The 60,948-nt window shown below is 38.0% G+C and overlaps 1 protein-coding gene and 1 non-coding gene across 5 annotated transcripts; both read left to right on the forward strand.

The window, feature by feature from the left end:
- The first annotated feature begins 7,643 nt into the window (after positions 1-7,643).
- On the forward strand, positions 7,644-60,732 carry PPP1CB (protein phosphatase 1 catalytic subunit beta). Of its 4 annotated transcripts, none has more exons than XM_004452351.5 (9): positions 7,644-7,859; positions 8,072-8,211; positions 33,752-33,883; positions 35,738-35,968; positions 37,684-37,788; positions 43,891-43,962; positions 52,783-52,934; positions 56,831-56,965; positions 58,895-60,732. In XM_004452351.5, exons 2-9 carry the CDS (start codon positions 8,160-8,162, stop codon positions 58,997-58,999), a joined length of 984 nt encoding a protein of 327 aa, XP_004452408.1. In that variant the 5' UTR covers positions 7,644-7,859; positions 8,072-8,159; the 3' UTR covers positions 59,000-60,732. The 4 variants fall into 4 exon arrangements, with proteins under 4 accessions (XP_004452408.1, XP_004452409.1, XP_071068024.1 ...); XM_004452352.5 differs by having other exon boundaries at positions 7,841-7,922; XM_071211924.1 differs by lacking the exons at positions 7,644-7,859; positions 8,072-8,211 and adding exons at positions 8,301-8,533; positions 9,525-9,595.
- On the forward strand, positions 34,269-34,375 carry LOC111762719 (U6 spliceosomal RNA). Its single transcript, XR_002795762.2, has one exon. It is a non-coding gene; the product is annotated as a U6 spliceosomal RNA (small nuclear RNA).
- Positions 60,733-60,948: the final 216 nt, after the last annotated feature.

Raw genomic sequence — 60,948 nt, forward strand, 5'->3', positions numbered from 1 at the left:
CCCCTCTAATTCTCCAAGCTCCAACCAAGCCTTTGCCTCCCATAAAGGGCCAAGGTCTGCCTGAGAATTGAAACCAGAATTGTCTTTATGGTTACTGCTCAGGGTCCTAGAAAAAGCTGATGGATGTTTTCTGTCATGCCAATTAGAACCCTCAGCGGATTTTCTCCAAAACTTTGTTATAATTGGTGGTTAGATCCCATATCACCATGGATACTCTCCTATAGTTACATTAAGGATTAAGTTGATTTTGCAGACTGTTCTGGGAATTAAACCACCATTTGTACCACAGCCTCTGTGGGAAAATATATTCTGTGTTCCAAACAATTGACCTTTTGGAATAGATCCAGTTCCTAAGCTGGAGACAGTCTGTACAATATTAGGTTACATTTTGGGCTCCGTGTGTGTGTCTCAGAATCAAAGGCTTGTTCGAGCTGGAAGAAAAACTGGTGATCATTTATTAATGGACTTATTATATAGGTAATGAAACCAAGGTTTGAAAAGACAGTGACTTGTGTGAGATTATTCGGCTACTTTGGTCTCCTCCTGCAAGCCAATGCTTTTCCCACTATCCACAACATTTTATGGTCATTTTCCCACCCATTAATTAAACTACTTGAAAGTGGGGAAGATCATGTCTTCTTCCGCACAGAATAAAACACACTAAATGCCTTATAAATACTTAATTGGTTCATTATTCACTTGGCTTTAGAGGTCTATTCACTGTAATATTTCTTTAAATAACAAGTACCATAGGGTATTTAAATTAAGACTATAGCTATAGTAGACTAGACTTGGTTTAATCAAGATTTGAATAATAATGCAGAAATATTCTCTTTAATCCATGTTTTCTACGCAAAAGGACATTTTGGTGTTGGAGGCAACGCTGATGAGTAGTTTTCTCAGCTCACAGACACATCTGGTTTTAATTTTAGGAGATACATACTGGTAATTTGAATGTGGTCTTTGGGGAGGTAGGGAGCTATTCATTTTATAATTAGAGTAGAAAATGGGATAATGTTTTATGTTATTTACACAAACCATCTGACACAGAGACTTAAAAACCACTCAGAAGTAAATCTCCAACTGAAAAGGTGAACCATACATACTGTAGACATACTCTACAAGATAGAGAGCAACCATGTTAGACAGAAAACATTTAAATCATCTTATTTGAAACAAGCTGTCACATTTTGTGTACTTTCCTTCATCAACAAGCACATTTAGTTATTTTCTGATATCTTGTTCCAATGAGCAGGATGGGAGAGCACTGAAAGAGAAACATTCTCAAATACCTACATGAAATGGTTTTATTGTAACAAACCAGGACTGACCTAAATAGACAACTGATCCTGTAATCTAATTACAAGAAGAAGAAAGAAGGGCCACAGAGCACCTCTTCAAAAATTAAACAGTTATTTGTGGTAGCTGTCCGTCCAACTCTAATTGCCTTATAGTTAGCAGTTTATATAGTAATTTCACTCCTTCAGTTACCTAGGCATTCATTTTTCAAGCAGTTTATCTTGAAGGATATACCAGAGGGAAGATACAAATGTTCCACTGAGGTATTGTGTGTGTTTGTTGGGGGGGGGGGGGGGTTGGGGGGGGCGCTGCAATAGGGAGGTTTGTGATGGAGGGCAGGAAAAGAGGCATCTGGTTATACCTGCTTTCTAATTTTGAAGGGTGAAATGACTGAGGACATGCTTTATGGTTTAGCTGAGAATCTTGGAGCCTTGACTGCTCTCTCACCCCTGCACTGAAACAAACCCAAAGTGAAATCCTAAGTGAAAGTCTTGACTCTGCCCAGCACACACCCTCAGCCTGCCTCTGCCTTGGGAAGGGGGGCCTCCTCCTGAAGCACGCATTCTTGTCTGGTTTCTCAACTTTCTTCAGCTAAGCTGACATTTGAGATAAAGTAGGCTGACCTCCAGGTACTCCTAGCAAAATTTAGAACTTACTTCCACTCAAGACATTAAAGCCTGGGAAGGGGATGTGGCTCAAGCGACTGGGCTTCCGCCTACCACACAGGAGATCCCGGAAGTGGTTCCGGTGCCCCCTGGAGAAGGCGAGCTGGCGCAGAAAGCTGATGTCGCAAGGTGATTCAACAAAAGAGACACAAAGAGGAAAGACAATGAGAGACACAATAAACCAGGGAGCTGAGGTGGCTCGGGTGATTGAGTCTCTCTTCCACATGGGAGGTCCTGGGCTCAGTTCCCAGTGACTCTTAAAGAGAAGACGAGCAGACAGGGAAAACACATAGCAAATGGACTAAGAGAGCATAAATGACCTCACACAATGGGGGGGGGGGAAGGTAAATAAAATAAATATTTTTTTAAAAAAGGCATTAAAGACTTGATGGAGAAGAATTCTATGTAGGAGGGACAGTCCAAGCAATGTCCATTCATTCACTGAAAAGCTGTCTTGATTGAACAGGGTGTCAAAGAGCTGCATAGCACAACCTTTACATTTTGCCACCTAGCCCTCCTCACTTCCACACCCTATTGGCTTTTGGCCGATGTTGGGAGTCATTATAAGAAAAACAACTCCATGAAAGTCTCTGCTGTGTTTACTATGAGGAGTTATGAAGCTGCTGTTGACTGGTTTCCAAGTGGCTTCTTTGTGGACAGCCACGGGGATATGGCTCTGGTCTTAGCTCTCATCTCTCTCGTTTGGGACCCTCTTAGCATGGGTCTGCCTTCATCTACTGAGCACCAGCATGTCCCAGGCATTATCTGCTAGTAAGTCCTAATAAGATCACATTTTTAGGAAACCCCAGGTCATGATGTTCCCAACCCCTTGCTATCAGGAAGTCCAAATAATGATCACAGTATTGACATGTGTGACCCAAATGTCTCCTTATGCCCTGTCTTATGCTGGGCAATGTTTAAAAACCTCTGGAGCAAAAAGCTGTGGTTTGTAGCATTTGCTGATTTTATTTGGTGTAACATTCCCACCGTATTAATGTCCTAGAGCTGCTGGAACAAAGTACCACAAACTGGGCATTTTAAAACAACAGAGGGAAGTGAATGGGGCTCAAGCAGTTGGGTCCCTGCCTACCATGCGGGAGGTCTGAGTTTGATTTCTGGTGCCTCCTAAAAAGACAAGCAAGACAACAAGCTGACACAATGAAGAGGCACAACAAGGAAACACAATGAGAGACACAACAAGCAGTGAGCAGAGATAGCTCAAGCATTTGGACATCTCCCCTCCACGTGGGAGGTCCTAGGTTTGGTTCCCAGTGCCTACTGAAAAAAAGAAGATGAACACACAATGAACAGACACAGGAAGCAGACAGTGAGCACAAACAAGGGTAGGGTAGTAATAAATAAAATAAATCTTAAAAATTTTTTTAAAAAACCCAACAGAAATGTACTGTCTGTCTCACAGTTGTCGAAGGCAAAATCATGGTATAGAAGATCGTTCTTTGCCTCACCCATCTGAGCCTTTGGTGTTCCTTGGCTTGCAGCTACAGCACTTTCGTTTCACCTCGGTCATCACAGTCGCCTACTCTCTGTGTATCTGTCTCCTCTCCTCTTCTTAAAAGAATACTAGTCACACTCCGTCAAGCGCTTACCCTACTCCACTATGACCTCATCTACAATTTAACCAATTCCATCTGCAGTGGCTCTATTTCCAAATAAGGTCACACTTTGAGGTACCGAGGGTTAGGGCTTCAATATATCTTTTTAGGGGACATGGTTTAATCCATAACACCCACCATGGCCAATTTCAAGTTCCCACAGTGATGCTACTGAACAAGGAGTTGGGAAGAGATGCACAGTCGCATATCATTATATAGTAGTTCCACCATTCCGAGGCAATAGATGTAAACAACCTCAAGAGCACAGATTAGAGTAAAATGTAGGAAAATTGTTAGGAAAAGATGAGTTTTTAGTATTCAATACCTTCCTTTTTAGTATAATTTGTTTATTCGTAAGTCTATACGACTTAATTTTTTAAATGGCTCTAACAACTCGTTTGCACAATTCCTGGACATTTACCTAGCGGCTCTCATGAGGCAGTGTAAGCCGGCTTCAGCACACCATGATCTAAGCCCCACCAGGTTGGAAGTCCCATGAAATAATTTGTCCTTAGGTCTGCCCAATCTGCCAAGGAACAGGACCTTAGCCCTATCTCCTTCCTGAACCTTTCCACATGTCCAGAAAGGGTTGGTGGCAGTTTTCTACATGCAGTCAGAACCACTACCTGACAGTCCTCTGCTCTGAAGTCTGCTGGTTTCCAGACGTGGACGTGCTTCCAGGCTACTGCCCACCACAGCACCCCACCCAACTCATGTCTCCTGCACTGTGGGTACCCCTCTTGTTCCTCTGCACCCAAGCTCTTGCCTTCCTAACCAATGACCTCAACTCAGTGCAGAGGCTGCTGCTCACACTCAGGCCAGGAGTTTCAGTATCTGCCAAGCTGGTTCTCTCTCCTTGGCCTGCACCCACCCTTGAACCTCCTAGTGGCTCCAACTGCCTCTGCCTCTACTGCTGCTGCCACTTGCGGCATTGTCTCCTCCAGTCTGCAGGTCTCCATTGTTCTACCCTTTTCTGTCCTCAGTCTCTTACCCATAATTTCAAATCCAAATAAACTTTGAAAACTGACTTTATTTAAATGTGGTGCCAAAACTCATTTAACAAATTAGGATAAAATCGAAGGTGATGCATGATCCCGGTTTTATCAAATAGGTATATATATACATGTATTTGTAAATAAGACTGGAAGCAGTTATATATGGCTAGTGAGATTATAGGTATTTTAAAATATCTGTTTCTTCTTTTTCCAAACTTCCTTCAATAAACATATTTTACTCTGAAACAAAGACTATGTGAAGGGCAAATCTGACCTAAACTGATGGGAGGCTAATTGTGGTCTTTATTTATCTTACCTGATATTCTAATGATTTGCTCAAAAAATTCACGTTTTAGATTATGTGCCCAGAAACAGCTGGAGTGTTAAATAATACATAGTACACGTACCATCTTACATTCAGAACCTGAAGAATTCTGAATACTTATATATTCTTTCGGTTTTGGAGGGAGGTCGACAGAAAATCGGTTGGATCTCTAATGTACAGCTCACTCATTTATAATAGCTCCTTCTTTTCCAGGATTCCTAGACACTGGAAAACCTGGTGGGGGTGGAGACAGCTACAGGCTGTACTCACAGCCTCTCTCCTATCTCTGCGCTGAGACCAGCCTCTCTTCTGCACCACTCACAGTGATTTTCTCTCAGATGCTCACTTGATTTCTGTGCAGTCAGGTTGCCTTTGGGTGTCCCTCATCCTTTAAATATGTCTGCATGCATTTGAACCCTGTAGAGGTTAAGGAGGTGGTACTCAGCTCCACAAGCTGTTATATTCAAGTCCCAGTTCCAACTCAGTCACCTGTTCCACTTGAAACTGATCCTTTCTTGGGTTATTAGAAGCCTTAGAGTCATATGTGTGGCCCACCTCTAGCAAACCCATAGGACCTTACACCAAACATTTTGCATGTAATACTTTGGCTTCCTCTTATCTTCCCCACTCTCGGTTTTCTTCTGTCCTATTTTTCTCTGTACTTACTTTCAATTTATCCTGATGCATGAATTTATATATCACCTTAAATCCCTTCTTCTGGAATAAAGCAGGGTGTAAACAAATATACTTTAACCAAACAAGATAGAGCGCTGAGGGGCCACATCTTCATCCTCACCTGCCCCAAGATAAACTGGTAGCTCTGAGAGTCTGTGAAAACTTCCTCAGACAGGACCACTATGACAGCTTATTGCCTTTCCTCCTATGTTCACTGTCAATGCACAAGTTAAGCCCTAAAATAAAGGGAGAGGGAGGGAGGTAAAAATAACAATAAAAAACCCACTAGGGAATCCTAGCTCTGTAAATCAGTGGGACCATTATAAAGCACTTGGTTGAACAACATAGTTTGGGTTTTTGGTATTTTTTGCAAAGCCTAGTTTTTACTCTCCAGCGTGTAACATAGCAAATGTATGTTTTAAGCGTCTCAGCTCACATACGGAATGGGAATATATCATAGTGGTTAAGAGTATAGGTTCTGTCACTAGATGCCTGGGTTTGAATTCCAGATCTGTATGTACTAACTTGTGTGATTTGGGGCTAGGTATTTTGTGTCTCCATTAGTCCCACCTACAAAATAGAAATAATAGTGAAGCCAGATTCCCCTAGGTTTTTGGCTATGTTACATAAAAGAATTTAAGAACATGCCAGTTTAGTTAGGACAGGAGTTTATTAAGGAAAGGGGAGAAGAGAACAGAAATGGGAGAAAATAACAGATTATGGGTCCCAGGCGTACTTGCAGGATGTTCCAGGCAGAGAGAGAAATTTGGCTTGTGGGGTTACTTTTTAAACCATTAATTATATCTTCCCTTGCTAATGTTCAGTATGGCGGTCCCAGCTGTTTGCTGCTTTGATTGATCACCCCACCCATCAGTTCTCTAGGGAGGGCCCAATGATAAGACCCCTTGAGATCCAGGGCTTTTCCTTGACCCCCACATGAAAGCTTGTTCCAGAGAGGATTCTGGCCGGGTTCTTCCAGCAGCCCTCTGGTGGGGTCTTTCTCTCCGGGGGTTTCCAGAAGGGGTTCCACGGCTACAGGTTTCACAACCATATTACTCTGCCTGGCTTTTTGTTTCCCCATTCCCTAAACTATCCTGTCTCAATAGCAACCACCACATAGAGCTACTGTAAGGATTAAATGCCATAACAAGTATATAATACTTAAAAGTGTCCAGGACACATAGGGACATCGATCTCGGGGTAGAATCTGCCTGAGTTTTTGGAAAAACCACCGAGGAGGGGGTAAAAGGGCCTTTGGTCTGGCCTTTTTTTTTTCCTGGAAGAAGGAAAAAAAAAAAAAAAACACACCTCTGGCTTCCTTAGATTCTTTGTGTACCCACTCTCTGTCCCGCCTCTCTAAAGGCAGTTTTAGGGGGTGGAAAGAACAGCCGGGCAACCAGCTGAGCCTCTTCGTTTCTCCTTCTCCCTCATCTTCCACGCGCCAGATACTTGATGGGTGATGCAAAGGTAAATGTTCGTTTTTGCCCTCTAGGAGCTCACGGTCGAGTATGAAAGAGAAACGTATAAACAATTACAACGTAAGAAAATTAAGTAATATGATGGAGGCACGAACAAAAAAAGCACTGTGGAAAAACACCATCCACAGGGTGGGCGGAGGTGGAAGATATTTGAGAGCCCTGCGTGAAAGGCAGAGATATACCCATGTATGGCGTTATTGCTGACCCTTTCAACGCCCACCTCAACACTTATTTCAACCAGAGACACTTGGGGACCTGACCTTGTGGAACGGTAGGGCTTCAAGCCCCTTGTTTGCAATGTCAAACTTTTCCAGCAAGTAACTCTTGCTACTCACACGCGCAAACCAGGGTTTCAAGCAAGGGTAACCGGAGTCTACGTCCCTCGGTTAACGGAAACATGAGGAATTGCTTGTAAAACCAGGGAACCCAGCCAAGAAAGGCGAGGCGGGAAGGGCACCCAGCACTGCGCCTGCGGAGCGGCTGGGGGCCCGAGAGCAGAGGAAAAGGGAGGAAGGGCCGCCCTGCTTACGCGCGCTCTGCGTCACGGGAGCCTCCTCGGCTCCGCGAATCCCGAAGCCCGACTGGGCGCCTGCGCGGCCGAGGCGAGTCGGCGCAGTGGAGGTGGAGGGAAAGGGCGACGGGTCTGCGCAAAGGCGGCGGCGACGCGCGCCGACTGAGCCTAGTGCGACTGCGCACAGGCCGGGGCGCCGCGAAGCGCGGCTGTGCGCCTGCGTGGAGCGCTTGCGTGGCGCGGCGGCGGGGCCGGGCCGCGCGGGGCGGTGCTGCGGGCGGGGCAGTCGGCGGCGCTGGTGAGCTCTGCGGCGTTGGGCGGTGCCGGCGGGGAGGGGGCGGCCTGCGGCTGACGCGGCCGGGTGCGTGGGGTCCCGCTTGTTGATCTACCGATCGATCCCAAGCGTTCCGAGTGTGCGCGCGCTCGCACGGCTTGGCGGGGAGGGGGCGGGGGGAGGGCCTGGGAGAAGGGGGGCGGCGGGCCCGGGTCGAAACGTCGTGTGGTTTGTAGGTGAGAGAAGGCCGAGCGGTCGCCGCAGCCTCCGCCGCCGAGGAGCCCTTGTTCCCGCTGCCGGGAGGGAGAGCCTGGTGCCGACAAAATGGCGGACGGGGAGCTGAACGTGGACAGTCTCATCACCCGCTTGCTGGAGGGTGAGCGCTGGGCCTGGGCCGGCGGGGTGGGGGGTGGCGCCCTCCCCCCCTCCTCTCCCCGAAACCCGAGGGGACGCCCTTCCCCGCCCGGGGACGAACCGGGCGGACGAGCGGAGGCCGCCGCAGAGGAGGGGGCGTAGAGGCCTGTGGGCCCGCGGCGGGCCGGGGAGACCAGTGCTCCCCTCCGGGTCGGAGGGGCGCCGCTCCCGGGCTGCGATGAGCCCCCGGCGGGGAGGCAGCCTGCGGAAGGGCCTGGCGTCCCCTTACCGTGGTTCTTGCCCGCGGTGACCCTTCCCGAGAAGGGAGCGAGAGCGCGTGCCGAGTATGCTGTGTGTCCGTGGAATGTGTGTTTCTTCTCGGTTCTCTTTGTACAGTGGCCCTTGGCTGCCCAGCATCCGGGAGTGGATGTTATTTTTAAAAACCAAAAAACTCCTTTATATGCTCGTTAAATCTGCTCTTCTGCATTTTTATGTGATGTTGTAGAACGAGCTCTGCCAGGGAGAGGGTAGAATTAGCGGGAGTTGAATACCTATCCTTTTTTATTTAGCTTTTTGAAAAATGAAGTGAAACAATCTTTGACCGCGTGAAGGACTCACGCAAGAAATCTGAACTATGTAAATAACGTTCGCTGAAGGGCTTGGTCTTTGGCTTTAAAAATTTAACAGATTTAAGTAGAATTTAATTTCGGTACAAAGTTAGGAAAGGTCTGTTGTGAAACCTGTCGTGTTTAAAAGATGTTTTACAAGTGTTAGCAACGTTTGAAGTTTCCGGGCTTTTCGTGTTTTTATTGAAAAATTTAGATTGGTTTGAGAAGGGGATTGCGGGGGAAAGGAAGAGGCGCAGAGGCCAGGAGTTAAATTTATTGACTAATTGCGGCATTATCATTCAGAGTTAATCGCAGTCTTCGGCCAGTGAGCCCCGTTACCCTAAAATTTGTGTCATCACGAATAGTTTTGTGAGTGGGTAGAAAAGAAATTAAGCCTTTTTAAGAATTTAGAGTCCTCTTTGTCCGATGGAGTCAGACAAGTGGTCTGTGAATTATTTGCTTTTATATTAGCTGAAGATAATGCAAACTCTTTACTACAGTGAAGCAGTATGAAATTAAATCTGGAAAATCATGAAAAAAGATCGTATGTAGTTCCTTTATTCAACAAGTGTGAATCTGAAACAACATCAGTTCTGTGTGGACTCATTGTGTAACTAAATACAGTATATTTACTCCAGATGTGAAAGAAAGACTTATAACAGTCAAAGGCTGAATAAGAAGCAAAGTTTTGCCAAAAAACTCTTTTACCTTTTCCTTTACTGGCAAGATATTCCTGGGAGGCCCCCTGGTGCCTGCATACAGTGTTCTCTACTTGGACTTGGTGGACTTTTAACAGATGTAAGCATCTTGCTGAGAAATTTGTTTTGATAAAAGAATGTATAGTTTTTGTAATTGTGCATTGTTGTAAGGAAGAAAGAGGGTTATTTTAGAACTTTAATATCTTGTTATCCTTTGGGGAAGTTTGACGTATCCACTATTTTTATACATTTGAAACTTTGCTTGAAAAATGTAGTGTTTGTATTGCAGTTTCTTCACTTTTATCCTCCATATTTTTATGTATTTATATACTGTATTTATGCTTTTTAAAATGTTTTATTTGGAACTTTTAAGTCAGGTCTACCTTTTTATGATTATACTTAGGAAATTTTAGTGGATTGTTGAGGTTATTTGAAAAAACAGTGGGAAAAGTAGTCTGAGATATTCCATTTGTTCTTTGTGTGTGTATGCAAATTATTAGTTCTGTTTGGGGACAGTCTGCCCCCCCCCCCTTTTTTTGTTGTTGTTTGGTAAGATTTCTAGTTCATACAAATTTTTCCTTTTATTGGCCTCCTCCGTGCGGGCACAAGGAATCCAACGGTAATACACGGTCTTTTCACTCAAAGCGCACCCAGTCCAAACAAGTAATTTTCTGGCTTTTTGCAGACTCTTTTCTGTTCATATATTCAACACATTTCCATCAGTAAAGGGTTTTATTACTTGTTTCTTAATCCCAGGGGAAGCATGTTTCATTTTGCAGTACCTCCTTGAGATTATTAACATTCTCCATGATTTCCCTCCCCCTGCTACTCTAAATGCATTAAAAAACTTGTTCAAAGTGATCTGTTCTCTTTAGTAATTGTTTTTAGCCTTCAAATAAGATTTTTTTGTCTTCTTTGATTTTCAGTGATGATATGTGCTAATTAAATGTAACTTAATTTCAAGTTAGGGTATTTTGTAAAAGTATCCAACAGAGTAACTAGTTAATGTTTTTTTGTTTGTATTTTGTATCAAATGAAAGTACAAGTTAAAATTTGGCCAGAATCTCTATACTCAAGCAGGAAATTTTTCAGCAAAACTTGATCTTGTTTTAAAATGCTGACAGTCGTTCTACAACATATTCTTGATTCCTTTTTTCTTTCTGACTATATCAAATTGTCAAACACACTTTTAGTAGCTACATTTTATGAGTTGCTTTTTTTTATTCTTTTAAATGAGTATATTGCATACCTATCATTGCTGTACTGTTTTCAAAGACCCTTTAGAACATTTTGATAAAATATTTGTATGCTATTATTTAATGCAAAACAATATACTGATGTTTTATTTGGACAGTGTACTCTTCACCAATATATTTTCATCGGAGTGTTACTTAAAACAAAAAGCTAAAACTTACACTACTTTGTCCTCTGTAGTGATTCCGCTACTACATTCTTGTGGCTTATCATAGTGCTCTTTGATTTCTTTACCTTGAAGCTAGTTTTTATGGGCATTCAGGAAAATCTGAAAAAAGTTTTTAAAAGAGTTAGGTTCTTAGTGGAGTTAGGATGGGAGTGGGAGGATAGCAGAACCACCTGTGGAACACTTTTCAAACTATAAATGTTTATTTTGGAGCAGATGGAATGGGATGAGTAGAACCTGATGTGTTCAGGAGGAGGTTAGTGTAGAAAACTGCTTTCCTGTGATTAAGATAGTTCTACCTTTATTTGCATCCACAGGCCCAGACTTATCCTAGTATTAAAATCTCTCCCAGTTGATAACTGATAACCAACATATGCCTGTGAGATATGTGTGTGTGTGTGTACATGTATATAAACTATGGAGGGGGATTTGTGTTTTTTTTCCTGATTATAAAAATAAGATATGCATACTGCAGAAAACAATTTGGGAAATTGAGAAATGTAAAGGAAAATAAAAACAGAAATCCCCCGTAATTCCACAGTCAAGAGATAGCATCCCTCTTGAAATTTTGATACATTTTTGTATTCACATACTTTAAATAATTGGAATGGTTTTTTTGTAATTTTATGAGTTAATTTTTCATGTAGCCTTGTATTGTGAACATTTTTAATCATTGAAATGTCTTCAGAAATACTTCAGTAGCTGTTTGCTATGATAGAACAGTGTTCCTAAAGTATTTTTTTTTACTTTGCTACAAAGCTGATCTTGAATATTACAATTTGAATTGGAGAATATTACCATTATATAAACATCTGTAGCAGAATATGATTGTTTGTATTTTTAACCCACTAGTGGCTTTATGAAAATCTTATGCGCATTCTTGTTTTGTTTTTTAATTCATTTTTCACTTCACCTTGACTTGTCAGATGTCCATATTTATGGAACTGCTTCAATCATTTAATGTGTATTTCTGCTTCTTTTCTTGTGGATCATGTACTGTAAAGATTTAGTTAAGCTAACGGACAAAGCAAACAGGAAAATTTCCTTTTATTTGTCATTTTTGGGGTTAAAAAAATATATTTGAAAACCAAAACAGGCTAGCGAAGCCACATTAAAACCCCTTTTCTTTCCTTCTTTTTTTTAATCACAGCTTTATTGAGATATAATTCACATGCCATATAATACACCTATTTAAAATGTATAAGTTAGTGGTTTTAATATATTTACAGAATTGTAGAGGCGTCACCACAATAGATGGAAATATTTTCATCACAGTTCCTTGCCCCCCAAAATAACAACAACCGTACCCATTAGTAGTCACTCCCTTTTCTCCACTCCTCCCTCTGAATCTTAAGTAACCACTAACCTACCTACCTTCTGTCTGTCTAAATTTGCCTATTGGGACATTTCTTATAAGCAGAATCATACAATATGTGGTCTTTTGTTTCTGGCTTTTTTCACTTATCCTTATGTTTTCAGGGTTCATCCATGTTGTAGCAAGTATCAGTACTTTGCTACTTTTTCTTGCTGAATAATATTCCATTGTATGGATATACCACTTTTATTCTTTCATCAGTTCATGAATGTTTGGGATGTTCCCACTTTTTACCTGATATGCCTAATGCTGCTATGAACGTTCATATACAAGTTTTCATGTGTTTTCCTTTGTCTTGCATATTTCGCTCTAGAGTGGAACTGCTGGGTCACGTGCTAACTCTATTTTAAGCTTTTGAGGAATTGTCAGACTGATTAAAGCCTCTTTCCTGATTAAATTGTTTAAATTTGACCCAGCAGCTTAAACATTAGGCAAGTTGAGGGAAGTACCAGTTGCTGCTGGCAATGTACACTTCCATGATAAAGTGTTATGTGTAAATCCAAGGGCACACCAGATAGAAAGGAGCAGGTTGGGATATAGGGGAGATAATCTAAGGGGTATTTTAAGATGATTTCTTTTGCTGCTGCTGCTTGGCTGAGAGACTAGAGGCGGCATAAAAATGATGGTATATTTTTAACTGATTCAGAATTAGAGTTGTTTTATTAGTCCTAGCAATTGATGAAACTACTGTTTGAAGCAGTAGCCCAGAGGTGTTTTATTTTGCTGTTTGAAAACAGAAATGGAGGTTTTCTGGTAAAAGCTTAAGGATTCTTAGGTATTTAGAAGTCTGTTCAAAGCTGAGGCTAGGGACAGGCTAGATTAAGATTTAGAATTAGTGAGGAGGATTTTTTTCTTTTGCTCTTCTTACAAGCATTTATCATTTAACAGTATGAATTTCACTGGCATGCATTCTCAATTTAGAAATGTCAAGATATTTAGAAAGATAATTAAAATTCCATTCGTTTCTGAAACACAGTTTATCCTAGAAATCTTAGAATATGGGGAGAAAGGAGAAGGAATGGTTTGTAAATGTCAGTAGGTTTAGTGATGGTGTGGTGATGGTGGTGGAGATTCCTAAGTGAGCCTTCTCAGATTTAATTATGATTGGATACAAATATATACCCTCAGGCAGTAACCCTGTTCCTGACAGCTGTAAATAGCCATTTCATGACCTATTCTCTCCAGAAAAATAGATGACCAGTGAAGGTAGGGGGAGAAAGAGATCAAGGTCACAACTCTTCTTCTTTTACTGCCTCCACCTTACCCCCAAGATTGACAGGGGATTACCTCTGAAGTTGGGATTATGAGCAACTAAAATGTGATATATACACACACACGTATATACACACACTTCATTCTCTAATAGATTCTACAGCAAGGTGACAGGGACCAAAAATACAGAAACTCATCTGAAGTTAAATAAGTGTAAATAACTGGTAATCTTTTTCTGTTCGGATGGAAGAAGGAAGTTCCAGGTGTACATAGGTAACTTGTCATGCAGTAGAAAAAACTTATGTTGAGTTACTTAATACAAACTGCCAGTTTTATCATTCTGTTTCAGGCAGCTGTTCTTGTCCTTCATTCTGCCTCCGTACTATTGACACGTGTAGCACAGTGATTTATGAGGTTACACACTTGTGTGTGTAAAAACCGCTGGCCTTAGGGTCCTCCTTTCCCAAATGTACTTGTATCTGTGCAAGGACAAGTAGAGGTATTTATGTTATGTGCACAATTTAGTGGAAGCATTGCCTTTGGATCTTGATGCATGACCACATTGTGTAATTTGGAGTTTTGACACAGCTTATTTCACTGTAAAGGAATTTTATTCACGTAATGTTAATCAGAATGTCCCTGAATAATAAGAATTCCCATCTGGCCAATTACAGGCTGACCAGCGTGCCTTCTTTCCTGCTTTGAGAACTTGTCCAACCCCGTTTTTAACTTCCTCCCTAATGTTTTATTTAGCAGTTATAATGGTATATGTTTTTTTAAATTTTAAACAGTAAATTGAGGTGGAAACTTCATAGGTACTTGTAGATTTCATGTACGTTATTTGGATACCTATCAAATAATTCAGCCAGAGTAATGCAAGAAAACAATCAGAGTCTGAGTAAGAGACTTGCAAACCTGTAAGTGAGAGTAAGGTCTAAATTAGATCATAACTGAAAGGAGTTATGACAGTCACACCCCAACCCCAGTAGTTAAAGTCTAAATGATAATCAGGTGTTCACTTCTTTGCTCAAGAAATATCAGTATGTATGCTATAGTGGGAGGCCATGTTGTATTATGGTTAAGCATACAGGCTCTACCTGTATTTTAATTTCTGGTCTGAGCCCCAGTTTTTTCTGCGTATTGTGGATGATAGTAAGTATCTACTTGATAATGTATCTCTTTTAGTTTTCTAGGCTGCTCAAACAAATACCATGAAATGGACAGCATTAAATCATGGGAATTTATTTGCTTAGTTTTGAGGATAAAAGAAAATCCAAATTAAGCCATCATCAAGTTGATGCTTTCTTCTGGAAGACTGGTGTTTTGGGGTTGGCTGCCATTTATCCTTGGTCCTTGACTTGTCACAATGCAAGGCACATGGTAGTGTCTCCCTTCTCTTCTGGGTTCCATTTCTTTTGTCTGCTTCCTCTGTGGCTTTCTTCCTGTATGTGTCTGCATTTCACTTCACTTATAAAGGACTCCAGTAATGAGATGAAGACCCATCCTACTTGAGGTGGGCCACTCCTTCTTAACTGAAGTAGCCTCATCAAAAGCTCCTGCTTATGATGGGTTCACACCCATAGGAATGGATTAAATTTAAGAACATATTTTTTTGAGGTACACACAGCTTCAAACCACAACTGTATCTATAAAGATTAAACAGGCAAAATACTTTGAACAGTTCTTGGCACATAATGAAACATCAGAAAATGGTAGCTGTAATAATTATTGTTTATTACAATTCTGAACTAAGAAATAGTTAATAGAGGACTCCATGCTGCTGAGCCCTGGACCTTCCCCATACTAAGTTTTGAGAAGCTGTTTCTTGAGTACCTAACAGTTAACAGTGTCCCTGACATTGTGTTAATAGTGCACAGCCACCCATCTCATATATTTGTGTGTGTGTGTATAAATAAGACATTTCTTTCCCACTCCCATCATCCAGAGTTTGTGATCTGGTTTGACATACCATACCAACATTGCTGAGGGGGGAAGAAAATTCTAGGCAGAATAAAATAGTGAAGAGTGATATGATGTATAAATTTTTGGCTAGGGTCTATGGTAGCAGATCTCAGACTTTCTGAGTGTTGGGACCCCTTCACACTTTTTTTTTTTTAACCCTTAAATATTTCAGTGTTTATTCCTTAAAAACAAAAACATTCTCTTACATATTGCAGTTCCATGAAAAATCAGGGCATTTAACATTGATATAATACTATTATCTAGTTTGGAATGTATATTCAAATTCAAATTTCGTCAGTTGCCCAATAATGTCCTTTATAGCTATCTTGCTTTCCCAATCCAGTATCCAATATAGGACCATGCATTGCATTTTGTTGCCATGTCTCTTTAGTCTCCTTTATTTTGAACAGTTCCTCAGCCTTTTTTCCCCCTCAGCTGTGATATTTTTTGAAGAACATAGACTCTTTTTGTAGAATGTTACTCAGTTTGGGTTTCTCTAAAGTTTCTTGATAAAGCATCTGCCAGATTTCTCCACTGTAGTGGTAGTGTTTTTTTCCCTTGTAAATAATAAATAATATATTGGGAGATACTTTGAGATGATATAAAATTATTCTTCATCAAACTTTTACTCATAACTTTTAGCATCCATTGATGATTTCTACTGTAAGGAAGGGCTTGCCTTTTACCCACTGTTTGTTTATTAATCACTGTGGATTTATAGATTCTCATATTAATGAATTGTAATCCATTACTTATTTTGATTATAAAATTGTCACAGATTTGGCCAGTGACATACACTTCATACTAACTTAAGTAGCCTTTGGACATATGTCCATTATTGGTTCAGCCCTCTGTCACTTTCTGGCTCAAGCTGTTCCAGGCTCATCTTGTGCTTTTTTCTGCCCCAGCCCTGGAATTAGCCTTTCTTCCAAGATGCCCTGATCTGCTTTAATGAAAAATTGTATTCAGAAACCAAGATCTGGGCATTAAATGGGATCATTGCTACTGCTGCAGCACTGGCTTCTAGGTCTTCTCAGGGGGCAGAGGATAGGAAATATATGTCAGATTGATACCTCCTTTCTCAATCCAACAACACAAGGATAATTCTTCATAATCTTGAAAAGAATTGAGGCCCCCAAACGCTTTTATTTATGTGAGTTGTGTTAGAAATTAAAACTAAGATTTAAAAATAGAAATTCATTCATTTAAAATAATAATCCATTACATTTTAACAATGTTTTATGAAAAATAACTCGTATAAAACAAAAAAAAAAATTAGAGGAGTGCTATTATTTCACACTTTCTAAATCTTTTTTGAGGATGGCTGAATTCTCACATCTACTTTGTGTCGTTTTGTTTTAATACATTGCTTTGGCTGAAGTTGTACCCAAACAAATGTGTAGGTGAAACAGGGAGGAGTATATTAATGGTCATTTTTAGATAATTGTGGATATTCCTCTCTGATATTTACCAAAAATTTGAAGCATTTAGTTTCTTAAAGGTGAGTTGTAAAGTGGAATCTGAAATATCAGTGACCTTTTTGTTCTCTTACATTATTAAAATCCATTGATCTATCTTGCACTTGAAATGGATATTCTTACCCACCTGTGACTAATGTACATTGTAATGTACATTGGTTATTTGGATAATAATGGTTCAATTGAGTTATGCAGATGTCCAGATGTTGACATTTTATTATACAATATAAGAAAATCATATTTGTTAATATCACAAGATCCTATTAGCAGATTCCTTAATTATGGAGAAGCTGTCACATTCATGTGCTAGATGCAAGGTTTCCAAAATTTAAATTTTCACTGAAAGCTTGAATTTTATCATTGGCAACAAATACCGTCACTTGGTTTCTTTGATGTGACAGGCTCACTTTGTTCATTTTCAGATGGTGTCTCTTTTATATATATATATAATTTTTTTATTTTTCTAACTTTTTTTTTTAATGTTGCATTAAAAAAATATGAGGTCCCCATATACCCCCCACCCCCCTCACCCCACTCCTCCTACATCAACAACCTCTTTCATCATCATGGGACATTCATTACATTTGGTGAGTACATTTGGGAGCACTGCTGCACCACACGGATAATGATTTACATTGTAGTTTACGACTGTGTCTCTTAAAACAACTAAGTCTGGATAATCATAGTTTGTTAGATGTGCCCCCCCCCCTTTTTTTTTTTTTAGATGTTCTGGAGAGAAAAAAAATGGCTAGATCAGCTTGGAACTAAAACAATCATATGAGTGCAATTTGGTGCCACTGGCAATTGGTGGTAAGGTGCCAGCAATTTACCCACCATTGCCTTTATACCATCAGCACACAGAAAGGGGATCACACTTTGTGAACCATTGGGCTAGGGTACACCTTCCTCTGTTTCCTGAAAATATATAGTCCTCACCTGTTTATCACTTTTCTTTGCTCTTTTCTCACACTTACTGTTTGTTCATGTTCATAAGAAGAGTTTTTTAACATATGTTTGATTCACAAACCCTTTGAGAATTCATGAAAGCCATGTTCCTTCTCAGAAAAAAATACATATATTCATGTAAATACATAATATTACAGGAAGTTTGAGGTGTTTTGCAGAGTTCCTGAAACCATTTGTGGGCTCTGAACTCACATTAATTATTCCTACCAGGAAGACCTAAAGTGAATTGAAATGATGGCAACTGCCTAATTCTTGCATTTAAAACCAACCAAAACTCCACATTTTTGCCAATTGTAAAATGTCTTCCTTTTTGTTACTTAAAGCAGAGGTTTGGACTAAGTATAGAGTAATTCCTAGGGGGTAGGGTGGGGGATAGGAAAACTGGATTTTAGTTAATTTTGCCGTTAATTGGTATGTAACATTGCGTGCATTTTTGCTGGGAGATTGGGTGGGATAAGTAGGACTTAGAAGGCAATTATAAGTGAGAAATTGCTGGAGAAAATAGCAGATAGTTATTGAAAAATAAAATTTAGTATATACATGCACATATACAGTTTGTAATTTAAAAGACAAAAATGCATTGGAAAAAGTTTACACAAATATGTATTTCAAAATAAAAGGTTGAGTACAATTTTTGGTGATGAGAAAAATGGAATCTTTTGTGTGTGGGGAGGGTTAAAATTTTCTTAGTTTGAGCTTCAGTTAGTGTTCCCTGCCATCAGAATCAATAGCAAGTCCTGTTTGATGTTGATCTACAATGAGATTTTACATATTTCATCTTAGAAGATGTCTTTTTGCACAGATAGTTGCTGCTCAATAGGGTTATCAGTCAACAAGCATATGATTTTAATTAAGCATATTCATCACTTGCAAGGAAGTTACAAAATTCTGTTAAATTCTTCTCCTGATATTTGCCTTTTAACATGTATTATATTGCAGATTAATTGGTTCCATAAAAGATTAAATGGAAACTACTAACTGTACCTGGAAATTTCCTTTGCACTTGCATCAAGGTCCAAAAAAACATTGTTGGAACTGTACTTTGAGCTTGGAGAATATATCCACTGCAAATGTGTATGGAAGTGAAGATCTTCTTGTTTTAATTTTTTTTTTTTCTAGGAGGTATGGGGTACCGAACCCAGGACCTCAGATGTGGGAAGCAGTCGCTTAACCACTTGAGCTACATTCGCTCCTTCACTCCCCTTGTTTTAACTTTTGACAAGATGGGAAGTATATAAAGCAGCTGACATACTTTTGAGTCAAACATTAATTGTCATCAAAATGCCATACCACAGTATAATTTCATATATAAGCATTATTTACCTTGTAATTTTAGATCAAATTCATTAAGAACACTAACAAATCTGTAGCAAAAGCTAATTTCCAAAGCCATTCAGCATTTGATAATAGTGACTAAGGGTTAATCCTACTCATTCAAAAAGACTTCATTTGTGACTCTGAGGTTTAAAAAATTTGAAATAAAAGTTTACCAGTGCTAAATCATCAAACTCTAATATGGCAAATCAGGATATTTCACTTCTGTTTACTATTAAATATTCACAGAACTAACAATAGTTAAGTACAGGAGCATGAAAAAGAGTTCACCATTGATACTACTGGTTCAATAACACATTGTAAATTAGAATATTATTCCAGTTCTGCCCCATCACATTGGTGGAATGAGATGCTTCAGTTGCTGTGAACCAGCTCAGCAATAGATTTGCTCAAAGGGAAGATGATGCAGAACTGTACGAAATAAAGGACAGAAAGAAAGACACAAGAGAGGAGATAAAGATGGGACCAGGGACTCAAAGCTTCTGGAACTGAGCGCCTGGACCCTAGTTTTCACATCAAATTTATTAGGAACTCCAAAGCAGCTGTTCCTCATCAGCACAGCAATGTTTACAATAATTGGGGACAAGTGCAACAAATAGGGAACAGGTAAGCCAGTTTCCTACAACATCCAGAACTCCATCTCCCACCACTCTCCCTTTCCCAACAGAGGCTTTGAAAAACCAGCAAGAACTAGTAGACATCTTTCTCAAAGATCCAGAAAACAGTTAAAGGACTGCAAGAAATAGGGCAAGCTCCTGGTCAAAAAAAAAAAGGACCACTTAAAAGCATTAGGGGAAGTGGAGTTGGCCCAATGGGTAGGGCATCCGCCTACCACATGGGAGGTCCAGGGTTCAAACCCAGGGCCTCCTGACACGTGTGATGAGCTGGCCTATCTGCAGTGCTGATGCGCGCAAGCAGTGCCGTGCCATGCGTGGGTGTCCCCTGGGTAGGGGAACCCCACACGCAAGGAGTGCGCCCCAGAAGGAGAGCCACCCAGCGCAAAAAAAAAGTGCAACCTGCCCAAGAATGGCAGCGCGCACACAGAGAGCTGATGCAGCAAGATGACACAACAAAACGCGACACAGATTCCAGGTGCCACTGAAAAGAATACAAGCAAACACAGAAGAACACACAGTGAATGGACACAGAGAGCAGACAGCTGGGGTGGGGATGGCGGGGAAGGGGAGAGAAATAAATAAAAAATAAATCTTTAAAAAATAAAAAAAGCATTAGGATACCCCAGTGCCCTGGCTGGCCCCTTCCCCACCCCCTTGGGTTGTGCAGGGAGCCTTTAGTACCAGTTTGAGAGGGAGCAGAGTAACCCTCCTGCACATAATTAGGATTATGCATGCTGGCCCCATTATTCTGGTGGTGGCCTGAAGGACTCACTGTCTCAGAACTTTGCCCTGCATATAGAAGGCAGCTCACCAACGACGTCTCCTAAAGAATATTCCAGGAGAGGAGTCAAGTTCTGCTGCCTGGGGTAAGGGTTGCTGGCTATGGACATAAAGTATAATGTCTAGGACCATGAGGAAACTGTTTCCTAGGCAAGTGGGGGCACATTTGTATCTGTAAACAGGAATTCCTTAAGGCCACGTACATGTGCAAGACAAGAGGCTTATGCTTAAAGGATCTGAGTGGCTTTGACCTGGAGCTACTCTTTAAACTGTATGGAGAACCCTAAAGGATAGTACTTCCACAGGTAAGTCGGCAAAGACTGAGGTGTTTTTTTCCCCCTCTTCTTCCTTCTTTCTTTTTGTCCTCCTCCTCCTGGCATTCAAGGAAGCTTTCAACAAAAGAAATAGGAAGTAATGGCTCAAGCAAAGGACAAGATTAAAGCATTAGAGACTTTTAAAAAAATGATCCTAAATATGCTCAAAGAGCTCGAGGAAAATATGGACAAAGAACTAAAATCTGGAAAATGAGAGAGAATACCAATAGAAGATGGAAATTATGAAAGGAAACCAAATAAAGCTGAAGACCACTGTAGTAAATATTAAAGATTCCTTAGAGGGGTTCAACTGCAAATTGGAGCTGGCAAAAGAAAGAACCAGAACTTGAAGATACGACAATTGAAATCATTCAATCTGAGGAGCAGAAAGAAGGAAGAAAAGTGAACAGAGCCTGAGGAATCTGTCAGATACTATCAAGAATAGCAATATATGCATTGTGGGGGTCCCAGAAGAGAAGATAGAGAAAGGTGTGGAGATAACATTCATTCAAAGAAATAATGTCTGAAAACTTCCCAAATTTAACAGAAGACATGAATATACACATCCAAGAAACTCAACATGACAAATCCAGATAGATCCACATCACGGCATATTATAATCAGATTATCAAATGCCAAAGATAGAGGATTTTGAAAACTGTAAGAGAGAAGCAAAATGTCATATACAGGGAATAAGAGTAAGCACTGCTTTATCATTAGAAACCACAGAGGCAAGATTACAGTGGAGTGTCATTTAAAGTGCTGAAAGCAAAAACAAAAAACAAAACTGCCACCCAAGAACTGTATATCTAGCAAAACTATGGGAGAGATTAAGACATTCCCAGATAAATAAAAGCAAAGGGAGTTTGTCACCATTGGACTGACCCTATGAGAGATGCTAAAGAAAGTTCCACATGGATGGAAGGGATAGTAGATCAAAGCTGTTGGCAAGGGTAATGACAGGTAAATATAAATGCCAGTACTGTTGCATTTACTTCATTCGGGATCTGAAAGGTAAGTATGTAGACTAATAATTTGTGACAAAAACTGCCTAAAGGTGGGGGGTAGGGGGTATAGGCACATAGTTTGTGTGTACAATTGAAATTAAGTTGATATGAAAGTGTCTTGGTCTGCTAAAGATTGCTAGTGCAATATACCAAAAATGGGTTGGCTTTTATAATGGGAATTTATTAGGTTAAAAGCTTAGAGTTCTAGGAATAGATGTGGCTCAAGCATTTGAGCATCTGCTTCCCACATGGTAGGTCCTGAGTTTGGTTCCCAGTGCTCCTAAAAACAAACAAGCAAGCAAACAAACAAATGAAAAACCAGCTCAGGGGAGCTGATGTGGCTCAGTGGTTGAGCATCAGTTTCCTACTTAACAAGGTCCTGGGTTCAATCCCTGTTACCTAAAAAAAAAACAGTTCTGAGACTGAAAATGTCCAATTTAAAGCATCACCTAAAGATGGTGTCTCACCAAAGGACAGCTGTGGACAGTCAGGCACATGGCAGGCCGTAGTAGTGGCTCTGCCCAAATCAAGGCATCAAGCAAAGCTCCCTCCCTGAGCTCAGGTGTGGGCAGTCAGGCCTATGGCTTATCTCTTTTAGCTCCTTGGGGACCTCTCAACCTCTGTCTCTGCCCCTTTTTCCTATGCATTTGCTCCTTTAGCCCTCCTTTTTTAAAGATTCCAGCCAGAGGATCGAGACCCATCCTGGGTCCCACAGTCTAATCAAAGGCCTTCAGCTAAAGCAGTCCAGTCAGTAGCATCCCATTCCCAATGGAAATGGATTAGCCCTAAGTATATGATTTTTCTGGGATCCACCCAGCTTAAAACTGTGACACAAAGTAAATAAAATTGGTATAGGTTTAAGTGTTAAATTTAAGCCCCAAGATAACTGCAGAGAAAATACTGGACAGCATGCAAGCTCATAGAGGCAGAAATTAGGGTACGGGTTGCCATGGGCAGGAGAAAAAAAGAGTGAGGAGTTAATGCGTACTGGGTGTAGGGTTTCTTTTGGGGGAGATGGGAACATTTTAGTAATGGAAGTTGGCACAGAACAGTTACCTTGGTTCAGGAGACCATGATTCTCCCACCAGAATTGTGTGAGTGTCTTAAGTTATGGTGTGTAGTCTCTTGCAAGGTATTCTTCACAGAATTCTTTATGATCATTGGAGCTTGTAGTGTGTTTGCCTCAGTCATATTTTGTGTACTTCACTGGTCATACTTGAGCAGGCATGCCATTGTTGAAGAGCAGTCAGTACAGGAAATTCTTGAGAACTTACAACCTTTGGAGAAGGGTTGTGCCCAGTGTGAGCTCACCAGTCACCTTGGCTTTTTTCCTGGAGACATTTCCTGGTTTGTGGGATAGAATAATAAAGCCCAAACAAAAATAGCAGTTTTACTGGACTAAGGAATCAAAGGCTGAAGTCTGAGGCTGCCAAAGAGGTTAAAACTTGTTTCAGCAGATAAAGTCTGGAAGAGAAGGGAACCACATAGAAGCTAGCCTCAACATCTAGTCAGGTTCCCTTAAAGTTAGTCATTGACCACCTTGTAAGCTGCACGTGTGCAAGAGAAGATTGTAAGAAACCCAGCTGAAAACATCAGTTGGAAAAGTAATGTTCTGAGACGAGATTTCAGCAAACAGTTGTGCCATAGAGGCAAAGGTTGAAGTTGTAACCTTTCCAAGTTACAGGGGCTTGATTACACCCTGTATTTTTCATTGAGGCCCCTTTAAGGTCAAATCCTAATATTGAGGACAAAATTGAAGTAAACCAGTCATCAAGACAATCTAGGTAAGTTACTGGTACTTTTATTTGTTCTTTGGAGGAAAATGTCATCCACAACCTTTATAGTTTTTCATCCGTAATCTAGTATTTTATCCAGTGAAATATTATAGGTCATACCCACAGGACTAATTGACCAAAAATCAAGAGGAAAAAAAAAATAGAAACAAATCCATGGGTGATTCAGACATTTAGAGTTTCCATACAGGGACTTTAGCTGATTATCCTTAAAAAAGGAAAGAATGGAAAAATTTTGTGAGAGACCTGGAAGCTATTGAAAAAGAGTCAAGTGGAGACTCTAGAACTGAAGAAGTACAATAACACTAAGTCAGAGTATTTGGTAGTTTAATCAGTGCAGCTCAGCAGTGCTCCAAAATGTATTCATCAAATGCAGTGAATGTGCCACAATGATGAGGAAGGTTGTTGATGTGGGAGGAGTGGGGGGGTGTGGGATATGGGGCATGTGGGAGCCTCTTATATTTTTTAATGTAACTTTTTTTGTGATTTATGTATCTTTAAAAAAAATTTAATAAAAATATATTAAAGTATATTAGAAAAAGTAAAATACTAAATTAGTAAACTGGAAAAATGTCAGCAGAAATTACCCAGTACTAAGGAAGAAAGTGGAGGGAAAGTACAAAGGAGACATGTGGGGCAGTGTTAGACCCTTGAAAAGGGTTTTGCTGAATAGAAAATGGAGTATGAGATAGAAGAATATTAACAATTTACCAAAACTAAGAAAGATATCAAAACAGATTCGAGAAGCTCTATGAGCTCCAAGTAGGATAAATACCAAAAAAAATATATATATATATCATATGGGCACCCATTATAGATGTAAATGCAGAAAACCAAAGAAAAAGAGAAAATCCTAAAATTTGGCAGAGAAAAAAAGTTACTACCTTACGGGGAACAAATACTAGAATGATGGTTGACTTATCACCTGAAATTACAGAGGCCAGAAGACAGTAAAATGCGTTAAAGTGTTGGAGGGGGGAGAAATGCTAACCTAGAATTCTAGATGGAATGATGGCCACACCAAAAAAGTGAAGGCCACATAAAGACAAACTATTTATTGCTAATAGTGTTGCACTAGAAAATATTAAAGGGAAGTGGACTTGGCCCAATGGCTAGGGCGTCCGTCTACCACATGGGAGGTCCATGGTTCAAACCCCGGGCCTCCTTGACCTGTGTGCATCTGGCCCATGTGCAGTGCTGATGCTCACAAGGAGTGCCCTGCCACACAGGGGTGTCCCCCACATAGGGGAGCCCCACGTGCAAGGAGTGTGCCCCGTAAGGAGAGCTGCCCAGCGCAAAAGAAAGTGCAGCCTGCCCAGGAATGGTGCCGCACACACGGAGAGCTGACACAGCAAGATGACGCAACAAAAAGAGACATAGATTCCTGGTGCCACTGATAAGGATAGAAGCAGTCACAGAAGAACACACAGCAAATGGACACAGAGAGCAGACAACGGGCAGGGGCAGAGGAAGGGGAGAGAAATAAATAAAAAATAAATCTTAAAAAAAAAAAATTAAAGGAAGTGCCTCTTGTTGAGAAAGAAAAAAAATCACAGATAAAACAGTAAGGACAAATGTAAATATAAATTACTTTTAAAATTATAATTATGGGGGGCGGTGGGGTTGAATGGGACTTCATACATATTTTTTGAATGTAATATTTTTTAAAAAATGAATAAAAAAATAAATAAAATGATAATTATGGCTTACGGGGTTTAAAATACATGGACGCAGAGGATGGAAAGTAGTATTAAGGCAAAAATGTATTTTTAATCTCTTAAGAGTAACCCCTGAAAGAAGAAAATGTATAACAATCTTAGTAGGGAAGAAAATGGTATAATTTTTTTTTTTTAATTGATTTCTCCAAGGATGCAGAGGAGTAGGAAGACTCATTAATTGCTGATGGCACTGTAAAATGGTGCAGCCACTGTTGAAGACAGTTTGGCAGGTCCTTATAAAGCTAAATATAGAACAACTATATAACCCAGCAGTCCCACTACTAGGCATATATATATACCCAAAACAACTGAAAGCAGGAACTCGAATACTTGCACACCAATGTTCACAGATAGGGACTCATAAGTTAAACCACAGGCTTTAATTAATACAATTATAAAAATATATGTCCATCACTTGTAACAAATGTTCCACACCAATGGAAGGTGTTGGTGGTGGGGTAGTATACAAGAATTCTGTATTTTGTTTTGTAAACCCCCAACTTCTCTAATTAAAAAAAAAAAGATTACTCCAAAGGAAAGGAAGAAAGAAGAAATAAAGGATAGGATAAATAGAAAACAAATGGCAGAGTCGTAGACTTAAATCCAGTTTATCAGTTGTTAAAGTACATGTAAAAGGTCCTGTGTTCACATTAAGACAAACCTCAGAAGACCCCCAACTATATACTTTTTATAAAAAACATTTTAAATTTAAAGTATATATAGGTAAGCAAAAGAATGGGGAAAGTTTATTATGCACACATTAACCAAAAGGAAGCTGATTTGGCTCTATTAATGTCAGAAAAAAGAGACCTTAAGGCAAGAAGTGTCACTAGAGATAAAGTCTGGCATTGCATAATGCTAAAATGGTCGTTTCAACAGGAAAATGTGACAATTCTTTCTTTTCTTTTCTCTTTCTTTCTTTCCTTCTTTCCTTCTTTCCTCTGCCAATCTGCATGCGCAGAAAGCATAAGTTGGCAGAGCTAGATTAAAATAGACAAAACTACTGTCATAGTAGATTAGCAGGCCTCTCTCTCAGTAACTAGTAGAACAAGCAGGAAAAATATCAGCAAAGATCTAGAAGTTTGAACAGTGCACCCAACTTGATCTAGTTGACACACACAGAACAGAACACTTCACCCAAAACTGCAGGATATCCATGCTTTTCAAGTACATGTGATCAAACACTTACTAAAAAAAAACAAACTGTACCATAAAGCAAACCTCAGCAAGTTAGAAAGAAATGAAATTGTAATACAACTATGGTGGAAATAAGCTAAAAATCAGTAGTTTGAGTATATCCTCAAATATTTGGAAATACTGTAATTTTTATATAATTTAGGGGTAAAAAAGAACTGGCAATGAAAATTCAGTGTGTCAAAATGTGTGCAGTTTTAGACAGAAGCAATGCTTAGAAGGAAACATAGCTTTAAATTTGTAAGCTATCTCAAAACATTAGTACAAGCAAATTATAACCAAAGAAAGCAGAAGGGAAAAAGAACAGAAATATATGAAATAAAAGGCAGGTGTACAATAAAATTATCTAGAGTATAAGTCACTAGGGAATAGAAAGGATTGAGAAGGGGGAGCTGATGCTTAAAATATGTAGAATTTTTAATAAGATTGATTGTATGTGTTAGGAGATGGATAGAGTTGATGGTAGTATGTTATAGTGAGTATAACACCATTGATTTATAAATGTGAATGTGGCTGAAAGGGGAGCCTAGGGACATAAACATCAATAGAAAGCTAGAGGTAATTTTTTTTTAAGATTTATTTATTTATTTATTTCTCTCCCCTTCCCCACCACCCCTGTTGGCTGTTCTCTGTGTCTATTTGCTGCATTGTCTACTTTGTCCGCTTCTGTTGTTGTCAGCAGCACGAGAATCCATGTTTCTTTTTGTTGCGTCAGCTTGTTGTGTCAGCTCTCTGTGTATGCGGCACCATTCCTGGGCAGGCTACACTTTCTTTCGCTCTGGGCGGCTCTCCTTAACGGGGCTCACTCCTTGTGTGGGGGGCTCCCCTACGTGGGGAACACTGCTGTGTGGCATGGCACTCCTTCCTTGCGTGCATCAGCACTGTGCATGGGCCAGCTCCACACGGGTCAAGGAGGCCCGGGGTTTGAACCGCGGACCTCCCATATGGTAGATGGACGCCCTAACCACTGGGCCAAGTCTGCCGCCCTAGAGGTAATCTGGAGTTTGTATAACAGTGAGCTTGGTGGTAGGATGAGGTTTGTGGTTATAGCACAAATACAAGAATGTTCTTTTATGAACTAGAACAAGTGTTAAGAATATCACCATGTTAAGAATGTGGCAATACATGGGGAAAGCACAATTAAGGTAACTTATGGACTATAATAAAGGGTAGTATTGTAACATTTTTTCATCAGTGGCAACTAAGGTACTATATCAATTCTAAGGATCAGCAGTGGGGGGTTTAGAAGGCTATTTCTTTCTGGAGTAATGAAAACATACTAAAATTGAAGTGATGAAAGCAGAACTCTGTGATGAAATTGAGAGCCATTGATTATACAGTTTGGATGAATTGTGCTAGGCATGAGACTGCATAAAACAGTGAACCCTGTGGTGGATGATGGACTGTGGTTTACCTTACAAAGATGAAAATGTTCTTACAGAAGTTATAACACATGTACAATACTGATATAAGGTGTTAATAATAGGGTGGTTTATAGGAAAAATACACCTAATGTAAGCTATAGATTATAATTAGTAGTAACATTTGAGTGGTCTTTTATCAGTTGTAACAAATGTTCCACAACAATGCAAGGTGGTGGTGTGGTGTATGGGAATCTTGTAGGTTATGCATGATTCTTTTGTAAATTCACAACTTCTTTAATAAAAAAAAAAAAAGAGAAAAACTTTAAATGAAGTCATTGAAAAGGTTATGGTTAGTAAAATTGATAGACCCCTGAAAAGACGAATAATGTAAAAAATAGAAAACAGATCAGCAATATCAAGAATGATAAAGGAGCCATTACTATTAAAGGAGACCAAACAGATGGAATAAATAAATGGAGTATGTAATTCTAGATTTTGTCTGTACTTGAGGGAAAGATGCTATAAAGGACATGATTGGGACAATTGAGAACATTGTAGATGATCTTTAAATTAAAGATATGTATATCTTAAATTTTGTGGTTTTGAAGAACTGTGATTATATAAGAAAATATACTCATTCTTAGGAAATACATACTAATGACTTGAGTAAAGGGCCAACCTATTCTCAGATGGTTTAGAAAAAAGTAATATAGGTATTATAAGAGTTATAAGTAGATATAAATAATTGTTAATAAACTTGACAACTTAAATGAAAAACCCAACTTGGCAAAACTGATATAAGACTTCAGACTTTTTATTTTGTTCTTTTATCTGTTTATTAAAGAATAATTTATATTTGAAATGATTCGTAAAAATGAAACTCCAGGCCCAGGTGACTTCACTGGTGACCTTAAACATTTAAAGAAGAAATTACACCAATTTTATACAATCTTTTCCAGAAAATATAAAAAGAAGTAACACCACCCAACTTGTTTCATGAAACCTAATACCAAAATCTGACAAGGAAAGGAATATCTCCCATGAGTAAAGCCACCATCCTGAGCTAAAAACCTCCTCAGAATAAAAATTCCTGGCAAACTAGGGATAGAAGTGAATTTCCTTAAGATGACAACAGGTATCTACAGAACTTATGGTTGTCATATTGAATATTCACCCCTTCCCCTGAATTCAGGAATAAGATGAGGAAGATCTCTAGCACTATTTCTATCCATCGTTGTCCTGGAGGTAACGTCTCACAAATGATATGATTGTATACTTGGAAAATCCAAAGGAATCTGCGAACTATTATATTAGGATATAAAGTCAGTACACAAAAATCAATTATATTTCTGTAAATTAACATCAAACATTTGGAAAATTGTAAAAAAACATTTACAATAGTGGCCCCCCAAAAATTCAGTTTAATGAAAATTGTGCAAGACTGCCACACGAAAAACTAAAAAACGTTGCTTAGAGAAATGTACAATCTAAATAAGAGATATGTTCATGTTCACGGATTGGAAGACTCAAAATTGTTGAAGATGTCAGTTCTCCCTAGACTTCCCTATTTTCTTAAGGTACTCCCAGTTAAAATCCCAGCAGTTGTGTGTGTGCGTGTGCATACAAATAGAGGACCAAGGTTAACCACGGCAGTCTGAAAGATCAAAATCAGGATGCTTACCTTAACAGATATTTAATGTAAAGCTACAGTGATTAAGACTGGTAATAACACAAAAACAGACAAATAGGGCATGAAGCTGCCCCTGTAATTCAGGGAAAGCGTAATCTTTACAATAAATAGTGCTGCAACAATAGCGTATCTATGTGGATATAAATGAACCATAGCCTTTACTTCAAACCATACCCAAGGTTAATTTGAGATGGATTATGGAATGAAATGGGAGTGTTGAAACCAAAACATCTTAAAAGGAAATGTAAGGGGATATCTTAGGAATGGCAGTGATTTCTTAAGATTCTAAAAGTACTAACCGGAAAAAAAAAAAAAAAAGAAAAAGATAGATTAAATTGGACTTGGTTAAAATTAAGAACTTTTCTGTTATTCAAAAGACAGCATTAAGAGAGGAAAAAGGAAGTCATAAATGGGGAGAAGATAGTTGCAATACATGTATCCAACAAATGATTTGTCTGTAATGTATAAAGAACTCCAAATCAGGAACTGAAAAAAAAACACTGTTTTAAAGAATGGGAAAAGAACTAAAAGAAAATTAGTAAAAGAGGATATCCGAATGGCCTGTTAAACATATGAAAAAACAGTGAACATTATTCAGAGACTTGCAAATTAAAATCTCATTATCACTACACACCCAGCAAAATGGCTATAAGGTTTTGAAATCTAGTAATACCCAGTGTTAGCAAAGATGTAGCGCAGCATGTTTTTGGAATTGTAAATTGATACTAACCACTTTGAGCAACTGGCAGTATCTACTAAAGCTGAACTTAATAAAGCAAAGTTTTCCCTGTGACCAAGCAATTCCATTACTATATATTTACCTAAGAGAAATGTACATGAATATTCATAGCATTCACAATAGCTCCAAACATCCACCAACATTAGTGTGGATAAAATATTGTGGATAAATATTTTTTACTAAGTCTATTTATTTATATTTAAAGATAGTTTATGTAAAATAATATAAGGCATTCCTATATGCCCCACTGTTCTCACCTCCCACTTTTCCCCACATTAACAACTTCTTTCATTAGTGTAGTACATTCATTGCAATTGATGAATGCATTTTGGAACATTGCCACTAAGCATGGATTATAGTTTACATTGTAGTTTATGCTAAGTCATTCTTATGATGTCATCCCTTGTCAGAGCTTAACCTTTGGAAGAACCCATTTGTCTTCTCTGCCTTCCAACTGAAGATGTCATGGATTGTATCAGTAGTGTATTCATATAATGGAATACCTCAGATGATTGCTGGGTACAATAACATAAATGGATCTCACAGAATAACGAGCAAAAGAGTACATGCTATATGATTCTATTTATCTAAAATTCAAAAGTAGGTCAAAAGAGTCTATAGTGAAAAGAAATGAGAATGGAGCATTCTCTACAATGGAGCATTGTTGCGATCAGCCTTCTGGGCTGCTGGAAGTGTTTTGTATCTTGATCTTTGTGGTGATTACTCAGGTACATACATAGGTAAAAATTCATCACGTTATGCACTTATGGTTCGAATATTTTTATATATAACTCAGATTTTTTTCTGAATAGTAATATGGTAGGTATTTGCTGTTAAAGGGATTTTAAGTGGCTTAAAATTATTACCTGCTGAATTTGCTTTTCTGGGAATATTTTGGACCAAAAACTTTTATGTGGTGAAGTGGGAAGAATACTAGCCTTCTAGGATTCTAAATCCTTCTCTGCTGCTTTTCACTTCCTGCAATCTTAGAAAACCTGGGCGCTATTCTCCCAATCGTTTGCTAACTCATTCTTAAGATTTAGTTGTTTGTCAAAGTCTTGTTAACCTTTTGGAAGAACCTTTCACTTTTCTGACAGCATCTTGTAGACTCTTAAGATGTCATTTATTAATGAAATTTACCATTATTTTATGTGCCACTAAGGAGGAAAAACTGCCAGTTATAATTGTAGGAAGCTGTTGGTTACATGGTATCTCCATCCTCAGTGATATTAATTAAGAAAATATGGGCATCTTAGAATCAGTGAAATGCAAGATGTTTTTCTGCAGCATATTTCCCCCCCTGTGGATTAGTAGGATTTAAATGTTAGTCAAAGTGTACCACAGTGTAACCTAAATTATGTACTTGGGAGATCAAAATTAAGCAGATATATAATTTGAAGAGAAAAGAAAACAAGTAGGGGTAGATTTACCACTGTAATTCAAACACATTAAATTCACACATCAAAGTCACCTACACTGGTCTTTTGATTTACTTAGTAGTGATTACCATTAAATTGCCACTAAATTTCAGTAACCAAAGAAGTATTTATTACTGTAGAATCATAACAAATTGTGAAAAAATTTTCGACAGCCAGAAATATTTTGTTTGCTTGTCCATTGCTGTTATCTCTGGTCAGTAATACATATTAGGCTCTTGAATATTGGTTGAATTAATAAGTTTTCTAAGTAATTATCTTCAGTTGTGTAATTATTTGTCACCTGTAAACAATCAGAAATCTTTCACAGCAAATACTTTTTTTTATTCCACTTAAACTAAAACAGGTCTTGGGCTTGTTGGTGATGGAATTACATAGTCAATCATCATTTCCCAAGTTTAAAACTGATGCCAGCTTAAGAATTGTTCCTATTATGGAAAAATAAACCTAAGCTAATATTCCAAATACTAAATAAAGTATAAAGTTAGTGTCCTTTTTGGTCTTAGAAAAGTCCAGATGTAGATAATTGATGTTTGAGAGCTAGTACTAAAACGGAGGGCTGTTAAGTTCCCATAACAAAAGCAAGTCTTTTGATCATTATTCTTTTGAATTTCAAGGACAGTCTTATGAATTAGCATTCCTCTGAAGGGTGTGTGTTTGTGTGTGTGTGTGTGTGTGTATTTTTTTAGGAGGTACTGGGGATTGAACCTAGGACCTTGTACATGGGAAGCAGGCACTCAACCTCTGAGCTACACCTGCTCCCTTCTAAAGTATATTCGAATGTTGTCTTTGTCTCCTCTTATATTTCTTTTTGTTACTTTTGTTATTGATATAATCATGCAAATGAATGGTTATCCAGAACCTAAGACAAATCAGGCATTAGTCCTTAAAGAACTTCATTAATGCTTTTCATTTTTCTTAAATAATTTTATGAACATGTATGTTCATATGAAATATATGCTTATTATAGGCATGTGGCTTTGTTCAGGTACAAAACAGCATTGGTAAATATTTGAGAGATTACTATTAATGGAATATATATATCAGATTAGCTTTTTTCTTTAAGCCTATCTGGTTGATCTCACATCATAGCAATTTTTTTAGGCAGTACCAGGGATTGAGCCCAGGACCTCTTATATAGGAGGCAGGCACTCAGCCACTTGAGCCACATGTGCTCCCCATCATCATAGCAATTTTTAGCAAGAAATGTATGGGCATAGTTGTAAATATCGAAAATAGGAAGTATTAGGGAGTATATGGAAATAGTGTTGTTGTTTTTTATGCCTTTTTGTATTTAAGATTAAAGGGAAAGAGCAGTGGAGATAAGGTTTGAGAAGAAATCATTATAAAGTCAGTTCTATAAGGCAAGTAAGGAGGAATTCCCCTTCCCCCATTCACCATTCCAACCCACCCCACTGGGGAAGCTGTTTTATGGGCTCATAAATGTTTAAATGTTTAAAATGCTTTACTCCATCTAAATATCCTTTCGAGTTTTTTAATATTTGTTCTAATTGGAAAATGGAGGTTGTATTAGTCAGGGTTCTCTAGGGAAACAATCACCAAGAGCTATCTGTCGATAGTAAGAGATTTTATCAGAGTCTTTCACACAACTGTGGGGATGCACAAGTCCAGGTTCCGCAGGCAGACTGCAACCAGGGACTTCAATGAAAGTCCAATGAAGGTCCTTGAGTTCTGGGAGACACTGGTTGTCCAAAGATGAGCTGGGAAATTCTTAATGCTGGAATCACTTCCTGTTTAAGACATTCAACTGATTGGATAAAGCACCACTTTATTGTTGATGGCAATCGCCCTGGATAAATTTTAGAAAACTGACCATTTTATTCATTGTTTATCAGTACGAGGATGTCGTCCAGGAAAGATTGTGCAGATGACTGAAGCAGAAGTTCGGGGCTTATGTATCAAGTCTCGGGAGATCTTTCTCAGCCAGCCTATTCTTTTGGAATTGGAAGCACCACTGAAAATTTGTGGTATGTAAATGGGTAAAGATGGAAACACTTTTGAATCACTTGGGTTTTTCTCCCATATTTACATTTGAGAATAATCTGGAGAAAATAAAATATTTTTGTTTAAAAGAAGATTTAAAGATTTTATCACATGAAATTATAAAATAGAAATTCTCATGAAAATGACACCATTAACAGACAAGAAGAAATATTTGCTCCATATGTAACAGATAAAAGATTGCCATTCTCATTATGAGTTATTAGAAATAAATATAGAAAGACAATACAGTAGAGAAATGACAAAAATAGGAAAAAAGGCAGATCTTAGAAGGAATTCAAATGGCTAATAAATATAAGATCTTCATCCTCACTAGTAATCGAGGAAGTGCAATTTAAAATAAGCCCCGTAGTGCTCGCTTCGGCAGCACATATACTGAAATTGGAACAATACAGAGAAGATAAGCATGGCCCCTGCACAAGGATCACACGCAGATTCGTGAAGCGTTCCATATTTTTCAAGCATCTGTTAATAAAGGTCTTAAATAATAAAATAAAAAAATAAAATAGGCCCCCTGTGCAAATCAGATTGCAAAAAGTTCGAAGATGGATATCTTATTGCAGAGGATATGGAGATACAGCATCCAGTACATTAGTTAGAATGTAAAGTATGGAATTGGGGGGAGGGGGCCCAATATGGCAGTACCAACCTCTCCATGGTTGGCTAATTTTGTTGTGATAATTTTTAATTTATTGTGAAGATTATATTACTTTATAATATGTATTTGTTCTATTGGGCCTTACAGTTTGTTCTTTTGGGCCTTAAGTTGCATGATATCATTATTACTGCCAGAAAAATTGTATGGAACGTAGCATTTTTCTGTACTTCACATAGATACAGCCGAAAGTGTGGTATAAAAACTGTATCATGCTGCCTTTGGTTTGAAAATGCTGTTATTCTTTGTAGTGGCTATTAGTGTTTATGACAGCTTTTATGGGCTTACCATCATCTTTTGCTCATTCAAGTATTTATTTGCTTTATGCAAAGAATTTCTACTGCATATTTCTTAGTGATCCACATTCAGCTTTTAACCTGCAGGTGCTTATTGTACTCTCCAAATACTTTTTATTCTGTTTCTTCATGTGAATTACTGAATCATGTGCTTGGTGCTCCTTGGCACAGCAAATGGGATATTAGCTAAGTAAATGTTTGTTGAACAGCAGATGAATAAATTAGCTTTGAGTATCACATTAAGAGATGGTGTTTTTAAGTTTTGTAGAAATGATGGATCCCTTATGTGAATTTAAATAAAGCAAACATAGTTATTTATAAGTGATCTTAAAAATAAAATGATTCGAAGTCTCAAGGTACTCAAGATTAACTGTATTAGTTATCTGCTGTTGTGCAACAGATTACTCCCAAATTCTGTGGCTTTAAACTACATCATTTTATTTACTTACTATCTGACCGTTTCTTTTGGTTAAGAATCCAGGAGCAACTTAGCTGGGTCTTTTGGTTCTGAATCTCAAAGTTTCAGTCTGCTGAGTTGAATCAGGGTTCACCTGGGGAAGGATTCGGTTCCTAATGAAGCTGTTTCTTACCAGATGGACTTATATAGGGCAGTTTACTACATGGCAGCTGGCTTGATTCATCAGTGCAGGCATAACCAAGAGGCAGTAGAGAAATACAGGCAAGTCAGGAGGTACAATGTAATCATTCTCTCAAAATTGCTGTGTTCTGTTGTTAAAAAAAAGTCCCTAGGTCTGGCCCACACTCAAGGAAAGATTATTGCACAAGAGCATGAACATTGGGAACCACTTCATTGGAGCAGCCTGTCATAGTCACCAAATTTTCTAAAACTTAACCTTTTCTGTTTTTAGGAGATATTCATGGACAATATACAGATTTACTGCGATTATTTGAATATGGAGGCTTCCCACCAGAAGCCAACTATCTTTTCCTAGGAGATTATGTGGACAGAGGAAAGCAGTCTTTGGAAACTATTTGTTTGCTTTTGGCTTATAAAATCAAATATCCAGAGAACTTCTTTCTTTTAAGAGGAAACCATGAGTGTGCTAGCATCAATCGCATTTATGGATTCTATGATGAATGTAAGTAAAAATAAAAACTTTGAAAAGTAACTAATGGAAAAATTCCATCATAATTTTCCAGTTCTGGAGAGTTCTTTCAATTCAGAGTTGTTGTTTTTTTTTTTCAAAATATGCTTTATTAGGCATAGGCCCAGGAAGAGAGCCTTTAAGGAAGAGGAACCTGAAACTGGGAAACATTTTAATAATTAAATTGGTTCCTCAGGATCTCTCTGGTCATATTGTTTCAGATCTACTTCAGCTTACTCAGGTAAAGAGGTCCTCTTTTAATGTTTATGTAGTGAAAAGATATTCTTTCATCAGAAAGAAAGCATTTATGTGCTATTTTGTAACAGCATTTCCAAGGGCTGTTAACTAAATTTCCCCACTATATTCAAGTTTGGTCTTTTAGTTTTGCTAGATAGAATATGGGAGTGAGCCTATGTTTCATTAATTACAACTTAGAATAAATTGTAATGATTTGAGTTATAATGAATTTATTCTTGTAAGTGCTCAATTCCCCTTTGGAGCATACTTTTGCACTTTTTTTCCTATACTTACTGTTCAACTCTGAAGGATCTCCTTGGTTCATATCATATATTTGACAGATGTTTGGGATATATCCCAGGCACTATTCTAAACACTGGCAGTGCAGCAGTGGAGAAGACAGGTGCTCTCTAGTCTCATGTAGCTTACATTGTAATGGAAATGATTCTACATTTGATTTTATATTCCATTTTTATTTCTGAGATGTAGTCAGTGGTTTAAAGTGTATAAAGCAGAAGCAGTATAGAGGGAAGTGGGTTGTAGCAAGCCTAACTATAACCATCTTTAAAACTACATCAGAAATAGAAGTATACTCTTAAATTTGAAATGTCTTGAATGGTCAACCTCTTGAGGATATAAATTACATCAAATGAAATTGCCATGTATGTGAGAGCAACTTGTAAACTGTTTTTGAATTATCCTTATTGCAAGGCAGGCTATGTCATAGAAGTGTAGGAAACTAGTACTTGTGTTTTTCATCTTTCCTTTGGGTTAGTTATTGCAACTCATTGCCAAATTCAGAAATAATGAGTAACCATAAAAAGGTGAACATACACTTGAGACTGTCTTTACTGTAGCTATTTATGCTAGGCTACAAGAAAATTATTGCCTTTGTGTCTCTGTTTATGCTACAGTGCCAAGTTGTAATTCACTCAGAAGTGAATGTCAGTTAAATACTTGGAAATTCTCCTTTCTTGGCAATAAGTTTAGAGTGTGTTACTCAATGCATTGCAGTCAAAATGGACAGTCTCCAGAAGCATTCCTTTCCCTTCTTCTTACTTATTTGGCTAAGTATTTACCTAGTGCACATGTAGAAGGGAAAAAGGAAAATAGTGTGTTCATATATTCCAAAACCAGTGATCTTAGACAAAATTTTGCTTGTATTTGTTTCATGAAAATCACAACCTTTGAAGTCTTTATAGCATTCCTGAAGGTGCTGAATGTTTATGTATATATTAATCCTTTTTAAGAAATGCAAATAACATTGATTATAGAAAATGCTAAAGAAGAAAATTGGATTTGTTCATGTTGTGGTTTGTGATAGAGAAGTATTTTAATTTTTTTTACAATTTACCTTACATTTTTACATATTATATGCAATATTACCATGATTAATATATTGGTAGATTAATATATTAATTTTTACATATAGCTAGTTTACTATTACTGATTCTATCTGCTTATTTTTACAGGCAAACGAAGGTTTAATATTAAATTGTGGAAGACCTTCACCGATTGTTTTAACTGTCTGCCTATAGCAGCCATTGTGGATGAGAAGATCTTCTGCTGTCATGGAGGTAGACTAGTAAATTTGCCTTATGGATTTTTCTTATCATTCTTCCACTACTTAGAAAAGATCTATAATGAGATGCTACAGGATAAAAGAGAAAAACAAAATAAAATTTTTAAAAAAAGATATAGTGGAGAGTGAATGTGACTCAAGCGGTTGAGTACCTGCTTCCCACTGGGTTCAGTTTCTGGTGCTTCCTTAAAAAAAAAAAAAAAAGAACAACAAATGAAAAAACCAACTTAGGAGGGAAGCGGATATGGCTCAACAGATAGAGCTTCCACCTACCATATAGCAGGTCCAGGGTTTACTACCCAGAGCCTCCTGGCCTTGTGGCAAGCTGGCCCACATGGAGTGCTGCCGCACACAAGGAGTGGCACCACACACAAGGGTGTCCCCGCACAAGGAGTGGCGCTGCACACACGGAAAGCTGATGGAGCAAGATGACGCAACGAAAAAGAGACACCGAAGAGACAAAACGAGATGCAGCATTAGGGAGCTAAGGTGGAGCAAGAAAATGATTACCTCTCTCCCATTCCGGAAGGTCCCAGGATGGGTTCCCAGAGCCACCTAATGAGAATACAACAGACACAAAAGAACACACAGTGAATGGACACACAGAGCAGACAATGGAAGGGGTGGGGTGTGGATAAGAAGAAGAAAAAAAACCAACTCAGGAGTCAGTGTGGCTCAATGGTTGAATGCCAGTACCAAAAAAAAAATGCTGTGGGAAAACAAACTAGTTCTTATATGAAAATTCAAGTGATTTAATTGTAGTATTTTAAACACAGCTAAAACCTCTTTTAGTAATTAGAAGTTTATGATTATTAAAAAATAGGAAAATGTAGTATTTATCTTTAAAGAGTCACATATAAAGAGTGTAACTTGTTTGAATAAATGTTTTCTTTTTTCTTTACTCAAGTTTTCACAGAGATAACCCCTGTAGTCAGGAAAGATGAGAGGATCATTATATTCTTGGCCTATATTAAACAGCCTTCATCAGAATCCAAATATAATTGAGTTTAATACTCACAGAACATGGCAGGGGTTCTAGACTTTATATAATGTCTCCTTTAGTCTTAAAAAAATTTTTTTGATTGAATTGTGTTATTCCGTATGAGCCATGAAATAAGCTTGAATATATAAAAGTTCATTTGAAAAGTTAGCCTATTTGTCTAGCAGTTGGTTAGATGCCGTGGAAGTATATAGGATAGTATATGACCTGATTGTCTTGAGGAAGTTAAAAACTTATTGGCTTCCACCCTGGGCCTGGAAGGGTGATGTGGCTTTTGCTTCGCCGGCCTCAAGATGGCTTGCCATTTTCAATTTTCAGAGTCTGTTGACTGTAATCTTGCTAATTATGTGTACCTGTGCTTATATCTGATCTTTGGCACCCTGCTTCCAGGACAGAATAAAACTGGACTGTCGGGTATATATGGGGAGTGTGCCAGAATTGGTGAACAAACAGAATCCATATGTTGCAATATGCTATATAGTTATGGCCTTCATTATCCCGTTTATTCAGTGTTTTGGAACAATGGCAGAATTTGCCGTCAAATTTCAAAATGAAAAAGGACTTTTATGCAAAAAATAATGAAAAAAGTGTTTAACCCTTTTATCTCTGAACATTAAATGAGAGAAAATTTTCAGCTGCTCTTCTCTTTTTTTACATTATTGGACCAATTCTTTATATAAATAATTAACTCAGAGTCTGATATGTCTCTAACAATCAACCTCAGTACTGTCCCTACTATGTTACATTCTGCAGATGTTTTCTGTTGTATCAGGTAACAATTTCTAATGAGGTATCTCTAAGGCACATAGTAGAAAACAATTAGTAAATTACTCAAGTAACTCTCATTCTGATTTGGAAATTATAAGTCTTTATAGAATGCAGCCTTTTTTGGACTAGCTTTTTTTAATTGGGGACAAGGGTGTTAAGGAGTGCATTCTTATATAATAATGCTTATTTTTCCTCTGGCCACGCCATTTTGAATGTTAACCAGAGTACATCCACTCTTTGAAAACTCTATAGTTTAATGCAGATTTTAAAAAATATTTAAAGTAAGTCTGTATAGTCCTTAAGGAGAGAGAAATGAGGTATGACTTAAGAGTACTAATTGGGAAATGTTCATAATTAACATGAGCATTTAGGCTAGCCAACTGGTATAGTAGTCTCTGATACTTCTGCTTAAGTATAGGTAAATGTCTTAAGCATAAACTAGACATGACCAGCTTGTTGTATGTTTCTGGAAAAAGACTACAGTCTTAGGATAAGAAGAGGAAAATAGAATAATTATAGAATAATGAAGAAAAAAAACTTGATAATATTAGTATTTATGAAACAAATATTGAATAATAAAAGCGATTTAATTATCAAAGTTCTTTAGAGACAGGAAAAGGAAAGAATTGTTGACAATGTTTAGGAAGCCATGTGTTTTGGAGGAAAATAGACTTTGGAGAGTTGAAAAGGATGTGAGAGGTTTTTCTACATTGTCTGATTCAGGGACTATGTGAGGACTGGACCAACCAGAATGTTAAGTACAATGAAGAACAGTGAGATCAAATTCTAAAGAGGGTGAACACTGCAGAGGAGTTTGTGGAATGGTTTAATAACATATTGTGTTTAATACAGAAAAATAGTTTAACAAAAATAGTGTAAATATAGTATTTTATCAATGGTTGTGGAAGGAATTGAAATGGAAAAGGGTGAAAATGATGCACTTGTCTAGGCATGAGGTAATAAATGGTTTATTCTCTGACATAATTACCATATGAATTGAAACATGTATTCCAATAGTTACTAAATATTTAAGGAATTGTAGCTCTTGCATATTTGTATAGTTAGGGATTTAAAATGTTGCAGGAAAGAATATGACTCTTCACCTTCATTCTTTGTGGTGATACTTGGTTTGCCTACCAGAGAAAAACAATTGCTTGTATTTTAAAGATTCCAAGGACATTCATTGGTTTTTCTTGTTTATCCTTCTGTTGGGGATTGAATCATAACCCTGGCAAAAGGCATGTTCAGGTCCCCACCCCTGGTTCTGTGGGTGTGAACACATTTCTAAATAGGACCTTTGCAGATTTATTAGTTAAGGTGCACCCAAATGGAATGATTGTAGGTCTTAATCCATTCTGACTGAAATCCTTATATGCAATAGAAATTGCAGTTAGGGGAGGAGGCCATGGGAAGCCGACAGAGTCTGGAAGTCATCAGAAACCAGAAGAGAGGAAAAGATACAGCCATGTAATGGAAAAGCCAAGGAACCCCCAAAGATTGCTACCTAGCCAGAAGATAACAACCCCACGAGGAAGCAAGCCATCTAGCCTTTGAAACCATGAGCTAATAATTCCCGTTATTAAGCCTACCCATTGTATGGAATTTTTTTAGCAGCTAGGAAACTAGAACAATTTTTTGGAATCAGAAAGTAGAGTGCTGCTATGGCAAATATCAAAAATATGGGAAACTGCTTTGGAATTGGTAATGGGTAGTAGGGGCTGGGAAAACTGTGGGGTGTTTGATAGAGAAAGCCTAGATTCCTAGATTTCTTTGAAGAAACTGTTGGTAGAAATGTTAAACGTGCTTCTGATGAAACTTTAGAAGGAACTGATGAATATGTTACTGGAAATTGGAAGAAAGGTGATCCTTGTGATAAAGTGTCAGAGAAATTGCCAAAATTATGTTCTGGTATTTTGTACTGAAAGTGAAACTTACAAGAGATGAACTTAGATACTTAGGTGAGGAGATTTCCAAGCTAAGTATGGAAGGTGCAATCTGGCTTCTTGCAGCTTGGTAAAATGCGAGAGGAAATGGATAACTCTGAAGCACAAATGAACGAGAAATCAATGGTTTTGAAAATTCTCAGTCTGTCTGGATAGTGTGCTCTTAGACTTGGACCAGAAGTGGCTATTTCATGGACCTTCAGGAGCTCCTAAGAAGCCAAGTCCTCAGAGAGGGGTTCCATGTGAGTGTGTAACTGAACAACCCTTTGCTAAAGAGGGTGTGGCTGAACATGGATTGAGTCAGCCATTTCAGTGGAAGTCAAGATTAGAAATGCAGTTATCCAGGAAGGATCTTTGGAAAGTTCTAGTATCTGATGATTTGGAATCATTTGAGGTACATGCAGAGCTTGCAAGTTTTTTGAAAAAAATTTATGAGCCAAAACCACTGACAGGGACAGAAAAGGGATGAGTTGAATTCAAGGACAGAATGATGGAAGCAAAGGTCTGGGATGAAAAGATCTTCTTGGGCCTAGAGAGTGGGTCCATCTGTGTGTGTGGAAAGGGTAGGTCCACCCCTTCACTTGGAGGGGGCAGGCCATCTGCCCTGGTGCTTGGAGGAGGTGGGCCTTATGCCCTGTTGTTCAGGGAGAGAGCTGCCACCCAGTGCTTAGAGATGGGGGAGCCGGTACCCTGGCATTCGTGGAGAGCCTGACAGCTGTTCTGATGCCCAGAGAGAATGGGGTCTGTACCCCAGTATTTGGGAGCAATTGGGACTGCTGCTCCAGCAGGCCTAGAGGACAAATATTGATCCATAGATGACTCTCAAACCTTGAGATCTAGTGGAGAGTTTTCTCTGCTGAGTTTAAGACTTGTTTGAGACCTGTGACCCCTGTTTCCCATCCAACTTCTTCCTTTTGGGATGGGAATATTTATTCTTTACCTGTCCCACCATTGTATATTGGGTGCAGATAACTTATTTTCTGGGTCTCACAGTTCCTTAAGACAGGAATTTTGTCCCAGGATGGACCACCCACCCCCATCACTGGATTCTGATGAGATTTTATACTTAGCATTGTTACTGAAATGACTTACAGCTTTTAGGATGTTGTGATGGAAGGAATGTATTTTGCTTATAGAAAGAACATGTCTTTTGGAGGTCCAGAGGGTAGACTGTTGGGGATTGAACCATGTCCCCCCACAAAAGGCATAGTCAGTGTTCCCAACCTCTGGTTCTGTGCATGTGAACACATTTGTAAATAGGATTCTTTTTTTTTCTTTTTAAAGATATATTTCTTTGTTTCCCCCCTTCCCCTCCCCCCACCCTTCTGTTTTCGCTGTCTGTGTTGTCTTCTCTTCTCATTTTCTGTCCTCTAGGATTCACCAGGATTTGATCCTGGAGACCCCTAATGTGGAGAGAGGTTCCCTGTCAATTGCACCACCTCAGTTCCTGGTTTCTGCTGCACTTTACCTTGATTCTCCCCTTGTCTCTCTTTCTGATGCGTCGTCATCTTGCTGCATGACTCATGCGTCATTTCTGATGCGTCGTCATCTTGCTGCATGAGCGGGCACTGGCTCACCACACCGGCACTCATGTGGGCACTGGCTAGCTGCGCGGACACGCTTTCTCTTCTTTTTTCACTAGCAGGCCCCAGGGATCAAACCCAGGTCCTCTCATATGGCTCTGTCACTTGAGCCAAATCCACTTCCCTGTAATCGGATTCTTGAAGATGTTATTAGTTAAAGTGTGCCCAAACTGAATGAGGGTAGGTTTTGATCCATTATGATTGAAGTCCTTAAAAGCAAAGGAAATTGGACACAGAAAAGCCAGGGGGAGCAGGCTGAAGCTGGAAGGCAGTAGAACCCATAAGAGAAAGGAAAAGATATCACCATGTGACGGAAAAGTCAAGGAACCCCAAAGATAACCCGCCAGAAGAGAGCAAGCCTTCTAACCTCTTAAACTATGAGCCAATAAATTCCTGTTTTTAAGCCAACTCTTCGTATGGTGTTTGTTTCAGCAGCTAGGAAACTAAAACCCCTTACGAAGATAATGAGCATTTTGGAATGGGATGTGGGAAGAAAGTCTTATGTGTTTTAACTTAGAAGTTTAAGATTAGGTAGTAAGGACAAAGTGACAAAGTATTGTCAGGGAATGGTTGGGAGGAAAAAAGTATAATGTGGTTTCTTTCCTGGGAAATCTTAAAATAGAAGGGAAGAAAATGTAGAGAACCTAATCCAGTGTTCTGTTTTGTTAAGAGTGGGATTAATATTAACAGGACAGCATTAAAAGGATCACCTGACATATCTTTAATTTCATGTTGATTAAATACTTTTTAATTGGGTGGCTGTTAAGAATCTTTAGATGTCAATCTGATATCTTCATTTACAGGCCTGTCACCAGACCTACAATCAATGGAACAGATACGGAGAATTATGAGACCCACTGATGTCCCTGATACAGGTAAGTACATACATAAAGAATACTTTTGGTATAAAATGTCAGCATATTAATAGCCAATAAACTAACTAGAGATTTCTGTATTTGCAGTAATATAAAACATTTAACTTCCCGCAAATCAATACCCAAAGTGCAGAACTTTAAAATTTCAATGGCATAATGTGGTTCTGCCAAATTTATTTTATCACAGAATATCTTGATGTTGACTGCCTAAGCTTCCTATCTTTCCAAATTCTCCCATTCAAATTGGCATTGGTATGCCCTTTAAAAACTTGTTAGATTGGTCAAAAAGTTTTTAAATTAAATAATCTTTCCTTCTTTTAAATTAGTAGTTGTCTGCCTCAATATTTCAAACTTTTTAGAGCTCATAAGGTTCTAGAGAAGTATATTTTGAAGATTGACTCTTCAGACATTCAGAATAACTTCTTAGATAGGTGAAGTGAGTCAGAAAAAAATAAATTCCAGTTAAGGATAAAATGTTGATTAATAAATGAAGAGCATCATAAAATTTATCCAGATGCCACTTATCCGATTTTTTCTCTTGGCTTTAAAGCATTTATTATTCATATTTGACATGCCATTTGTGTGTATTAAGGTATCTATCTAATCATGGCATTCATAGAATAAAATGCTGTGAAGATCAGTTGAGTTGAATGCTGTTAATTTAAGTTCTGCTCTCTTAGTTCAACTTTTGCTTGACAAAATACTACTTGTCACAATATTAAGTGTATCAATATAAGCAAAACTGCCCTTTCCCTCCTTTTCTGCTGAAGACTTTTTTTTTTTACCAAACTTTCTTTACCTGAGGTAATACAGGGTCTAAAAAGCCTATATTATCTATCAGGAACATATTATGTGTGGAAAAAAATAGCTTTTTGATAAGAGGATTGTTTCTTGATGATTTTGTAAATCAAATACCTCAAATTAGGGGTTAGGCTAATGATCACTAAATTTGTTTCCTACTGATAATGAGATTCAAAGTTTCTTAAGAAATATAACCATTTAAAAAATATTCATGGACAAGTCCCTGAGCAAAACATGAGTAAACTTTAAATTAAACTGTAAAGAACTTGCATTTGAGTGGTTTTCAAGTGTTACTGGATTTTTTTGTTCTGTATACTGAAAGCCTGATGATAACACTCTAAATATTCGTGGATAAACAGCAAACATTATAAATGATTGTATAGATTCTCTGATGTCAGTAAGCCATCTAAAATATTACATGTTGTACTGCATTTCCATACAACTTACGTTGATTATAAACTTAACTTTAGTGTTGATTATAAAAGGAAAACCAAGTTTTAACACAGATTTTGATTGTTTACAGAATATATTCAAAACCAATGCAAACTGTTTAAGTTGTATTTTATTAAAAATGATATTTTTAAAATAAGGTAATATAAATATGTATTTCAAGTCATTACATCTGTACAGTTTATTTTAATGAAATTCAAATGTAAATCTTTGGTTTCAAGGGTGATACTTTCGTTTTCTCTCTTTTTTTTAACATTTTAATGGAAAGTTACTGAGATGCTAAAAATGGCCATTTTAAATTTTGATATTCTCTATACTCTTCAGAAATTTTTATGAATTAACACATTATTTGAAACATTAACGTAGTTAATTGTGGTGGTTGTTCATTAGGAGTTGAATTACAGAACACTGAATCTTTACTCTGAAAGCGAAGCATTGGGGATCTCTGAAAGAAGCTCCTGGTACCCTTCCTAATCTCCCCAAGGTAGTTTGTGGCTCCCTGGCTCTCCCTTTGTGGGTCCCTGGCCTCCTCCCATCTGGGAAAGACTGGCTGGAGGAGTTGGGGAAACTCCACCCTGGCATGCAGCCCCCTCCCCAATTTGCCCTTCAGGCAAAAGCCGCTTAAGACAACCAAGGCAGTATTAGAAACAGTTGAGTCTGTCAGCCTGGAGCAAAGGATTACCTGCTTCCAAGTCCTGTGGTGGAAGACCTGGCAGAGGAAGATTATCTGTTTCCTGGGAAATTGAGGACATTTAAACTCCTATAAACAGAGGAACTCCTAAGGCCACTAGCAACCACAAGCCCAGGACAAGGCAGAGGCCCAGAAAAGACAAGGAGGACCCCGCACTTTGCATTCACCCTGGGCTGACCTTCCTGATAGACAGGCTAGATGCTAAGAGAAAGAACCAGCTGTTGCAAAGCAAATTTGCAAAAATGGTGACAAAAGGTGTTTTTTATGTTTAGATTTGCTTGGTTTTATTAGCTTCAGACACTCAAATTCTCTGTCATTATCACCAGGTGGTTACAAATTCAGAAACATCATCTCAGGGAATAAATCTTAGAGTTAACATTTTAAAATTATAAAATGTTCCGTGTGCAACAAAATATTACAAGACAAGAAACAGGAAATGATGGCCCATCTAAAGGAAGAAGATAAAAATCCAGAAAACATCAATGAAAATGACCAGACTGTGGACCTGTGGACATACTTGATAAAGGATTTTAAAATGATCTTTATGCTCAAGGAGATGAAGGAAAATACAGAGAAAAACTAAAAGATTTCAAACAATCCATATAGAACTAAAGAGTACTGGGAAAACAGTGGAGATGAAAGAAAATAAAGAACTAAAGAGAGAAATTTAGAAGGAACCAAACAGAACTGCTGAACTTAAAGACCACAATACAATGGATGTGTCATGATGATGGGAACGAGTGTTGTTGGGGGGTGGGGGAAAGGGGGGGTGGGGGGGTGGGGTTGAATGGGACCTCACATATATATTTTTAATGTAATATTATTACAAAGTCAATAAAAAAAAAAAAAGGACCACAATAACTGAAATGAAAACTTTGCAGGAGATTTTCAACAGCAGATTGAAACAGACAGAAGAATCAGCAAACACAAAGAAAAGATGGTTGAAGTGAGTTGGTTTAAGAAGCAGAAAGAGGGAAACGGACTTTGGCCCAGTGGTTAGGGCGTCCGTCTACCACATGGGAGGTCCGCGGTTCAAGCCCCGGGCCTCCTTGACCCGTGTGGAGCTGGCCCATGCGCAGTGCTGATGCGCGCAAGGAGTGCCGTGCTACACAGGGGTGTCCCGCGCGTAGGGGAGCCCCACGCGCAAGGAGTGCACCCATAAGGAGACCCGCCCAGCGCGAAGGAGGGAGCAGCCTGCCGAGGAATGGCGCAGCCCACACTTCCTGTGCCGCTGACAACAACAGAAGCGGACAAAGAAACAAGACGCAGCAAAAAGACACAGAAAACAGACAACCGGGGGAGGGGAGGGGAATTAAATAAATAAAAATAAATCTTTAAAAAAAAAAAAAAAAGAAGCAGAAAGAATTAGAAAAAGCAAAGAAGAGTCTAAGAGACCTCTGGGGTACTATCAGGTTCAACAATATACACATTGTGGGAGTCCAGAAGAAGGAGAAAGAGAGGACAGAAAGAATTTTCAAAGAAATAACGACAGAAAACTACCAAACAGTAAAACACATGCGTATGCACCTCCAAGAAGTACAGAGAACACCATACAACATATGTGAAAAAAAATATGCCCATCACATACTCATCAGTCTGTCAGATGCAAAGGAAAAGGAGTTTTGAAAACTGCAGAAGAAAAGCTATGCGTTATATACAAGAGAGTCCCAATTAGATAAATGCTGATTTCTCATCAGAAGCCATAGAGTCAAGAAAGCAGTGGTTAAAATGCTGAAAAGAAATCCTTGCCAGCCAAGATTTTTAATCCAGCAAGACTTTCTTTCAGAAATGAGGGAGATGGGAGCAGATATGGCTCAGGCGGTTGAGCATCTGCTTCCCACATGGGAAGTCCTGGGTTCCACTCCCATTTCCTCCTAAAAACAAGCGGGAAACATGTGGCTCAAGCACATGGGCTCCTGTCTACCATATGGAGGTCCCAGGGCCTCCAGATAAGGCAAGCTCACCCGTGCGGAGAGCTGGCACAGCAAGATGATGCAACAAGAGAGACAGAAGAGAGACAATGAGAAGACATAGCAGAACAGGGAACTGAGGTGGCGCAGGAGAAGGATCGCCTCTTCCATTCCAGGAGTTCCCAGGATTGGTTCCTGGAGCTGCCTAATGAGAAAACAGGCAGACATAGAACACAGCGAAAGGACACAGAGAGCAGACAATGGGGTGTGAGGGGAAGAAATAAAAATAAAATAAATCCTTAAAAAACACAGCAAACAAACACAAAAACCAACTCGGGGGAGCCAATGTCATTCAGTGGTTGAGCTTCCCACATACAAGGTCCCAGGTTCAGTCCCCAGTCCCAGTACTGCAACAACAACAACAACAAAAAAGAGGTTAAGATATTCCCAGATAAATAAAAGCTGGGGGAGTTCATCACTAGACCTGCCCTACAAGCAATGCTAAAGGGAATTCTTCACACTGAAAGGAAAGGATACTAGACAGTGTTTCAAAACTCCATACAGAAATAAAGACCTCTGGTAAGGTAACCATTTACCTTTATAAGAGACATATATGAAAAACACATAGCTAACATTATAATGGTGAAATATTGAAGTCTTTCCCTCTAAGATCAGGAGCAAGAAAAGGATACCCACTGCCACCACTGTTACTCAGAATTGTACTGGGAGTTCTAGCCACAGCAGTTAGGCAAGAAGAAGAAATAAAAGGCATCCAAATTGGCAGATGACATGATCCTATATATAGAAAGTCCAGGAAATCGACAGCAAAGCTTGGTAGCGCTAATAAATGACTTCAGCAAAGCAGCGGAGTGTAAGACCAACATCGTAAGTTAATAGTGTTTCTAAACACTGGTAGTGAGCAATCTGTGGGGTAATAAAGAAAAAAAATCCATTTACAATAGCAGGTAGAAGAATGAAGTTCTAGAAATAAATCAAACCAAGAATATACAGGACTCATACTCACAAAACTATAAATCATTGCTGAAAGAAATCAAAGAAGACCAGAGCACAAACAATAAAAGGGAGGCCATTCTGTGTTCCTGAGTTGGAAAACTTAAATATTGTTAAGGGATGTTCTACTCAAAATGATTTACAGATTGAATGCAATCCCAAAGTTCCAATAACCTTTGTAGAAATGGAAAAGCCAGTCATCAAATTTATACGGAAGGGTAAGGAGCCCCAAATAACCAAAGCCATCTTGAAAAAGAATGAGAGAGGCCACATTTGAGCAACAAGAAGGCTCTCAGGCGGTAACTCTTAGGCACCCTATAATACTAGTCTAAGTGGGAAAGAGTGTAAACTATAATGTAAGCTATAATCCATGCTTAGGTAGTAATGCTCCAAAATATGTTCATCAATTGCAATAAGTGTACCATACTAATGAAGGATGTTATTAATGTGGGAAAATAGGGAGGTGTGGGGAGTGGGGCATATGGGAATCCCCTAATTTTTTTATGTATCATTTATGTAGTCTAAATATCTTTAAAATATATATGTGTATGTTTGTGTAAAAGAATGAAGTTGGAGGACTCATTTCCTGATATTAAAACTTAATATGAGGAGAACACCTGTTCCCCATGTACGAGGTCCTGGATTCAATTCCCAGAACCTCAAAACAAACAAAAAAAATACCACCTTTCTTTGGGGAGTTGATGTAGCAGTGGTTGAGTACCTGCTTCCCATGTATGAGGTCCTGGATTTGATCCCCCAGTACCTCCTAAAAAATAAACAAACTTATTACAAAACCAGAGTATGCAAAACAGCATGGTACTGGCAGCAGACTTGGCCCAGTGGTTAGGGCGTCCATCTACCACATGGGAGGTCCGTGATTCAAACCCCAGGTCTCCTTGACCTGTGTGCAGCTGGCCCATGCACACTGCTGACGTGCCACGCAGGGGTGTCCCCCACGTCGGGGAGCCCCACGCACAAGGAGTGCGCCCCATAAGGAGAGCCGCCCAGCACGAAAGAAAGTGCAGCCTGCCCAGGAATGGTGCCTCACACACGGAGAGCTGACACAACAAGATGACGCAACAAAAAGAAACACAGATTCCCGTGCCGCTGACAACAGAAGCTGACAAAGACACAGCAAATAGACACAGAGAGCAGACAACCCGGGGGGGGGGAGAGGTGAATAAATAAATAAATCTTAAAAAAAAACAGCATGGTACTGGCACAAGGATAGACATATAGACCAATGGAATCAACTTATAAAGCTCAGAAATTATCACATTTATGGCTAAGTAATTGTTGACAAAGCAGCAAAGACCACTCAATTAAGGAAGAATAGTCTCTTCAACAAATGGTGCTGGGAAAACTGGATCTTCATTTGCAAAAAAAAAAAAAAAGAGGACCCCATATCTGAGACTATTTGCAAAAGTCAACTCATCAACTCAAAATTGATCAAAACCTAAATTTGAGAGCCAGAACTATAAATCTCCTGGAAGAAAACATAAGGAAGCATCTTCAGGACCTTATGTTAGCCAGTGGTTTCTTAGACTTTATACCCAGAGCACAAACAATAAGAGAAAATAGATAAATGGAACCTCATCAAAAATTTAAAACTTTTAAAACTTTTACACTTCAAAGAACTTCATTATGAAAGTAAAATGATGACCTATACAATGGGAGAAAATATTTGGAAATCACATATCCAATAAGGGTTTAATATCCAGAATGTAATTTTTTCAACTCTTTCGACTCAACAACAAAATGACAACCCAATTTAAAAATAGGCAAAAGGCTTGAATAGACATTTCTTCAAAGAAGATACACAGATGGCCAAAAACTCATGAAGTGAACCTCAGCATTATTAGCCATCACTGTGATACCATTTCACACCCACCAAAATAGCTGTTTTAAAAAAAAAGGAAAATTATGAGATTTGGAAAGGATGTGGAGAAATAGGAACACTCATTGATTACTGGTGGGAACACAAAATGGTGTAGATGCTGTGGAAGGCAGTTTGGCAGTTTATGAGAAAATTAAGTATAGAATTTCTGTGTGACCTGGCAATCCTATTTCTAGGTATATACCCAAAAGAATAGAAAGCAGGGGCTCAGGTATTTGCACACCAGTGTTGATAGCGGCATTATTCATAATTGCCAAAAAGATAGATGCAATCCAAGTGTCCCATCAACCAGTGGCTACATAAAATGTGGTATATGAAATATTATATAGCCCTAAAAAGAGGTAAAGTTCTGATACATGAGACAACATGGGTGAACCTTGAAGACTTCATGTTGAGTGAAATAATCCATACTCGAGGAAAAATGCGTGAGAAGTCCCTGGTTCAGTTCCCAGTTTCTCGTAAAAACACGAAGGTACTCCACCACTCATAGAAAGTAATTAAAATAAGCAAACACCAATTCTAGAATACTGATTGCCAGGGGACAGGGTAGGGGTAGGGAATAGGGAGTTAATGCTTAAAATTGAGAATTTCTTTTTGAGATGATAGAAAAATTTTGCTAATGGATGGTGGTGGCAGTAGCATGACATTGAACATAATTGAGAGCACTGAATTATATATTTGAATGTGATTAAAAGGGGAAATTTTAGGACATGTTAGTAGAATAATTTTTTTTAATCCATCGATTCACAACATAAACCATCAATTCTAAGCTATAGATATTATTACAATTATAAAAATATGCTTTCATCAATTGTAACATGTACCATACCAGTTCTAAGTGTTAATAACAGTGGTAAATGGAAATGCCATATTAGTGATTTTTCTGTGAACCCACAACTTCTCTGAAAATAAATTCTAGTGGCTGTCTTTGCCAAACACCATTCTCAGCAACCAGACATTTTCTGGAATGTTGACATCATGCTGAAGGGATGCACAGTTACTGTGAAGAGCACTGAGGGCCTTGAGTAGAAACTTCAATCACACCAGTGTAGAAAACAGTCGTCTTGGACAGAAAGGAAGAGACTTGGGGTCATCAAATGGGGAAATAGAAACTGGCTTCTGTTTTTGCTGGGTGGTCAAGTGTAGAACATTATCAAGGGTGTGACACCAGGCTTTTCTTAGAAGAGGAGGTCTTTATATACTCACCTTCCCTATTTTTCAGGGGAGTGTGGGTCTCTTGTTGAAGTTCAAAATTTCTTAGGTATAAAATATATCCACAATGTTTGGATGAGGGCAGGTATTGCTTATTGCTTGTTCAGTACCTAAAGCCCAAATAGATGAGTTAATTCTTGAAGGAAGAAAATTGAACTTTTATCAAATGTTGAACTTATATCAAATTTAGCAGCTTTGATTCAGCAAGCCATAACAGTTAAAAAACAAGATATTCAGAATATTTTGGATGTCATCTGTGTCTCTGAAAAAGGAATGGTTCATTAGGCTGATGAATAAGATTGGTTTGTCCAGCTGTGGAAACAAGAAGATGCGATGTCTTAAGACCTATATGTGATATGTTTAAGTTGCAGTAAAACTCATCTGTTGACTTGAGACTTTTTATGTAGGAAACAAACAGAAAAGTAGTGGTTAAGATAGCATATCTGTGGCTTGGGATTAGATAAAATAGACTGGAATGTATTACAGAGCCCAGAAACAGGCAGTGTAGATCTGTAGAGAAAAGATCGTGTTCAGGAATTGGTATCAGAAACTATACACAAGAGGAACAGCCTTTTCCATATATCTCCTTGTGCTCAGATTGCACCATATACATATTTCTTATATGTGAAAAGGTTTGGAAAGCACTGACTTAGAGGCAGGGAAGATTACATTTGTGTGGTTGCTTTAACAAAGGGTGGGTAAATGCAGTAGGCTGGGATCTTAGTGGGCAAGGGAATATTACTGTACATTAAAGGGAAGAGGGCAAGAGAATAGAAATACAGTAAAGATATATTTCATCTTACAAATTTTGTTTGGTTTTTTCATTGCTATATTTTTATTCATTGAAGGTTTGCTCTGTGATTTGCTGTGGTCTGACCCAGATAAGGACGTGCAAGGCTGGGGAGAAAATGATCGTGGTGTTTCCTTTACTTTTGGAGCTGATGTCGTCAGTAAATTTCTGAATCGCCATGATTTGGACTTGATTTGTAGAGCTCATCAGGTATAAAATACAAAGCTCTTGGATATTTTAATATCTGTTAACTTCTTCATACAAATCCTCTAGTTTTATTTTTGAGAAAGCTGAGATCCAAGAAAGGTAAGTAATGTACAAAGTAAGCAGTAGGAGAGTCAGAACCAGTGTCTAGTGATTGGTTAACCTTTCCTTACCCTGTAAGTAGAAATATTTCCAAAGAATATATTTTTCTGCCGTACGTTGCAATCCCAACATTTTTTCAGTGCTTTTCTGAAATTTTCTGGACAATATTAGGTCCAATTTTGGTTGATCTTTAAATAAACTGTGTGGATGACAATCACATGAACTGTGTGGATTTGTTCATGCTTAGCAAAAAAACAAACCACACTATAAAAAGACATTTTTTTACATAGTTGGGGAAATTTGACTGTACCTGGGTATTGGGTCTCAAGGAATCATTAACTGTCTTAGCTATGAAAATAACATTATTGTTATAAGAAGAAAGTCTCTGTTTTTTCCAGATGCATACTCAGGTATGTAGAAGTTAAATAGTATGTCTGGGATATGCTTTAAAATACATATCTATTAGTTAGCCAGAAGGGTGCAAGGCAAAATACCAGAAATCTGTTGGTGTTTTATAAAAGGGTATTTATTTGCGGTAGCAGCTTACAGTTACCAGGCCAAAGTCTGTTGCCATGTATTTGAACAGATTGGCTGCCAATGTCTCCAAGAGTTCAGCCGCCTTCTTCCTCTTAAGGCTCTGAGAGCCCATCTTCTTTTAATTTCAGCTATAGGCTAGGATAAGTCTTGTCTCTCTCCTGGAGCTCATTTTTCTCCCGGCTCAGCTGCTGTGCTCTCTCCACAAGGCCAACTGTAAACAGGCAAATGGTTCTTCTCTCTTCCCAGGACCTCTGCTGTGTCTAATGGAGCCATCTCTTCCCATGTATCTGCTTCTCTGTGTATTTACTTCCCAAGGCTCCAATATTTAAAAAACCGCCACTAACTCCTCTGCCATGTTGTTTTCTCTGTGAGTCCCTGTCCTAATGATGTGGCCCAATCAGCAATCAAATATGCCCAGAGGAACAGATCAGTTTACAAATACAATCCAATATCTATTTTTGGAATTCATTAACAATGCCAAACTGCTTCATACATATAAATAAGGTGTAGGAGGATAAATTAAATGTAGCAGAATCCCATTAATTGTTGAATTGGGGTGATGAGTAAGTGGGAGTTTATTGAGTTCTATCTACTTTTTTGTATGTTTAAAATTTTCATTTTAAATATATACACACATATACAGTTTATTTATTCAAATGTCCTTTTCTATGATTGACTAGATTGTGTGCTCTTTAAAGAGAAGATTGATTGTGATTTATCTTTGAGTATTTGTTCATTGTACAGTTAATGAGACATTGTAGCATGCACTCACTCACTGTTTATTGAGTGAATAAACAAGTTTATTTTTAGCAGTTCTTCACAATATTAAGTCCTCATGCTCTATAAAACCATAGTTATGAAGTACATTGATAATGAAAGGCATTTTAAAAATTGTTGGACATGTTACTTAATTTGAGCTATTGAAAATGTTTAAAATTTGTAAATATAATACGATGTATGTATAAGATTCCTTGATATTTCTTTGTTAAAGCAAAATTCATTAAATTAAGTGTATACTATTTCTGTGATACTTCCCTTTTCTCCAGGCCTTTAAGCCCCATGAACACTTGACGGCCACTGCTTGTTTCTGTGACCCATATGATAAAAAAAAAATGGCTTCTCATTATTTGCACGTTGTGTCTATCCCATGCCTCTTTGTTAGCAGGATTTCCTAGTTGTTTAGCTTAAGTCATGTTCTGAAGTGGTTTGCTTTTAACAGAGCTTTCTTTTTTTTTTTTTTTTTTTTTAAATTTTTTAATTTTTTATTGACTTTGTAATAATATTACATTAAAAATATATATGTGAGGTCCCATTCAACCCCACCCCCCCACCCCCCCCTCTCCCCCCCCCCAACAACACTCGTTCCCATCATCATGACACATCCATTGGATTTGGTAAGTACATCTTTGGGCACCTCTGCACCTCATATACATTGGTTCACATCATGGCCCATACTCTCCTCTATTCCATCATGTAGGCCCTGTGAGGATATACAATGTCCGGTGATTACCTCTGAAGCACCATCCAGGGCCAGAGCTTTCTTTTAATCAGTAAACATTGTTTTAAGAGATAACATGCTACAGTTGGTAAATTTCTTAACAAAATTACCCACTGACACCAGTTTTTTCCAGCTATATCCTTATTCGTTGGTCATTTCAAAAGTTGATACTTTTGGTGTGTTTTTTTGTTTTGTATTTTTCTTTTTTAAAATACTTATTTACTTCTCTCACCCCCTCACTGTTTGCATTTGCTGTGTCCATCTCTTGTGTGCTAGTCTTCTTTCTTTCTAGGATATACTGGGAACCAAACCCAAGGACCTCCCATGTGGGAGGGAAGCATTAATGGCCTGAGCCACCTCTGCCCCCTGCTTTGTTGCATCTCACATTGTATTTCCTCAGTGTTTCTTGGTTGCAACATCATGTTGCATCAGCTTGCCATCTTACATGTCTTCTCCAGGAAGCAGTGGGAACCAGACCCAGACCTCCTGTGTGGTAGGCAGGAACTCAGTTGCCTGAGCCACATCTGCTTCCCCTTTTTGTTTTGTTTTGTATTTTAAGTAAGGTTGCTTTGTACCTTTGTTTGTGCCGTCTTTTGTTTTTCTAGAAACCTCCAAAATCCTGTTTTGTTAATTTTTAAATGTTAACCTCTAAAAAGTGAGAGACCTATGGTAGAAAACAACACAAATTACCAATATTTCCTTAAAGAAAAAACAAAAAACTGTTCATTCAATGAATGTTTAATGAACGAATGAGCAAACAGAGAAGCATGTACTTAGTGCCAAGCATTACACTGAGCTGGGGTAGATAAGGTCCCCGTAGATAAACTACCAGACTCTGAGGAAGGAGTTACACAAAACTTAAATGATTTTGAGGGCTCTTCCTGTATTAGCAAGTGTTGTGGCAAAGAATGCCTAAAACAGACTTTTCAGGTGGTTGAGTGCCTGCCTCCCACATGCGAGGTCCTGGGTTCAATCTCTGGTACCTCCTAAAAACAAAACAAACAAAGGAAAAAACAAACTCCGGGGAGCCGATGTAGCTTAGGGTTGAGTGCTGGCTGCCCACATACGAGATCCCAGGTTCGATCCCTGTCCCTGGTATCTCAAAAAAGTAATCTTGCCCACTGTAAATAAATATAAAATGTTTACATATTGGCCACCTCTCAAGTTTATAGATCTGAAACATAAATTAAGTCACTCAGGAATTGACAACAGACTCTAGAAATGATGTTAAAGTTAGGGAAAATAATTTCATCTATAAAAATTCAGTCTATAGGCATCTAATTTTAAGGATCATAATCTATGTAAATTAAGTTAAATTTCGGAATTTTTTGGTCTGTAATAATGGAGGAAGATAAATGCTCTTGGCAGTCTTTCAGTGGTTGCAATTCATTGAATTCAAGCTTCTGTGGTTAGATCATAATGCCATCTTCAAACATAATGCCATCTTCAAAGTGTTTTGTGGCCCAGCTCCCTGTGGATACACTACCTATTAACGTATTTTGGTTTTGTTCCATAAGGAGTCTTGGAAATAGTGTGATTTTAAAATCTTTCCATGGTAATGAATTTATTTCGTTTATGCTAAATGCCTGCCAGTATAGAAAAGGCAGACATACTTTAATATTCTAAGCAAGGTTTAAAAATTGAAATCATAATTTTGAAACAAAATGGATTCTTGTAGGCCTTTGTCACATAATTAGTGTGGATGGTTGGATATTACCCAAGAGTAAGTTTCAGCGTGTTTTCCTTTTGACATTTCCTTTGACAGGTAGTTGAAGATGGGTATGAATTTTTTGCTAAACGACAATTGGTAACCCTATTTTCAGCCCCAAATTACTGTGGTGAATTTGATAATGCTGGTGGAATGATGAGTGTGGATGAAACTTTGATGTGCTCATTTCAGGTATGATATAAAAATTTATAACATTCTTATTCTTTAATTCCTAATTAAAATTACTGTCAGAAGAATTTTTCATTTTAGATTTGTGACTTTCCTCAAGCAAGTCAAGGAAATATATTTTATTCACAAGTGATTATCACTCATTAGAGATTTTTATAATATAATCAGATTATGAGAGTTTAAAAAGCTAAGATCACTTTATCTTTGATTCACATGTTTAAATGGTTAAATTCCTGTGTAACCCATTGGATAGTGGCTTACCTACTAAAAGAATGTGAATACAATGAGTAACTTGGGGTTTTATTTTCTTTGCAGGGTGCATGGGTGGGACAGACAGTGGGGAGAAAGAGAACTAAATTACAGACTCAGATGAGAATAGAATATTTACCTAAGAACAAACTTTCTACCTAATCTTAAGGTACCCACTTATAAACATAGGGAATATTGTATTTTTGAAGAGGCCAGCTCTAGCTTTAGTGTGCTGCTTTCACATCATTTTTGTTTACTGAATAAAACCACTTTATTTTTGCAGTTAAGTTCTAGGCATGTACACAGTTATAGTTCTCTTTTTAAATGAGCATAGGCTATCCCATCCCCATTTCCATCCACTAGTAAAATTGAACAGCATATGGTTGACTTCACATTTCCAGTTTACAAATAGAGAGCAGGCCTTACCCTTCAATAATTGCAATAGTAGAGTTGGAATTCTTTTCACTGAGGCACCACGTTGCTCTGAATAGTTCTAGAAAATACTTGAAATAGTTTCTACATTTATAAAATCATAAACATTATTTTATAAAATCATAATACATTATTTTCTGTCTAAAATATAGGTTACCAGTCTCGACGCTGATCGGGATGACTATACTAAATTCAGATAATAACAACTGTTAGCAAAGATGTGGAGAAATTGGAACCTTCATACATTGCTGGCACGATTGTAAAATGGTGCAGCCACTTTGGAAAACAGTTTCATAGTTCCCTAAAAATTAAACTTAGGAGTTACTGCATGACCCAGTAATTCTCCTCAATATCTACCCAACAGAAATGAAAACTTATCCATTCAAAAACTTGTACACCAGTGTTCCTAGAAGCATTATTTTTAATAGCCAAAAAGTGAAAACAACCCAAATGTCCACCAACGAATGAATAAATAAGCAAAATGTGATTTTTGGCAGTTAAAAGGCATGAAGTACTGATACATGCTACAACTTGGATGAATCTCAGAAACATTATGCTAAGTGAAGAAGCCAGTCACAAAAGATCACATATTGTGTAGTTACATTTATATGATAATGTCCAGAAGAGGCAAATTGATAGAAAAAGAAAGATTATCAGTTGCCTGGCATTGGGGGGGCTTGTGGTTAGGTGAGAGCTAAAATTAGATTATGGTAGTGGTTATATAACTCTGTAAATATACCAAAACCATCAACTTGTACACTTTAAACAGGTAATGTTTATGGTATATAAATTATGTTAAAGTTTCAAAAGATCTATTTACATAAAAAAGTAAGGTCTTAAGGGTTTATGACTTACGATAATGACAATTACTCCACAAAGTAAATAGTTCCACAATTATGATTAGAAAGCAAAGTTTTTTACTCTTAAACCACTATGGGAATATACTAATTTGAAAAGAAAAATTACTTAAATCTAAGGATGGGATAGTCAACAGGGACAGTGTCCTGAAGCTTCTTTTTCTAAATATGAATGAATGGCAAGTAGAATAATAGCAATGTTAGGATGATCAGACATTTGCACACTTTTTCAACCTGAGAAATGTTTGTAGAACTTTGTCGTTTTGTGCTACATTTTTATTACACTTTTACATTGCCATTTATTGAATTGTAACCATAATTTTCTTAAAATTGTCTGTTATGTAGCTTATTGCACTTAAAGGAATAACATTGTTAATAAATTGTTTACTTTAAGATATTGAAACCATCTGAAAAGAAAGCAAAGTATCAGTATGGTGGACTGAATTCTGGACGTCCTGTCACTCCACCTCGAACAGCTAATCCACCGAAGAAAAGGTGAAGAAAGGAACTCTGTAAAGAAACCATCAGATTTGTTAAGGACATACTTCATAATATATAAGTGTGCACTGTAAAACCATCCAGCCATTTGACACCCTTTATGATGTCACACCTTTAACTTAAGGAGACGGGTAAAGGATCTTAAATTTTTTTCTAATAGAAAGATGTGCTACACTGTATTGTAATAAGTATACTCTGTTATAATACTCAACAAAGTCAAATCCAAATTCAAAATTATCCATTAAAGTTACATCTTCACGTATCACAATTTTTAAAGTTGAAAAGCATCCCAGTTAAACTAGATGTGATAGTCAAACCAGATGAAAGCATGATGATCCATCTGTGTAATGTGGTTTTAGTGTTGCTTGGTTGTTTATTTGGGGCTTGTTTTGTTTTGTTTGTTTTTGCTAGAGTATAATGGCAAATTTTTTTAGATTTTTTTTTTTTCCTAAACTTTTTTTAAAGTGAAATATGGGAAGAGCTTTACAGACATTCATTGACTCTTCTTTTCCCTTGCTTATCTACTTATGTACCTGTTTGATCTTACTAATAAAACGTATGCCTCTTTGCAGTAAAAATGAATTTTAGAGATTGATAGTTTTTAAAAAATTGCAAACTGTCCAATCCAGTGACTTAAACAGTTTGACTGGGCAAACTTTACAGCAGATAGTGAATATTTTGCTTGATACAGAAATTGCCACTGATTTGGATTTATTCGTGCACTATAGTTTTTTAACTTATTGATGCTCTATTGTGCAGTATCATTTCATTTAACTTTCAGATAAGGCTCATAGTAATTACCCAACTAGTTGGTAATGTGAGTATGTAGTACCTTGGCTTTAGGTTTTAATTCGCACGATACATCTCTTGGCATGCTTAACTTTCTGGTAACACCCTCACCTACATTGGTTTTGTTTTTTGGGGGGGAGGGGAGTTTTTTTTCTTTGTTGTTGTTGTTGTTTGTTTTTAGATCAACAGAACATGAGAATCCTTTTTTGACAAGCCTTGGAAAGCTAACACTATCTCCTTTTTTCCCCCTTCTATAAAGATGTATTTAAATGAATGCTGGTCAGTGGGACATTTTGTCAACTATGGATATTGGGTGCTTAAACTGTCTAATATTGCCATGTGGATGTTTTATACAATTGATTGTAAGGCTTATGTCACTAAAGATTTTTATTCTTCTGATTTTTCATGATCAAAGTTCGTAGGATATTGTATAGACATGCTTTGTAGTGAAAATAGTAGCAATAATTTCTGTACATGATCAAGAGTTTATTGCAGCATTTCTTTTCCCATTCTCTCTCTTCTTTTAAAAATTAGTATTAACAAATGGCAAGGAATAGAAAAGTCAACATAAAGATTTTAGGAGAACGTAACAGGACATAGACTTGTGATTCTTCGAATGTGACACAATTGGATGTGATTCTAAAAGTTCTTATTGAGCATTGTCAAATTTGTAAGCTTCATAAGGATGGACATCAGATTTATAAGGCCCTTCTCTGTGTGCTACCATTGATGTGAAATTCTTGACCTTAATATTGTCTTTGAAAATGTTAAATTGAGAATTCTGTTAATATTTTATGAATTGGCGCATTGTATTACTGCAAGAGATATTTGATTTTCAGCACAGTGCAAAGTTCTTTAAAATGCATACATCTTTTTTCTAATTCCATTTTGTTTAAAGCACATTTTAAATGTAGTTTTCTCATTTAGTAAAAGTTGTCTAATTGATACGAAGCCTGAGTGATTATTTTAGTCCTGTTTGCTCTTTACGATGAGACATTTATTTAAAAACACATTTTATTCAAATGGATAAAGTACATTGAATTGATTCTTTTCTGAAAGTGTTCATGAACTGTGTGATGTTTTAGGTTAGGTTCCAAAGGCTTTTACCTAATGTGATTTAAAATAGCTTCCTAATTGGAATGTAAGTTGAGCAATTTCTAG

Source organism: Dasypus novemcinctus, chromosome 25 (assembly GCF_030445035.2).
Source record: "Dasypus novemcinctus isolate mDasNov1 chromosome 25, mDasNov1.1.hap2, whole genome shotgun sequence".
Lineage (NCBI taxonomy): Eukaryota > Metazoa > Chordata > Mammalia > Cingulata > Dasypodidae > Dasypus > Dasypus novemcinctus.

Coding starts and splice junctions, on each gene's coding strand:
- PPP1CB (XM_004452351.5), top strand. CDS start 8,160: ATGGCGGACGGGGAGCTGAACGTGGACAGTCTCATCACCCGCTTGCTG. Junction 52,935..56,830: donor TGATTTGTAGAGCTCATCAG/GTATAAAATACA, acceptor TTCCTTTGACAG/GTAGTTGAAGATGGGTATGA. Junction 56,966..58,894: donor CTTTGATGTGCTCATTTCAG/GTATGATATAAA, acceptor GTTTACTTTAAG/ATATTGAAACCATCTGAAAA.